General features: G+C 44.7%; 1 protein-coding gene and 1 long non-coding RNA gene across 3 annotated transcripts; one reads left to right on the top strand and one right to left on the bottom strand.

Annotated features, from left to right (window-relative positions):
- Positions 1-3,940: 3,940 nt before the first annotated feature.
- On the bottom strand, positions 3,941-41,160 carry IGFBP3 (insulin like growth factor binding protein 3). 2 transcript variants are annotated; one of them, XM_079947642.1, is made up of 4 exons: positions 40,527-40,947; positions 32,013-32,233; positions 24,098-24,217; positions 3,941-4,863 (listed from the first exon to the last, which is right to left on the bottom strand). In XM_079947642.1, exons 1-4 carry the CDS (start codon positions 40,930-40,932, stop codon positions 4,738-4,740), a joined length of 873 nt encoding a protein of 290 aa, XP_079803768.1. In that variant the 5' UTR covers positions 40,933-40,947; the 3' UTR covers positions 3,941-4,737. The 2 variants fall into 2 exon arrangements, with proteins under 2 accessions (XP_079803768.1, XP_079803769.1); XM_079947643.1 differs by lacking the exon at positions 24,098-24,217 and having other exon boundaries at positions 40,527-41,160.
- Positions 24,225-31,992, top strand: LOC307199685. The gene is made up of 3 exons (XR_013832121.1): positions 24,225-25,380; positions 26,956-29,155; positions 29,210-31,992. It is a non-coding gene; the product is annotated as an uncharacterized lncRNA (long non-coding RNA).
- Positions 41,161-58,292: the final 17,132 nt, after the last annotated feature.

The following is a 58,292-nucleotide window of genomic DNA, read 5'->3' as shown; positions in this document are numbered from 1 at the left end:
ATGCTAATCCTCACCTGAAAACAGAGTGAGACTTCGGCCCAGCTTTTCTGGACTGCTCTCCTCTGAAAGAGGCGTGTTCTGCACATCACTAAGGGAGGAGCAGAGTCTTTGCCACGAAAGTGAATTATTGATCCCATTTTATAAACAAACAAACAAACAAACAAACAAACAAACAAACACACACAGTGGTATATTTATTGAATCTCTCAAAGCAGTTTTCATAAAGGACTCCTTAAGTTCTGTGTGATTCTGGAGTCTCCTTTCATGAATCAGGAAGCATGTTCTGAGTCATTCAAGAACTTTGCCAACACTGGAAAAGTAGCTCAGAGCACTTAAGCTCAGGGAGATCAATGAGTTTTAAAGTGCCCAACTTAACTTCTTGCTCATGGCCCCAAGATTCAGGAGCAGGAATCTATCACCCTTTGTAGAAATCAAAAGATACTTTCTTCTTGGAGAACCATCGTGTTTTATTTATATTTTAATATATTTTTATTGCTGTCCAGGGATAGCTCATCCCCCACAAACCTTCAAATAATGACAAGCCAACTAGAAACATTGCTCCAGGCTGTGAGGCCTTTCAGAACATTTTTCCTTGGAAAGAGGAAGAATGTGGCTGGCTTCTGCCTACAATCTCCTCTCTTGATTATTGCCTAGTCCACATCTTCAGCAGATCAGAAATAAGGGCCAATATGCATGGCAACATGGTGCTCTTCCCTGTGCGAAGGCCCTCAGCCCCTTGTTCAACATCTTTATAAGTGGCTTGGACAAAGGAATTGAGGGGATGCTCATCAGATGGGGAGATTTTTGCAAAAATAAGATAGGTGGTGTACAAAAAGTTGTCATCCTTTTTCTTTGGCTATGTGCTTCCCTGGGGTCAAATGTTTTAACAATAGGCTCTACAACTTGAGAGTTACAGGCTGTGCCCAGTGGCAGCCTTGTCTCACAAACAGTAATCAAATCAGCTCTCTTCACACTGTTTATTCAGAGTCTCCTGTAGTAATGGAGAGATCTGGAAGATTGACACACTTGCCTCTTATTTGCTCTTCTCCTGGAGACACCTAGTTTGGCTGTCCTAGGGGATTTTAACATCCATGCTGACACGACCTTACAAGGAGCCACTCAGGACTTCATGGAAAGCATGGCCTCCATGGGCTGTCCCTAAATAAGTCGGGCCCAACTCATAGCCGCAGACATGCCTTGGACCTGCTGTTCACCTCTATGGATGTTGGTAAGCTGACACTAAGCAAAAGCGAAACTAAAGAAGTGCCATGGTCAGATCACTTCCTGGTGCAACTGGACTTCTCCATGACCCTTCCCCTCTGCAGGGAGGTGGGACCAATTCGGATGGTCCACCCCTGCCACTTAATGGATCCAAATGGTTTCCAGAGAGTGGTAGGGGATGCCATGTTGATGGCCATTCAGCTGATTCCCTGGTGGCCCGCTGGAATGTTGAGTTAACCAGGGCTATTGGCTGTTTGGCACCGAAGCGCCCTCTCCGATTGCATGGAGCCTGGACAGCCCCGTGGTTCTCCACAGATCTGAGGGCAATGAAACAATCGCTGAGATGGCTAGAGCGCTGGTGGCGAATAACTCATTCTGAATCTGACCAGACACAGGTTAGAGCTCAGTGTCGAGCCTTACCAAGTGGTGATAGCGACAGCGAAGAAAACCTTCTTCACCGCCTCTATTGCATCTGCAGAAAATAGCAGCAGGAGACTCTTTCAGGTGGTTTGCAATTTAGCGGAACCACCTGCTCCACCGGGGTCCAGTACGGACCAAATGATCTCCTGCAATGATTTTGCAAAGTTTTTTGCAGATAAAGTCACTCAGATTCGGGAAGAGGTAGACTCCACCGTGGGAAGGAAGAAGGGCTAGGGCGGGAGAGTGCTAGAATCCTGTCTAGTCAAGTTGCGTGGGATCAGTTCCAATCTGTTACCTCCGAGGATGTGGACAGGCTGCTTGGATGAGTCAAACAAACCACTTGTCTCCTTGATCCTTGCCCATCCTGGCTTATAAACGCTAACCGGGAAGGGCTGGGCGATGGGCTTTGTGGCATGGTGAATGCTTCTCTCTGTGAGGGAGCCTTCCCAGACCCGTTGAAAGAGGCGGTTATTAAACCGCTTCTTAAAAAACCATCTTTATATGCGGCCACAATGGCCAACTATTGCCCAGTCTCAAATCTTCCATCCTTTGGCAAGGTGATTGAGTGAATGGTTGCTGAACAACTCCAGGCACGCCTGGGAGAAGCGGACTATTTGGATCCCTTCCAGTCGGGATTCATGCCTCATCATGGGACTGAAACTGCCTTGGTCGCACTGGTTGATGATCTCCGGCGGGCTAGGGACAAAGGTGAGAGCTGTTTCCAAGTTCTGCTCGATATCTCAGCGGCATTTGATACCATCGACCATAACATCCTTCTGGACTGTCTTGAGGGGCTGGGAGCTGGGGGCACTGTCATACAGTGGTTCCACTCCTTCCTCCTGGGCCGTGTTCAGAAAGTGGTGGGGAGGGAGGGATGAGTGTTCAGACCCCTGGGCTCTCACTTGTGGGGTGCCTCAGGGTTCTGTCCTCTCCCCCATGCTTTTCAACATTTACATGCAGCCGCTGGGAGAGATCATCACGGGGTTTGGGCTGGGTGTTCATCAGTATGCGGATGATACCCATCAGAACCAGTGAAGGCAGTGAAGGTCCTGTGTGAGTGTCTGAGGCGGTTGGAGGATGGATGGTGGCTAACAGGTTGAGGTTGAATCCTGACAGGAAAGAAGTACTGCTTTGGGGGGACAGGAGGCAGGCAGGTGTGGAGGATTCCCTGGTCCTGAATGGGGTAACTGTGCCCCTGAATGACCAGGTGCGCAGCCTGGGAGTCATTTTGGACTCACAGCTGTCCATGGAGGTGCAGGTCAATTCTGTGTCCAGGGCAGCTGTCTACCAGCTCCATCTGGTACACCAGCCGAGAACCTACGTGCCCATAGACTGTCTCTCCAGAGTGGTGCATGCTCTGGTTATCTCCCGCTTGGACTACTGCAATGCGCTCTACGTGGGGCTACCTTTGAAGGTGACCCAGAAACTAGAACTAATCCAGAACTCAGCAGCTAGACTGGTGACTAGGAACGGCCACCGAGACCTACATTGGCTCCCAGTACATTTCCAAGCACAATTCAAAGTGTTGGTGTTGACCTTTAAAGCCCTAAACGGCCTTGGCCCAGTATAGCTGAAGGAGCGTCTCCACCCCCATCGTTCTGCCCGGACACTGAGGTCCAGCACCGAGGGCCTTCTGGCGGTTCTCTCATTGCGAGAAGTAAAGTTACAGGGAACCACGCAGAGGGCCTTCTCGGTAGTGGCGCCCGCCCTATGGAACGCCCTCCCACCAGATGTCAAAGAGAAAAACTACCAGACTTTTAGAAGACATCTGAAGGCAGCCTTGTTTGAGGAAGCTTTTGATGTTTAATAGACTATTGTATTTTAATATTCTGTTGGAAGCCGCTCAGTAAAGCAAGATGAGCGCCGCAACTCGAGTCGTCCACGACTGGACATAACTGTCAGGGGGCCCTTTACCTTTTTACATGTATTTTCATCTCTGTCTCTGAGGTAACTAAAATCCTCCTTTTCAATCCGCCTAGTTAATGGCTTAATCAGTCTTATAAACACTTTGGATAGAGCTGATCAGACTAGCCCAGATAAGGTTAATTTAGGAGTGAACACCTTTCCTGAACTGTAGTTAGACATATAGAGCACTTAATGCAAAATAATATTCTTAGTATGGCAAATATAACTCTCATCTTAAAATAAGCTTCCCTGCTTGCTTTTCAAAACCCCTGCCATTTTTTGCTCCATGGACTTATGACATATCGAAAGGGTGAATACTACACTTATCTTGGAGATATAGATGCAGGCTTTGGAAAGTATTCTGGGGAAGAGAATTTGAAAGCATATGCTATAATGATTGTATAACATTTATGTTATATTTAAATAGTTTATTAAAAAAAAAATATATTAAATACAGACTAACAGAATATTCATAATACAGTATATTTTACAGAAAAAATAGCCAAGTAGAAACATGTTTCTTTAAAAAAAAGTTCTTTGAGCTTTCTTTTTAATAAAATATTTTACCCGTGAAGATAAAAGTTTCTCGTCAGACCTGTATAAAGACAAAATAAAAAAGCTTTTACTTTGAAACCTTGGGTGTGATCCACTCCACACTATATTACTTATAAGTAATTTCACTGGAATAAAAATGAGCTCATACTTAACTCCCCAACTGAAATCCAGGCAACTTAAAAAGTGCTTAGCTTGGATTGGGTCTTATCCAGTATGTTTAATATCTTTACAAAGCTTACAGTCTATAAATTCTTCAACACAGAAGGAGAGTTATCTTTCGGCATCAAATTGGTCACAGGCTGTTAATTAAAAAAACACAAAAAAAACACAAAATCAGTGGAGACTCCCTGAATCCATTCTGAAGTGCCTTTTAGCCCTTTAAATTTTTTCTGGGTATCCATAGTGCAGATTTAGTTGGGATTTCAGAACTCCTTGTGTGGCAAGATGGAAAGCCAGACGTGTGTCAGTGGCAGGTTGCAGCTGCAGAGACCACAGAGACTGACTCCCTTCAGTATAAGAAGGGACAAAACTCTGAGCTCCCAAGTCTAGCGCAGTCCATGCTGCAGCCCAGTCATTCCAAGGCTTCTGATAGTTAAAATGCCACACGCAGATTCCGCAGAAGGTGGTGGATATCCCTCATTTGCTTTCTAGATTGTAGCAATGGACATCTCCTTTCCCCTTCCCATCATATCCAGGGAGTCGCTGCCCATATTTATCCACACACCAGCAGTATCCTCTTTTTCGGCCTCTGGATGGACGACACTGCAAGACAAAAGATGAGATTTGATTAGTGGCAACAATCAAGCCAAATGTTTTTGGTGGCATTATGCCTGACATATAGCATGGAAGGCAGATTGAGAGTACATGGATCAAAACTGTAGGAGGGAAACAGCAGTGACCTTACTGTGGGAGTCTGCCATAGATCGCCAAGCCAGACTGCAGACTTGGATGATGCCTTCCGAGAGCAGATTACCAAACATTCAAAAAGGAGAGATATAGTAGTCATGGGAGGCTTCAACTCCCCTGATCTGTTGAAACTCAAACTCTGCCAAGAATGTAAGGTCCAACAAATTCATCCATTGCCTCACTGACAATTTCATTTCCCAGAAGGTGGAAGAACCAAGAAGTCCTCAACAATGGGGGGGGGGGGGACTGAAAGATGAAGCGGAAGTACCTGGAAACTTGGGAGGAAGTTTCATGATACAGAGGCAAGGGAAAGCTGAGAGTAGTCAGACATGCATTCTGGACTTTAAGGAGGCCAATTTCAAAAAGCTGAAGCAGTTACTGGGTGAGGGGCACCTTGGGCTCCTACCAAAGCTCTGCTTTTCCCCAGTTCAGTTAACCCACACACAAAAACCTTGAAAAACTCTTTGGTGTTTTCCCTAAGTCAGAAAAATGTGCATGCATCTGGAGGGCATCAGCAATATCTAACTACTTCCAGCACTCTTTCAATGTTTTGCCTGCCTTCACTCTTAAGCATAGCTGTCAACTTTTCCATTTTCTTGCGAGGAATCCTATTTGGAATAAGGGAATTTCCCTTTAAAAAAGGGAAATGTTGGCAGCTATGCTCTTAAGACTTGTCCCACTTGCAAAATCTGCTCATAAAGCAGGATGTATAGAGAACTGTTAGTGGTGTGCTGGCATAAACACATTTCCCATAAGAGGAGCCATTAATGATGAAGGCACAATTCAGACAAGTCTATGCACTTTTAAATCCCACTGATCTCTGTAGGAAAGGTTTGTGATAGTCATCAATGCTCCATTTGAATTCAGCAAAACTTAAATGTGTTATAACTTTGGGTGGATATTGCCCTGAGGACATTGCATGAGAATGAAAGATCCCGGGGGCCACAGGCACAGTCATGCATTTTAAGACTGGGCTGTAGGGTTTGAATTCTCAAGCCCAAAGGAAGTCAGAGAATTTCCCCTGAGCATGTGGTTTGAGACTCAAAGCCTGTGTTGTACATTGTCATCTTATCAGCGCTGCCAGTGCTGGGAATGAGTGGAGTTTTGATGATCCACATAGAAGGCATACAATCAAAGTTTACTTCCAATGCCAAATGACTGTTAAGGTTCTAATTATCACACCATAAAAGCTATTCATAGCAGCCCCAAAATGTGAAGAAGCCTTATAAATCACATTAGTGTGTAACATTACACACTACAGCTGTCCACCACCATGGAGCTGTCAACCTTTAATGAGTCTATGGTAACCTCATGAGTAAGGGAGTTGCATATGGACCCTTTATTTGGGAAAGAAAGGCACTCGATTTTTTTATAGGCCACAAAGGGAGCACATGCCTGGCCAAGACACTGTGGCAACAGAAGCCACTCTAGTTGCATCTGCTGGCCAGAGGAATTCCAGGCTTGTAGCTGACATTTATGAGCAGATACATAATCCCCTGCAACTGAGCTATCACTTCATATTGAAGGCCTACATGCCTCTTTCCTAATATACAGGGCTGTCTTTGTAAATAAATAAAAATAATTTCTAGAGAAAGCATAATTCCCAAACAGTAAAAGCAGAGGTTTGCTCAGAAATAATAATTTAGTAAAGATGGTGGGCAAGAAAGACTATTTTCCTGAACTCTCTTTTACAAATTAAAAATAGCAAAGGTTATGTTTGGAGCACACATATTAGGAAGCATCTCAGGTGGGGATAGAAAGCTCTCTCTTTAATATCTGTGAACTGTCATATCGTGTGTTGCTTGGCAAACCTCCTTCTGCCAAATTGTAGAAGTTGTTGTCCACATGTTAACTGATGATTATTATTATCATTATTATTGTTTTATTTATACTCTGCCCATCTGGCTGTGTTGAATGTTGATAAGGTTTTATGGCATAGGATTCAGAGAGCACCTTACTGCCAAAAAAATGTTTTTTTTAGCATTGACATAGTTAGTTTGTTCAGGAGCGTTATATTTAGAGAGCGTGGCATGAATTTTGCCAGTCTTCACCTGGGAACACAGGAAGCTGCATTAGATGAAGTTAGACCACCGGTCCCCCTTATTCCACACTGGGGAATGCTGACGGACTCTGACAGCCCAGCCTAAAGTGGGCATCTTCGGCCTGCACTACCTGCCCTCTGGCAGACACGTTGCACTAGAAGGAAGCTGCCCTTGAGGGAACAGAAGCCACAGGACCTAACAATCCTCTCTCTTTTTCTCTTCTAAAGAAAACAAAAAGGAAGGAAAAAATGGAAGAAAAAATAATAGATTATCTAGGACAAAATTATTCTTTTAGGCAACTTTAATGGAGTTACCCAACCAGATTAGGACAGAAGAAAAAAAAAACCATAGCAAACAAAATAAATTACCAAACACTTTCTTCCAATTAATAGATTTAATTTGTCTGAATGATGCATGGAAGTTTAAACACCCAATGGAAAAGGAGTTCACCCACTTTTCTGATCCTAACAACTCAGCAGGAAGAACTGATGGAATCTGGATTACTAAGAACATGTTGAGTGAAGTCAAAAAAAGCTGAAATTCATCCCAGAACCATCTCAGATCACAGTTTGGTGGAAATTTTGTTAAAAGGAAAAGAGAGGAAATTAAGGAGGTGGCGCATGAATGAAAGCTTATTAAAAGATGAAAAGATTTTACAGAAAGCCAAGCAAACATCAAAAGAGTATTTTGAAATGAATTTAAGGAACCGATCAAGGAACCAATGTGAAAATTGTCTGGGAAGCAAGCAAAGCAGAGTTTAGGGGTTTTTTCATCCAACAGAATGCATACAAAAGAAAAATGAAGGAAAAAAACCTGAAGTATGGGAGAAACTGAAGAAAAAAGAAACAGAATTATTTAAGCATCAAGATGATGAAAATATCAAACAAAATATCAAAATTCTTCAAAGCCAATTCTCAATGCTGATAAATGAAGAGCTAGAATGGAAAATTAAATGGTTGAATCACAAACATTTCGAATTTGGGAATAAGTCTGGAAAACTTTTGGTTTGGCAGCTAGAGAAAGAATAATCAACAAAATCAAAATAGAAGACAAATGGATAGATGACCAAAATGAAATTAATAATAAATTTGTTAAATATTATAAAGAATTATGCAAAGAAGGTCCAGAAGGAATAGATAAAATTAAAAATTACCTAGAAGAAAGCAAATTATCGTTGATCCCAGAGGATAAAATTACTTCATTGAATTCACCAATCATGTCCCTAGAGGTTCAACAAGCAATACAAAGATCAAAAATAGGGGAAACTCCTGGCCCAGATAGGCTCCCAGCAATTTATTATAAAAAAATGGAAGAAATTTTATTCCTTCCCCTAAAATATTTAATGAATGTTATATTGATGAATGGAACTCTCCCAAACACGTGGAATAAAGTTAAAGGTAAAGCTAAAGGGACCCCTGACGATTAGGTCCAGTTGTGACAGACTCTGGGGTTGCGGCGCTCATCTCGCTTTTTTGGCCGAGGGAGCCAGCGTACAGCTTCCAGGTCATGTGGCCAGCATGACTAAGCCGCTTCTGGCAAACCAGAGCAGCACACAGAAACGCCGTTTACCTTCCCGCCGGAGCGGTCCCTATTTATCTACTTGCACTTTCGAACTGCTAGGTTGGCAGGAGCTCGGACCGAGCAATGGGAGCTCACCCTGTCGCAGGGTGACCTTCTGATCGGCAAGTCCTAGGCTCTGTGGTTTAACCCACAGCACCACCCGCGTCCCTGGAAGAAAGTTACATTATGCTTATCTCAAAACAAGTTGATTTAACAAACATAGCTAATTATAGACCGATCATATTGCGCTTCTAAACAATGACTACAAAATGTTTGCAGACGTCTTGGCCTCCAGGGTCAAAACAACTCTCCAAGAACTGATACTTAGAGATCAGACTGGATTTTTACCTGGACGTCACATGCAGGAAAATCTTAGATGTGTGTTATTCATGTGTTGGAATACTTGGACTTTAAAATAGATAAACCTGCTGTGATTATGTTAGTTGATGCTGAAAAAGTGTTTGATAATATCTTATGGAAATTCATGAAAGAATTATTGAAAGAAATGAGGTTTGGAGCATTTTTTTGTAGAGGAATAAGTGCTACCGTATTTTTCATCCCATAGGACGCTGCGCCCCATAGGACGCACCTACTTTTTTTTGGGGGGGGGGAAGGAAATTTTTTCCCCCTTTATTTCCCCCCCAAAACCAGGTCGGGGAACAGTGGGATGGCGGCGCTGCGCCTCCCCGCTGTCCCCCGAGCTTGTGGGGCTGGCCGATGTCTGTCCGGCGCGCGGGGCGCTCTGCTTCAGGGTGCCCTGCCCGCCGGGCGGCAGGCTGCTGTCCGCAGCGTGGGGAGCCCTGCGGGGAACTCCTGCAGGGCTCCCCACGATGCGGATGTCTGTCCGGCGCGCGGGGCGCTCTGCTTTAGGGCACCCTGCCCGCCGGGCGGCAGGCTGCGGACACCTGCGCGAAGCACGGGGCGTCCTCCAGAGGGCGCCCCGTGCTCCGCGCTGCCGGCTGCCACCCGCAAGCCCTGCGTGCCGGGGGGAGTTCCCCCGGGCGCGCAAGGCTTGCAGACACCTGCGCGAAGCATGGGGTGTCCTCCAAAGGGCGTCCCGTGCTCCGCGCTGCCGGCTGCCGCCCGCAAGCCCTGCGTGCCGAGGGGAGTTCCCCCGGGCACGCAAGGCTTGCGGATAGCTTCCTGGAGCCTGGAGAGCGAGAGGTGTCGGTGCGCACCGACGCCTCTCGCTCTCCAGGCTTCAGCGAAAGCCTGCATTCGCCCCATAGGGCGCACACACATTTCCCCTTCATTTTTGGAGGGGAAAAAGTGCGTCCTATAGGGCGAAAAATACGGTATATATGCTGAATAGTGAGCTAAAATAATCATTATCATGGCAATATCATGAAGGAATGCCAAATTAACAAAGGTACATGCCAAGGCTGCCCTTTATCTCCTCTAATATTTATTTTGGTATTGGAAATCTTAAATAAAAAAATATAAGAAGTCAAATTAAAGGGATAACCTTAGGGAACCGGGCTTATAAAATAAAGGCTTTCACCGACGACTTGCTCATAATGACGGAAAATCCAAAAGAGAGTCTATCAAAAATAATTGAAATAATACAAGAATTTGGTGAAGTAGCAGGCTTTAAATTGAACAAAACAAAAACAAAATTATTGGTTGAAAATATATCAGTTCAAGAAAAAGAAGAATTGGAAAAAACATTTGGCCTGAAAATTTGCCAAAAAGCAAAGTGCCTGGGTATTTGGCTAACCCCAAAGAAGAGCAACCTGTTTCAGGATAATTATGTAAAAACTTGGGAGGAGATCAAAAGAAACTTGGATATTTGGACTCAAGTTATCTTTTACAGAAAGAATTTCAGTTATAAAAGTGAGTGTACTACCTAAATTACTTTTTCTATTTCAGTCGATTCCTGTGCTGGGTGGGACGGGCTGCCTCAAGGAATGGCAAATATCTATTTCAAGGTTCATCTGGCAGAGGAAGAGGCCCAGAATCAAATATCAGATTTTAATTGACATTAAAGACAGAGGGGGCCTTTCCCTGCCGGATTTAAGATTGTATTACGAGGCGGACTGTCTTACGTGGCCAAAAGAATGGTGTACACTCAAAAATCCAGAACTGCTTGATTTAGAGGAATACAACAATAGGTACGGCTGGCACGCATACCTAGCATACGAGAAAGTAAAAGTACACCAAAACTTCCTGAATCACATTAGGAAATCACTGTACAAGATCTGGGAAAAATATAAAGATCTCTTAGAACTTAAAGTACCTTGGTGGATATCTCCAACTGAGGTACTAGCGGTAAAAAGAAAAAATACAGAGGGAAATTGGCCGACATACCAAGTTCTATTGAAAGAAGAGGAGAACCAGTTAAAATTGAAGAAATTTGAAGAAGTGAGAGAATACATTGCTGACTGGTTCCAATATTTCCAATTATTTGAGAGATTTAAAGTTGACAAAGGAAAAGGCTTCGCTCTAGAAAACTCAAGATATGAAATACATTTAATCAAGACCAAAACCAAAGTTCTCTTGAAAACATGCTAACTCCTCCTTGACTGGGAAGTCAAGGAGAAGGAGGTTAAACCAACTATGATTAGATGGGCCCAAGATTTTGGCCATAATATAGAGATACCACAAGGGAAAACCTCCAAAAGATGTTCTATCGCTGGCATTTGACACCTTGCAAACTAGCTAAGATGTATAAAAACCTTGCAAACAATTGCTGGAGATGTGGAGAGCCTGATGGAACTACATTGCATTATGTGGTGGACATGCAAAAAGATTAAACCATTCTGGAATGATATTTATCTTGAACTTAAAAGAATATTGAAAGTGAATATCCCAAAAAAACCAGAATCATTTTTACTGGGCATTACTGGTTTGGAAATTCCAAAAAAGATATTATTATTATTATTATTATTATTATTAATAATAATATTTATACTCCGCCCTCCCCAGCCCAGGCTCAGGGCAGCTAACACTGAATATAAATACAGTAAAAATATAAAAAAACAAAACAAAAAATAAAACAAAACAGTTGATTAAAGTATAAGTTGACTTTAAGAAAGCCCGACTTCATAAAACTTAGGGAAGTGCTGGGTGAGATCCCATGGACAGTAATATTAAAAGGAAAGGGAGTTCATGATGGCTGGGAGTTTGTTAAGAGGGAGATAGTAAAAGCACAACTTCAGACAATACCAATGAGACGGAAACATGGAAGGTGCCTAAAGAAGCCAGGGTGGCTATCTAAAGAACTTTTAACTGAGTTAAGATTCAAAAAGGATGTGTACAAAAAATGGAAAAGGGGGGAAACCACCAAAGAGGAATTCAAACAAATAGCCAGCACGTGTAGACACAAAGTCAGAAAAGCTAAAGCACAGAATGAACTCAGGCTTGCTAGAGAGGTTAAAAGCAACAAAAAGGGCTTTTATGGGTATGTTTGTAGCAAAAGGAAGAACAAAGAAACAGTGGGGTCACTCAGAGGAAAAGATGGTGAAATGCAAACAGGGGACACAGAAAGGGCTGAACTCCTCAATGCCTTCTTTGCCTCAGTCTTCTCCGATAAAGAAAACAATGCCCGACCGGAAGAATTTGGAGCAAATGATTCAGCAGAGGAAACACAGCCCAGAATAAGTAAGGAGATAGTACAAGAATACTTGGCTAGTTTAGATGTATTCAAGTCTCCAGGGCCAGATGAACTGCATCCAAGAGTATTAAAAGAACTGGCAGATGTGATCTCAGAACCACTGGCAGTCATCTTTGAGAATTCCTGGAGAACAGGCGAAGTCCCGGCAGACTGGAGGAGCGCAAATGTTGTCCCTATTTTCAAAAAGGGGAAAAGAGAGGACCCAAATAATTACCGCCCAGTCAGTCTGACATCAATACCAGGGAAGATTCTGGAGCAGATCATTAAGCAAACAGTCTGTGAGCACCTAGAAAGGAATACTGGGCTCACCAATAGTCAGCATGGATTTCTGAAAAATAAGTCATGTCAGACTAACCTGATCTCGTTTTTTGACAGAATTACAAGCCTGGTAGATGAAGGGAACGCAGTGGATGTAGCCTACCTTGATTTCAGCAAGGCATTTGACAAGGTGCCCCATGATATTCTTGTAAAGAAGCTGGTAAAATGCAGACTTGACTATGCTACCACTCAGTGGATTTGTAACTGGCTGTCTGACCGAACCCAAAGGGTGCTCATCAATGGTTCCTCTTCATCCTGGAGAAGAGTGACTAGTGGGGTGCCACAGGGTTCTGTCTTGGGCCCGGTCTTATTCAACATCTTTATCAACGACTTGGATGATGGACTCAAGGGCATCCTGATCAAATTTGCAGATGACACCAAACTGGGAGGGGTGGCTAACACCCCAGAGGACAGGATCACACTTCAAAACGACCTTGACAGATTAGAGAACTGGGCCAAAACAAACAAGATGAATTTTAATAGGGAGAAATGTAAAGTATTGCACTTGGGCAAAAAAAATGAGAGGCACAAATACAAGATGGGTGACACCTGGCTTGAGAGCAGTACATGTGAAAAGGATCTAGGAGTCTTGGTTGACCACAAACTTGATACGAGCCAACAGTGTGACGCGGCAGCTAAAAAAGCCAATGCAATTCTGGGCTGCATCAATAGGAGTATTGCATCTAGATCAAGGGAAGTAATAGTGCCACTGTATTCTGCTCTGGTCAGACCTCACCTGGAGTACTGTGTCCAGTTCTGGGCACCACAGTTCAAGGACACCGACAAACTGGAACGTGTCCAGAGGAGGGCAACCAAAATGGTCAAAGGCCTGGAAATAATGCCTTATGAGGAACGGCTAAGGGAGCTGGGCATGTTTAGCCTGGAGAAGAGGAGGTTAACGGGTGATATGATAGCCATGTTCAAATATATAAAAGGATGTCACATAGAGGAGGGAGAAAGGTTGTTTTCTGCTGCTCCAGAGAAGCGGACACGGAGCAATGGATCCTGTCAGGGGTTCAGGAGCAGAGGCACAGGGAAGAGAGGAGATGGAGAGCGAAGGGGAAGAATCCGAGGGGAGCGTAGGAGAAGAGGACAGTGGACCGAGGGATTCCATGAGCCTCTCCAGCGAATCGGAAGATTCACAGAAGGGGGCGCCAGTGGCCAGGGGTAGGGGGTTCCCAAGGGGAACGTCCCAGGAGCAAGGGGGCAGCAGGGACTCCCAGAGCAGTAGTTAGAAATCAGGACCAGCTTCCCCACCAGAGCAGAGTGGGGGGGAAGAGTCCCAAGGATCAGGGCCAGTGCATTCCCCACCAGGGAGAGAAGATAAGGCAAGGCTGACCACACCTCCATCGGAGAGTCAGACAACGGAGGGGAGGTCAGTTCCGGCCAGTATCACGGAAGGAGGAAGCAGTGACAGAAGTAGTGTAACGGTCAGGAGGAAGGTCACTGGGTTGGCGCGAGAGGCAAGTTCAAATGTACAGGAGCGCGGGACAGCAGAGAATGAGGATTGGGAACCGGGTCCTAAAGCCCGCCGGAGGGAGGGGGAGGAGCTAAGCGACTCAGCGTCGGAAGAGTCCAGAAAGGGCAATGCCCCAGCGGGCAGGAGGACCCAGAGGAGGAGAGAGCAGCGTAAAAGGTGGAGCCGGGCTAGGATCTTAAACTGGTGTCATAGGGGAGGAGACTCAGACGGTACTTCGCCGGTCTAGGCTTTAAGACGTAGAGCTGCGCGCTGCGGCTTTGAAATGGAAACTAAACCTCAATAAAGACTTTTGTACATAACGACAGCCTGCCGTTGGTCCTCTGTGAGCTGGGACCTAGAGGCAGCTCTGACAGATCCAAACTACAAGAAAGAAGATTCCACCTAAACATTAGGAAGAACTTCCTGACAGTAAGAGCTGTTCGACAGTGGAATTTGCTGCCAAGGAGTGTGGTGGAGTCTCCTTCTTTGGAGGTCTTTAAGCAGAGGCTTGACAACCATATGTCAGGAGTGCTCTAATGGTGTTTCCTGCTTGGCAGGGGGTTGGACTCGATGGCCCTTGTGGTCTCTTCCAACTCTATGATTCTAAGTTAGAAAAAGGAAAATCTTTTTGTATGCTGCCACGGCTGCGAGGGTTATAATATCTACACCTTGGAAAAGTGGATACATGCCCACCAGATTTGATTGGACATTGAAACTGACAGAATATGTGAAGTTATATTATTTATCAGAAAGAATTAAATATAAATCCAAGCAGGAGTTTGTTTCAAATTGGAAATTTTTTAAGGAATATTTAAAAAGTAGTTGCTCCAATCTGAAAACGGTAGCGGCCTTTGAGTAATTTCTGTAGATAATAAATATCAAAAGGTAAACACATAGAAACGGCAATATCTTAAATAATAAGAAGATAGATAAATATAGGCAATAAGTTTACTAGCACAAAATGGAAAGGGACGGGAAGTCATTTATTTATGAATAATATGATTTTTAAAATTGCATCTTTCCTTCTTTTTATGCGTGTGTATGTAACATTTGATGATTTAGGGTTGATGATAATAATGAATATAAATATACTTTGGAAACAGATGTAAAGTTATGGTGTAAAGATACAATTGTGAGCAATAAAGCAGAAAAGATTTTTTAAAAGTAAAGAAATAAAAATGAAAACAGAAAGGTGTTCGCAAAGAAGGATTATCTTAAGAAAAAGAAAACCTATCCATCGCCAAGGACTATGGCTTCCGCCAAGCCCACCATGATGGTCTTTGAGAGCCAGATGAGATGTTCCAGTTTTTGCATGTCTCCTATTGGCCTCTACAGGTGCAAAGGAATCTGAAGCTGAGTGTCTGCTCAGAGCCTCCCTTTCTTCCTCACAGATGTCAGTCACACTTTCAGCGCTGACAGTCAAGGGGTAGGTAAACCAACCATTTCGCCAGTTGTATTACGGTGCCTGGGAAGAAGCAAGGAGGTTGGCCGCCTCTTGCTCAGGGGCCCCGCTAGGTGCTTAAAGGACTCGGGATGGAGGTTCGTGACACAAATTCGCACAGCCTAATTTATCTGTAGAGATACCTCTAGGCAAGGCAAGTGTTGGGGTCTTACCAGCAGTGCACTTTAAGCCAAGTGACTACATGTACTTTTTTTAAAAAAGGGAAGGAAAAGGTCCACGCAGAAATCCAATGAGGCCACAGATGGAGCATAGTGAGGAAAGTCCCTGGGTGTCTCCTAGCAACTAAATGACAAGGAGACCAAACTAACTGATGCTTTTAAAAATATGCTGGTGTCCCAAATTAGTGATGCATTTCACAAATGAGACCAGCTTCCCTGCAGAGACTGCTGCCCTGCCCCCCCCCCCAGTTGTGAGGCAAGACTCAAGCATCATCCACATGAACCATGACAACTGCAAGAAGTCCTGAAGATACTCACAAAACAAGAGGTTTATTTGCATGCTGAGCTCTTTGGGCTATTGAACCCCTACTTTCTGCTAGGTCTACAATCCCTCAGCGAGGACAGTTTGGGAACAGCGGGTCCCTCTTTCCCTACTCTGGCTGCAGCCTCCTGTCATGGAGCCAGCATTACCCACAACCTTCCAGGGTTTGTGTTCATCAAAAAGCTGCACATTGTGCTGGGCAGACTCCTCTGCTTCCCAAATGTTTGCTTTATCCATGTTTATATCATTACAGTATATGAACTAACACAGCTTTATTCTAGCTGAAAAATAAAGGGTGTATTCTCTTAGACCTTCAGGCAGGAAAAGCAAACATCATGCCACATGCTAGAATAGCACAATGCTGGCTGTCCTACAGAGAGATCCTCAAGGGGTTGGCCGGCTGGCACTCTGTGCATGCAACAATCCTATGTGCTGAAATGGAGCCCTGCCCCAGAACGAGAGGAAAACCTGTGGCAGAGTTAACAATTGGCTGAGTGCCGGTGGGGAAAAGATGTCACCATTTTTCTTCATTTGTCCCTTTGCTACATAGGTGAATTTTGGATCAAGTGGGTTTAAATACAACTTCTTCAATAACTGTTGTCATTTGTGAGTGTTTTGTGAGGGGTGTGTGGGAGCAACTGATATCCTAATGGAACATAGTGGATCACTGGCATGCAAAGCCACTACATGGCACCAAAATAAGGACAGGGGCATTGTCAGGGTGGGACAGAGCACAGAAGAAACCACTTGCGTACATCAGCTCAAAAGGCTTTCTGCAATCTTCCAGCCAGCTACATATAATCACAATATTATGTTGCTGTGGATGGGCAACACAGCAGGGCAACACAGCAGGAAGGAAACTATGTGATCTCAAAGAGCAAACTAGAGAGCCTGTTTTTCTGCCACCAGAGAATGAGTAGCTAGGGCAGAGGGTTAGGGCAAAGAGTGTCTAAAGCAAGCAAGATTAAAAGTATTCATTGCTTGAATACTTAAATTTTTGGCAGATTCACCAACAAAGAATCACAAAACTGTAGAGCTGGAAGGGACCCCTGCAATGCAAGAATCTCCACTAAGGCATCCATGACAGATGGCCATCCAACCTCTGCTTAAAAACCTCCAAGGAAGGAGAGTTTGCAACCTCCCAAGGGAGACCTTTCCACTGCAAAACAGCTCTCCCTCTCAGAAAGTTCTTCCTGATGTTTAGTCGGAATCTCCTCTCTTTCAGAGTCTCCTCAAACTGCAACAGTGCCTCTTGCTTGCCTGGGAGATGTGCCTATAGAAACCTCTGACTGCTGTGTGGCTGCCCTGAAGGCCAATGTCCTGCTGCTCACAATCCAAGCTCAAGTGGCGACCGACTCCAGGGGGTTGTTCCCTTGGAACGTAGCTCAGCGGAGCCAGGGATGTCTTTAGGGTATGTGGTTTTCTTTGCACCTTTTAAGCACTTCAGTGGGTCTTGCTTCTCCATTAGATTTCTAGGGAAGCCCCCAATTCAGCTTTGTGTCCAGCACAGAGCAAGTCATGTCCCTTGGTCTTTGACTTCCAGCATTAACCAAAACTCCTTGGCTCATTGCTCCCCATCCTAGAGGGACCTGGCATCTAGCCAGGTGAAGGGTGGGCAGGTGTGGAAATGCCTACCTCCTTCTGGGAGAGCAGCATCCCTTCGTTGCCACGACGGCCACACGGCTCACTCTGGGAGATGCTGATGAGAACACTGAAGGGGCCAAGCAAGGCCAGTCAATGCCTTATAAAGAAGCCAGCCAACTGGTTCAGCATGTTCCCCTCACACAGATTCTCACAATCCTACATTCACAGGCTCCCTGGTCTGGAAGGGACCCCCAAGCCTGTAACAATATAATTCAACTTCCTGCACACAGGAAACTAGCATGTCAGGGAGAAGGGTTCTACCTTAGCCCTCTCCCTGAAAGTTTTTGTCATGTGAAGTGTTGGCGGGAGATGAAGGAATGTAAGCATACAAATCCCTACTTGCAGTCTGAAGTGGGACATCCCAGGAACAGGTTGAGCGAGAACAAAGCCTTCTAAGCTGGTTTGCTTTACATGCTGCATCATTTTCCTACCTGCCGCTTTTCTCCCACAGCTCCCTTTTTGAAATGTTTTTCTACCCCCGACTTTGGCAGAGCTACAGATGTACACTCCCCCCTGACATGAAGCAACACACAGCACAACGCTTGCTCCAGAGGAATTATGAACTGAAATTGGGGGGAGGGGTGGCCAAGCTGGCAGTGGAGAGGACTGTGCAAAAAAAAAAAAAAAAAAATGCTCTGTGTCTGACAGGACAGAGCCCCAAGGAGACATCTGAACATATCCATAGTGCTGGAGTGCAAACAGTCCTCCTGGAGCAGCACAGCTGCTGGAATTTCAATGCCCACCCCCACCCCTGCCCACCCCATGAAATAAATTCAAGGTTCAAACTAATAAGGAGCGAGGCATCAGCTGCTGCTGCATGGAGTCTGCGTCTGAAGTTACTGCAAACGATAGCTGTGAGAGACAGCGAGCAGCAATTTCCAGGAACGTGTACTCAGTTATTGCTCTTGGTAATAAATCAGGCAACAGCCCAAAGTGGCAAAAGCTATGCTTACTGTTGATTAATTTGATCAACTTTTCTTAATTTATTATGCCTTGGTTGTGGCAGTGGGCAAAAAGATTGTTAATAATGCTGTTATCTTTTAGGAGGTTGTATTTTAGAGGGTGAGAAGTGTAGACAGCACAGAGGCCAGGACTACCATCTGATATATAGGCACTTTAAACACACTGAACTCACTTCTGAGTAGACGCAGATGAACTTACTGTTTCTTAAAAGAAACATGCATAGGATTGTACTGTAAAGAGTGTATCTGCCTCTTTTTGAAAGGACTTTCCCTGGAAAAATATGTTTTGCAATGCAACAATTGTCACCCTGATCTCCATTGTCTGCCTTGCTTTCCAGTCTCCTGCCCATGCTTTAAGGGGACGAGGGAAGGTGGATGGGTGTCACCCTCCTGGGTGTCAGTCAGTCAGTCAGCACCTGGGGCTCCTACTGCATATGGACACAGCTCGTACCCCATGAGCTTTACCATCAACAGGTAACTGCATGCCTGCATAGTGTTGAGTTGTTGTATCTGGCCACCAATCCAGAAATATTTCTTGGGTGGCTTACAAACAAGACCAAAGCAATATTAAAAATATAATGTATAAAAATTTAAAAACTATTTTTTAAACAAAAATGTCCTAGCAACCACATAAACTGCATAGTTTACAACCCAGATTAAAATTATAACAGTCAAATGTTAGTTTAAAATGCAACTAAAAAGGTCTCTGCTTGTGAGCTGTGGAAGCTCTTCCGCAGCATCAGTTACCACTGCAGAAAAGGGCCCCTGTTTGCTTGGTAAGCCCCCACCTCCCATCCCTTGGCAAAGAATCTGGAGCATCTTCAAGTTCACTTGCATGTGGCTTCGAAAGCTCCTTGCCAACCTCTCCAGTCCCCTCTGCCCCGAAGAGAGCGAGCCCCTTGCCTATCTAGCAGGAATCACATCCCCGCTTCTTCATTTCTGGATAAAAAGAAGCTAAATGCACAATTCCAGATTGCTAAAAGCCAGAAAGAAGACCCTGCAAAATGATAGCATGACCATTGTAAAGAATTAGAAGACAATGTGAACTATCTGAAAATATGGTTCTAATTTCTTACATCTGGTCCATGGGGTCACAAAAAGTCGGACACGACTAAACGACTAAACAGCAACAACAATTTTTTTACAAGGACCAGCAAAAATTCACAAAGTAGCACAAACACTTTTGATTTAAAGAAAACTCTTCTTCAGGATGGACGTGAAACAAAAAAAAAGGGAGGGGGGAGATTAAGATGTTTTAAGTGGAAGCCCAGACTTCTCTCCCCAGAGTGATTAAGGCAGATTGCGCCTGGTAATAAAGACTGCTTTCTCAGAAAATCTAAAAGTCAGCAGTTATTAGAATCCGTTTCTGGCCCTAATATTGGTCTACTGTAAGAAGATAGCAGAGCTAGGGGAGAACATGGTTACTGTAAAAGGAACAAGATCTAGATTAAGTACTTGAAACCTGAACTACAGCCACAAATATAAATGGAGGAAAATCCTCAGCTGTTCAAGATAAGCTGTAGGGGTAAATATAAAGCAAGTGTTGCACTCCTTCTACTTGGACAATGAAGAAAAGTGAAATCAAGGCCCCACAAATGCATTTATGCCTTAGACGATTGAAACTGCCTTTAAGGATGTCACACACAGAGAGAAAGTCAATACAGAGCCATATGAGCAACACATGGGGAAGCAGTTCTTTAACATAGAAGTCTGTGTACTCTTTGGAAGGTACAGCAGGTTGGCTGGTCGCTTGATGTTGACTTTCTTCATTTCCAACTCCCAAACCACATAAAAGGCCAACTAAAACATACAGAGAATGCTTTACTAATAATATTTTCTAATGAAAGCACAGCAGACATCGCACATTTGCATCATTGCTGCAAAATGGCAACTGGAAGCAGGAGGTGTGGCCTGGGAAACCATTCATGGGAAAGACGGTGGTTCATGTGGCAAAACTATCTTTTAAAATGCAATGCGTCATGCAAGGAAGCCTCGTGCAATATCAGCTTTAAGCACTTACATTTCTAAAAACAGGAGGTATTAGGAATCACCTGTCATGAAGCCATGTCTCCTAACTTGGAAATCATGATATAAAATTCTCATTCTCTAATGGTTGCCTGACACGTTTCAGAACTGACCTTGACACTGAAAACAGGATAGGGATTTGGGACATCACTGTGTCACACATCACAAAGTACCATATTTTTCCATCTATAAGATGCCCCCATGTATAAGATGCCCCCTATTTTGGGGGACTCAGATTTAAGAAAATGGGGGGAGATGGCCCCATGTATAAGATGCCCCCTAATTTTTGACATTATTTTTTAGGGGAAAGACCTAGTCTGCTGGAGAAGAATAGTTTGACCACAATGGTCCAAGCATTGGTAACTTCAAGACTGAATTACTGCAACCCTTCAGCTTGGTCCAGAATGCGGCAGCACGACAACAGGGGAACACCTGGTACTGGGGATAATGGTTTCACTGATGCACAGGAAACTGAGATCATCCTACAGAAACCTGCAGAAAACCACAAGAAGCTAGCAGTTGGAGGGAATAACTTGTGCTTTCAGTTATTTCTATACTAATGCACAGTGTAAAGGAAACAAGCAGGACAAATTTGAGCTCTTAATACAGGATGATGAATATGACCTAATAGGCATTACTGAAATCTGGTATGAGAGTCATGACTGGAATGTAGAAATTGAGTGGTTTAACCTATTCAAAAAGGATTTACCAAACAGAAAGGAAGGAGTAGCATTATATACAAATGATGTATACAACTTGTGAAGAGATCTATGACTTGGAGCATGGAAGACAGGTTGAGAGTATCTGGGTAAAAAACTATAGGAAAGGGAAACAACAGTGACCTTACTGTGTGTGCCTGCCATAGACCTTGAAGCCAGACTGAAAACTTGGGACAATGTCTTCCTAGATCAGATCATCAAACATTCAAATAGGAGAGATATATTAGTCATGACAGATTTCAGCTGTTCCAATATTTAAAGGGTACTAAAGGAGCTTGAGATTATTCTCAGAGCTTCTGTCTAATATTTGAGAATTCTTGGAGAATAGGTGAGGTCCCTGTGGAATGAAGGTGGGCAAATGTTGTCTCCATCTCCAAATCCGGGGGGGCGGGGGGAGACCTAGACTGGTCAGCTTGATATCAATACCAGGAAAGGGCAGATTATTAAACGAAAGTGCCTACAAAAGGATGCTGTGATTACCAAGACCCAGCATGGGTTTCTCAAAAATAAATCAAGCCACGTGAACCTCTTTTCTTTTTTTGAAGGAGTTACAAGCTTGATGGATCAGGAGCAGGCAGTGGATGTAGTGTATTTTATTTCAGTAAGGCTTTTGACAAAGTTCCCCATGATGCACTTTCAGAGAAGTTGGTAACGTGAGCTGGAAGAGATAACCATTAGGTGGATTTGCAGCTGGCTGGCAAACCAAACCCAAAGAGTGCTTACTAATGTTTCCTCACCATCCTGGAAAAAAGTGACAAGTGGAGTGCTGAAGGGTTATGTCCTGGGTGCATAGCTGCTCAACATCTTTATAAATGACTTGGATGAAGAAATTGAGAAGGTGCTCATCCAATTTGCAAATGACACCAAACTGGGAGGGGTAGCTGATGCCACAGAAAACAGAATTGAGATTGAAGATACTTTAACAGATTGAACAAAATGAATTTTAATAGAGATAAATTTAAGGTTCTACACTTAGGAAGGAATAACCAGTTGCACAGATATAAGATTGGGGACAACTAGGCTACAGCAACAGAAGTCTTGTATCCAGATTGAGGGAAATCACAGTCCTGCTATATTCTGCCTTGATCAGACCACACCTGGAATACTGTGTCCAGTTCTGGGCACCACTATTTAAGAAGGTTATTGGCAAGCTGGAACATGTGCAAAGGAAGGGTGACCAAGATGATCAAGGGTCTAGAAACTAAGTCTTATGAGGAATGGTTAAGGGAGTTAGAAGAGGAGACTGAGAGGAGATAGTATAGCCATTTTCAAATATCTGAAGGGCTATCACATGGAAGAGGGAGCATGTTTGTTTTCTCCTGCTCTGGATGCTAACCAATGTCTTCAATTTACAAGAAAAGAGATTTCTACTAAACATTTGGGAAAACTTTCTGACAGTAAGAGCTGTTCGGCAGTGGAACAAACTCCCATGAGAGGTGGTAGACTCTCCTTCCTTGGATGTTTGTAAGCAGAGGTTTGATGGCCACCTGTCATGGATGCTTTAGCTGAGATTCATACATTGCAGGGGGTTGGACTAGATGACCCCCAATGCGGATTTTATGATTCTGGGATTGCCGACAGAAGTAAAATTCAGTATATTACACTCCTCCTCAAAGATCCTCAATAGCTTCAGTTTGTTATTGGGTCAAATTCAAGGTACAGTGGTACCTCGGGTTACATACGCTTCAGGTTACATACGCTTCAGGTTACAGACTCCGCTAACCCAGAAATAGTACCTCGGATTAAGAACTTTGCTTCAGGATGAGAACAGAAATTGTGCAGCAGCGGCGCAGGAGGCCCCATTAGCAAAAGTGATGCTTCAGGTTAAGAACAGTTTCAGGTTAAGAACAGACCTCCAGAACGAATTACGTTCTTAAACCAAGGTACCACTGTAAAACCCTCAATAGTTTGGTGCCAGTATAAATGAAGGGTAGCTTTACTCTGTGTGCAGTCACTCAAGCACTTCAATCTGCAGAAGTCAAGAGAGCCTCTCAGGCGGATCTTAACAAATAGGTATGTTAATATGGGACAAAAGGCACCTTCAAGTATTGCAACACAGTTCTGATTAAATGAAAATTCTGCACTATCCTAATTCAAGTAAGTGAGGGTCAGCATGCATACAGAGAAAAAGATAGAGGCAAAAGTGCAAAACTGAAAGAGAAAACAAGACACAAAGTCTGCAAGGTGGGCTCTTTGGTGGTGCATGTTTATGTCTGAACTAACCAAGGTGTGGGTAGGTCTGGTGGTCTGCAATTGTCAAGAAAGGTCATAATCTCATGAGGCAGGTGCCCAAAATCCAGACTGCCTGAGATGCCAGCATTACTTAGAAGTAAATGTTCTGAGTGCATATCACTTTCTTGATCACATGACCTAGATTTTGGAAGCAATCCTCAGCAGCATGTAAAGGATACATATGTAAAGTTGCTCAGGTTGTTGTCTGTAACATGACCCAACTCAATTTTTCTAGGAACCCTCAAGCAGCTAATTACTATTCAAAGCATTGATCTATTACAGCCATATGCTCATTTTGCTGTCCATCCCCTTCTTTTTCAGAGAGCTGCTTCTTTTTTTCAACAAAAGGTACTGGAAACTAGGGCCAGCGTTAAGCTCATCTGTGATTTGGCAGAGGTTTCTCCAATTTGATCTGTTGTTATTGACATCAATTGCATCTGACAAGAAGCATTGGAGCCATGCCAGCAGGTGCCCCAAACTGCTGTATTTGATAAAAATGGCATGGGTTGAAGATTAATTATTTATTGTTCAGTGAAGGAAGGAAAAACATAAATGGCTGAGAAATTTCACTCACCTGTTTTTTCTTGTAGAATCCCTTCTTGTCACAATTCGGAATATGCAATCCTCTCGGGCTTAAGACATTCAGAATCTTTAGGTTGTTTAATGTGTCTTCCATTTCTCTGCGACAAGGACCCTGACAATTATAATGATTGCTTATTTATTCTTACAAATCAGAAAATCCTTATATGCCAATACTCTTAGCGTTCTACTTGACACTATGGTAAGCACTGGTATTAAGTGTTGTATTGAGATGGAGAATGAAATTTTGACTAAAATAGCAAAAGAACACTAAAGGGTTAAGGAAGGACATTTCCTTAGCCCTGGGTGAAGCCTCCAGAGGGGTGTCGCTGTGGGTTTTTGACCCGGGTGAAATAAAGCCTAGTTCCACTCCATCTTAGCTGAAGGTTTCTAGAATATTAGAGAGCTAACTTTGTCTTCGCATAAAGACAGCTGGACTCACACATCTGCCTATCAAGAATTTGGCTGCTTTAACTACTATTTTACACAGCAGATTGTAATTAGGCTTGTATTAAAAAAAAATTAAAATGCTCCCAAGCTAACTGTACCCACATAGAGAACTGCATTTAGGGATCAAATAAACTGCCACCTCACTGTGAAGACATTTAGTGGGGAGAAGGGGACATCTAAATCCAGCTTCCGCCCCCTTCAGAGTAGCTGATTAAAACCTGATCCACACTCACCTATTGCACCACACCACACTACACCTAAACTGAACAAATGTTCTACACATTTAGGGCAATTGCTTGGATCCTAAGATTACTGTATTTTTCGCTCTATAAGCTGCACTTTTCCCCTCCTAAAAAGTAAGGGGAAATGTGTGTGCATCTTATGGAGCGAATGCAGGCGGGAGGCTCTGCTCAGCGCTCCCTTTAAAGAGCCGCATGGAGTGTGGGGCTTTTTCCCGAGGAGGGAGAAGGGCCGCACACTCCACACGCTCTTTAAAGGGAGCGCGGCTCTTGGGGGAGCCTTAGCCGTGGGCAGCCTCTCCCGAGCAGGGGGATGAAGGCTCCCCTTGCCCAGGAGAGGCTGCGAGTGGCTATCCCATAATGCACACAAAAGCTTAGTTGGTCTCTAGGGTGCTACTAGACAATTTTTTAATTTGGGGTTGTTATTCACTTTTTGGTGTTTCTTTTTTATTTTACATGTGTTTATTGTTTTATCATACACAACTGCAAATATTTTAAAGATGTTTAGCATGATTCTAATTGCAGTGTAATATATGTTTGCCTATTGCCAGGCTGCCAGAAAAGTCCTTCCGTCTGTAAGCAGAAACAGGCATGGACATTACAAATTGTGGATAAACTAGATTGTTTCAAGAAGTGGCAGAAAGATATATCTAAATTTATCTGGCAGGGCAAAAAGCCCAGAATAAAATTTAAGATACTTACTGATGCAAAAGAAAGAGGGGGGTTTGCCCTGCCGGATTTGAGACTGTACTATGAATCGGCAGCTTTCTGCTGGTTGAAAGAGTGGCTACTTCTTGAGAATGCAGATATTCTGGACTTGGAAGGATTTGATAATAGGTTTGGCTGGCATGCATATTTATGGTATGACAAGGTTAAAGTTCACAAGAGTTTTAAAAACCATATTGTCAGGAAAGCATTATATAATGTTTGGACTCGATACAAGGATTTGTTGGAAAATAAAACTCCTAGGTGGTTATCACCTATGGAGGCTAAGGAGGTGAAGAAACTTAACATGGAATCCAAATGGCCAAAATATTCTGAAATTTTAGAACAAGAAAGCGTGAGTTTAAACTACAGAGTTTTGAGAAATTAAAGCCCAAGGTACGAGATTGGCTTCATTACTACCAAATAATGGAAACATTTAAACAAGACAGGAAAATTGGCTTCCAGGTGGAGAAATCGAAATTGGAAACAGAATTGTTAGAACCCAATACTAAGAATGTATCAAGAATGTATAATCTGTTGCTGAAGTGGAATACAATAGATGAGACAGTTAAATCAGCTATGATTAAATGGGCACAGGATATTGGTCATGACATTATGTTTGCTGACTGGGAACAGTTATGGACCACCGGTATCAAATTCACGGCAAGCAATGCCTTAAGAGAAAATATTATGAAAATGATTTATAGGTGGTACATGACCCCAGTCAAGCTTGCGAAGATTTATCATTTGCCCAATAATAAATGCTGGAAATGTAATGAGACTGAAGGTACCTTCTTTCACCTTTGGTGGACCTGCCCAAAGATTAAAGCCTTTTGGGAAATGATCTATAATGAAATTAAGAAGGTACTTAAATGTACCTTTCACAAGAAACCAGAGGCATTTCTCTTGGGCATGGTCGGCCAATTGGTGTCAAGGAAGGACAGGACTTTTTTTATGTACGCCACTACAGCAGCAAGGATCCTTCTAGCAAAGTATTGGAAGACACAAGAACTCCCCACACTAGAAGAATGGCAGACGAAAGTGATTGACCTTATGGGATTGGCAGAAATGACTGGCAGAATCCGTGACCAAGAGAAAGAGACGGTGGAGGAAGACTGGAAGAAGTTCAAAGCTTATCTTAAGAACTGTTATAATATTGATGAGTGCTAAAATGTCAAGGGAAAGGAAGATACAGAATTGCAGCGGAAATTGTTTGTTGAAATAAGATGAAATTGAGAAAGATAATAAGTTTTAATTAATTGGAGTAAAGGGTTGCTGAAAAATTGTAAAATATGGATGCAAAAAGGGTGAAGTATGGGGAAGTCCGAGAAAGAAGGCTTATGAAAATGAGGTTATGAAATTATATCTGTGTGTTTGTTTTTGTTTGTTGATGTGTGTATGTTGTTTTGTCTTAAAATTGGAAAAATAATAAAAATTATATATATAAAAAAAGAAACAGGCATGGCTTCACAGTACAGTGGTACCTCAGTTTTCGAACGTCTCCGTTGACAAACATTTCAGTTTTCGCACGCCATAAACCCAGAAGTAAATTCTTCGGTTTTCGAACATGCCTCAGAAATCAAACATGCCACATGGCTTCCGTATTGAGTTTTCGGTTTTTGAACGTTTCAGAACTCAAACGGTATTCCAGAACTGATTACATTTGAAAACCGAGGTACCACTGTAATTAACTTTTTTGCCCAGTAACCAAGGAGATACAGCACATCCATCAGCTAAGCAAGTCAGTTGCAGAAGCTAAAGTTCTATCCTCACTTCCCCCTTATTTACACCTCCCTCCGTGCTTTTTCACTGTGACTCGGCTTTTCTTAATTGTTCTAAACTTTTCTTGACCCTTCTTTGCTGCACTGAGAGTGGGGAGGAGAAGGAGCTGAATCAGGACTGTATTGCAGGCAGGAGAAACCTCCCCTGCTCCTTCTCTTTCAGTGTCTGTGGCTCCCTCAAGCCTCTCCCCTTCCTCCTCCCTCTATTCCTCCCTGGCTCAAAGTCCTCTTCCCCTCAGGTGCCTCCTGGACCACCGGCTGCCACCCAGCCAGTCCCTGACACCCATTAAGTTCACTGAGCCAAGATTCAAAATACCACATCATGGTTGAAACTTAAGATCAAGTTGCCCTGGGATTTTGCAGCGCGGTTTCACCACATGCTAGTTTAACAACACACAAAAGGCATCTTCTTTCTTCTTTAGTAGGGGCACAAAAACACCTTTGTTTGCTCTTTGGGGCTTCTTCATTTTAGGAAAAATATTTGTGTAAAATGCAGATTAAACACTGATTATTTCCAGTGCCTTTGGATGGTGCATAGGGCTTCAGATACATTGTCTCAATGATCGTTATAGCAACCCTGCAAAATCCCCTGGGAGGTAGATCTCCTGCAGGTGGGCTCTGTGTGTGCTGAGCTTAAGGCTGCCTCATGAGCTCGAGGCTGACAGATCTGAACAAGAGACTATCTGGTTCAGAACTACAACTATAACTTCATCCAGGTTGACAGACTTTTCTGAACAAGGAATACATGCTCAGGTGAAAACTTTCTCACATTGGCATAGTGTTACATGGAAGCAGGCCAAACTACGGCTTAGTGAGGATAAGCAAGTGCACAGGTACCTGGAGGCAAAATCTCAGCTGCTTCACTCTCCCATCCTGTTGCTGCCACACTCCCAAGAGCTAAGCTGTGATAGAGCAGAGGGTCATGTAGGAACCTGGGGCTGTGGTCGTCTCACTCCCAACAAACCACAAGCTGCTGTGAGTCTGTTCTTCATTAACAGCTCACAGCTTGTTCAGGGGAGAAAAAGCCCAACCCTGGACTCAGACACAACACTAAACCAAACCACAGCTTCGCTTTGGGCAGCGCAGAGGAAGAGGAAGAAGAAGAAGAGGAGGAGGAGGAGTTTGGACTTGATATCCCGCTTTATCACTCCTCTTAAAGAGTCTCAAAGCGGCTCACAATCTCCTTTCCCCTCCTCCCCCACAACAAACACTCTGTGAGGTGAGTGGGGCTGAGAGACTTCAGAGAAGTGTGACTGGCCCAAGGTCACCCAGCAGCTGCAGGTGGAGGAGCGGAGATGCGAATCCAGTTCACCGGATTATGAGTCCACCGCTCTTAACCACTACACCACACTGGCTCTCAAGGACTGGAAAAGGAGCAAAGAGGCTCTCAGATTTGCTCTAGGCACCACGTTGTAGGCAAAGGAGACCACTGGCTTTGAAAGAAATCACTGCTCCCTCCCCCTTTATTGTAGCCATGTTTGAATAAAGAAGAATGGCAGGCACAAACCCTCTGCCTCTCTCCCAAGCCCTGTGTCTTGCCACTCCTGAAGTAGTTGGGGAAAGGTAACAAAGGAGGCAAAACTGCAAGAGACTCCTGGATTTTCACACTTTCTCCATCCTGCAGCACAAGCCAAGCCCTGGTCTCTTATGGAAGTCTCTGAACATGCTGCGAGGAGTGGCGGGAGTGGTGGCAAGGAGAGCCACATTGATATTTGCAACCCACAGATAGCTCTAACCTCCAGAGCAGCTTTAGGAGATTATGAGACAGAATCCCTTTTTAAGCTAAGGTGAGCAGGCAGGGCTTGGGCTATGACTATCAATTAAACAGCTATACTGGGAGACCAAAGAGAACATCTCCCAAGGAATCCAATGCTTCTGGCTATATTCCAAAAATTTACAGCAAGCCTGCAACTTACACAGGGTCAGTGACAGAACTTGGGGTCTCAACCCCAAGGAGATGGGCCCCCCCATCTCCTACCCGAGTCAGCACGCTTGCCAGAACTCCAAGCACATCCGAGGCTATTTAGCAGCATATTTAGGGTCCTTCTGACCAGGACACCCCCTCAGCTATGTGGGACCTGCAGCAGCCTAGTTGTCTCATGCCACGGAGACGATAATGTCAAATGCCTGAGTTGCGTGGGAAGGGTTCCCAATGGGACGGTTTCCCAGGAATGGGGAACTCATGGCTCTCCAGAGACTGCCTGACTCCAACTGCCATCAGCCCCAGACAACACAGCAAAAGGTCGACTATCACAAAGCCATAGGCCAACAACATCAGGAGGATCCCAGGTTCTACATCCTGACTTACAGCATCATCCTAGTTCCTGCCCTGCTAGGATGAGGTCAGAAAGGGCCCCTATTCACAAAAGATCCATTGTGGAGCAATAAGATCGCTAAAAAGTTGTGACATACTTCGTTAGTACATTTTGTAGCACAGTGCAGTAAACTTTCAATGAAGATTTTCTCATTAATGCTCAGGAGAAGTAGTGAAATGATGGCAAAGCAGTTGCCAGCAGAAAGCGCATTGAGAGGTTCGTGCTCCAGCAGATCTCACTTGGGCTTTCACTTGGCAGCTTAACGGATCAATCAACTGATCAATCAACTCTTTTAACATTTCTCACAAATTAGCCTCCAAGAGGCAATTGGCCCAACTTTGAATATGTTTTTAAAATTCTTCACATCGTCTATTCCTTACAAATAAAGCAATTCAGGGGCATTGACTGTAGGTCACATTACAAGCTTTTTACAGGTAACTTGTTTCTGAGGTAAAATGCATGAAAAAAATATTTTTAAATGGTCAAAATTAGTTGCTTTATTAATTAAATATTCCAATTTCTCAATTAATCTGAATTTAACCACATAGTAAGGCACAGGAGTTTCTAAATCTTCAAGCCCTTTTCCTTCTGGTCACATAGCTGGACTGCAGAGCTGTACAGCAGACAGCAGGAGCAGTTACTGGGAAGCAGCCATCACGAATGAGATCTTGCTTTTGTAATCACCACTTTCCTCTTTTTTCACCCACTGTCTGGATGGACTATATCCTACTGGCCAAGTTTTTGAAATCCTGGCTGTCATCTCTCAATGAAACCAGGTCTGTTCATTGACATACTGTCAACAGTATTTCTGCTGCTTCCACTATTGCTGTTTCCCTTTCTATTTTAAAGAAAAATGCTCAGAAGATGGCCTTTGTGCCGTTTGCACTCAGAATAGATTGTGAAATTAAATCAGCATCTCTAAATACGAGTTATTGCAATGTCAGAACTTGAAGTTCCCCAGTTTCAGAATTGGTCGGAAGGGGATAGCATGGAAATAAAGTCAACCTGTCTATTACCCTGTGAACACAAACCTTTGTGTTTCCTTCCTCCTTGTGGAAGAGAAGCAGTGCTCTCCGAAAAGCCAGGCACCCTTGGGCTCCCACTGGAACATTTCTACATTTTGTGACAAATGAACCAGGCAAGGCCACTTTTCACTTTCATCAGACTCTCTACATTTTCCATTTATGTAGGTTTTTGGAGTGGTCCCTCCCTATTTTTTTTCCTTTTTAACAGCACAAAGTTGTGTCTGGATCAGCCATGAGTGTTTTGATGCACAGCCAAGAAAAACACAGCAACATTTTGTGTGCTGTTGGCATGGGAATCTGCCGCTTGCCTGCCAAGAGCAGTACATGAACCAGAGTATTCTCTGCTCCCGTTTCCTCGAGTCCGGCAGGTCTGCAGACTTTGTTCATATCCTACACATAAGGAACAAGAAACAGTGACCACTTCATCCTCCATGTGTGGTTTTTTTTTCACCCAGAGGCATTTTCAGCATGGCAGAGCAATCACTAGCAAAGCTAGACACTGCTTTGTGTGCAGAAGAAAACTTCTGATAGCCAGCCAAAAGTTGATACTGAGTCCTGCATTCACAGCACTTGCTATGACTGGCTGCTTGGGATTATAGGCTCGCAGACATAGACAGAAAGCAAGGAATTTTTATTTATTAGCCAATCTGTTGTGTATGTAAGGGGAACAGGACATTGCCACCATAAAATCTTGTCCAGCCAGGCAGCTTAAGTATGGAGTGGTGTGGAGAATCCTCTTTGAAACGTCACTTGTCTTCCTCAAACTTTTCCTTCATTCAGGATGACTCAGATGTTTCAGCTAAACACAAACCTCATTTACCTTAATGTTTTGCGTTAGGAATGAGACAAGCCATGATTTACACCAGCTTTACTTCCTTGGCAGAGATATCCTCCACCAGCCGTGGATTCCCAACAGAACCCTCATATGCTGGTGAGAGAGATGGAGGAAGACCCTCAGCATCACATAACTAACAACCTCCAGGAATATTTGTTGTGGGATATTTAAAACTCCCATGGGAAACCAACCAATGAAATTCACTTTTCTGCTCTCAAAATTCCTCCGATATTTCTCCCAAACAAGAAGCTTCCACATCTGCCTCAAAATTTCATTCGAGGCAAAACCTGATGTCACCTCTGATTCAGAGTTGTATGCAATGATCAAAAGAGGCACAGGGACTCTAACCTGCCTGTGAAGTGACTGCTGGTTGACAGATTAAATGTGATTGCAATGGTTCTGTATAATTCAGAAATCTTGCAGCTGTCAGGATCGGTTCTAGTAATTCTGGCAACAACACAAGCTCAGACAACTAACAATATCTAGAGTCTGCATCCATTTAAAGTGATATTTACGGAACACATGTATGTTGCTTTTTCTGTTAAATAAAAATTACTTACATATTCAGTCTCCTGCTTGGACTCAGAAGAGAAATTCAGTGTGTCTGTGCTTTGTGAATCGTATTTGTAGCGTTGGGTATTTTTGGCGTGCTCTTTCCTAATGACATCTATTTTGGTGTGGTGAGCATGTGACTTGGGTTCCAACAGTCTCTGTGTGTTGGAGACAGACTGATTCTCTGTGCTGCTGATGTTCTGGTCTTCTTCCGAATTGCTGGCATTTCCTTTAAACAAAAACAAATGTTCAAAAGTTAGCCCATCGTTTATTAATTGTAGCGGAAGAACTTTCACATGATAATGTCTCTGAAGGTTATTATCACGGTACATTAGGATGGTGCACGGAGCATTCAGGATAGCAAAAATAAGAAACTGCAACCTACTTTTTTACAATGGGGGAGACAAAACAGGGGAGGGCAAACAATAGGAAAAAGGGGGTGAAAGTGAACGGACGAAGCTGCGCTTATGGAGGCTTTCATAAACATAAAAAGGTTTCAGCTACTCAGGCCACAATGCTTAAAAACCAGGCACTTATCCAGGAGGGCTCTGCTGAAGTCAGTGGAGCTATTTTGGAGTAAGTGGTTAGAAGACAGCAGCCTCAATATCATAGAGACGGCAGAATCTATTTCCTGAACAGAAAGAGTTCAGTATTTTCATGACTGAAGGAACCTAGTGACTTTGCAACCAATCATGCCAGTGTTATTATTGGGCTGAAGGAGTTGTGTGTCTTTCATTTATATTTAGATGTTTGAAACCTGTCCTATAAGCTCTAAATTGATTTGTTTTCACAGTCATAATTTTTAAACCACTAACATCTAGCAAATCACCTTGCCTGAATTTGAAGCATTTCCACTTCTTACCAGGAGAGGGCGTATTTTGTCATGACTTGATCATTTCTGAAGTCTGGACCCCAATGAGAAGTTTGTCAGCAGCTTACACCCCTGCAAGGCATGCAAATACCTATACAGGTAATTTGTCAAATTTGCATGCCTTGCAGGCATATATTCATAGTGCATAAAATGCACTGTGAGAGTGCTTATATTTATGATTAACATGAAAAACAATGTGTTTTCCTCTGAATGAGGAGGAAACTAATAACGAAAGGTGACCCACCATCTATAACGAATGGGTTGATATTTATTTAAATGGATATTCTGACCAATTGCTTATACAGCTGCTGTAATTGGGCTTTATTCCATGTTCTAAATTATTTCATATTTAATTCTCTTTAAATAAACCTAGAATCTACAGTGGTACCTTGGGTTAAGAACTTAATTCGTTCCGGAGGTCCGTTCTTAACCTGAAACTGTTCTTAACCTGAGGTACCACTTTATCTAATAGGACCTCCTGCTGCTGCCGCACGATTTCTGTTCTCATCCTGAAGCAAAGTTCTTAACCTGAGGTACTATTTCTGGGTTAGTGGAGTCTGTAACCTGAAGCGTCTGTAACCTGGAGCATCTGTAACCCGAGGTACCACTGTATTTGAAAGCTGTGAACATTGTTCTGCTATGATCCTTAGACATTATGCTGATTTGGCTTTTGCTAAGCATTACAAAGAACTGCTTTCAAATATGGGACAGACACAATGCTTCCAGGTCTGCACAGTATTTCGTCTTCGTGTGACTGCAGCGGGTTGCATTTGGTCTTGGATGTTTTTAAAGGGAGCATCTCTCAAGCTTGCTTCAGGCTTCCATCTCAGCTGTCACCTGTGGCAATTACACTGGGAATGCACAACTATTAAATGAAGAGCAGAGAACTGCCTGGCTTTAGAACCGACCACAGCAAATGTGTACTGACATCTTTATTCAAAATGGCACAAGGCAAGAAGTTCTGCAGTGGAGCTGAAGGCCTGAGCAGCAGAAAATGTGGCCGGTTGGCAAAAGGGGGGCCAAGGCATCACCTTCTGGCAGGTGGTTTTGGCACAGCTACTACTGACACTCGGCACACACAAAACATAAACGTTTAAGAAACCGGATTTGAGGAAGCAGAGTATTTTGTTTTCTATGGGTTTTATTCAAAGCCTCAGCAATGTTTAAACTTCACACTGTTTGGGGTTTGTTAATTTGGGTATTTTGCACAATTCAATTTAAAACATACACACAGAAAATATGTTAATAAAGTCTGCACAAATTTTCTGTTGAAAAACCTTATTTTTGTTTTTAGATTTTTTCCCCAAGCATTCCATGTTACTTTATCATTTCCCATCTGCATATATATATATATATATATATATATATATACCTTTATATACCTTTAGAAAATAGTTTGCATATCTATTATTTATGTGATCTGGCAATGAACTATTCATAAAAATAGCAACCTGATTTCCCCTCCCCCTTTGAACTTTGAGCATAGTTAGAAATAATTATGTCCCACTGCCCAGGCATATATAGGCCTTTCCAAAGTTTGGAAGAGACTGAATGAGAAAAGACCCCGTTATTTTACACAACGGTTGCCAAGTTAGCTTCATCTCCTTTTATAGTTGCCTCAGAATCACTCTGGAAAGGAAAAAAGGGGTTGTCTAAGCAACGTAGCCTTTTATTTGGGGGTGGGGTGGAGATGTTTTGCCCTGCCTTTGGAATCTCTGAATGCCAGAAGGCTCTGGCCAAGGCAATGGAAGAGGGCAATTGTGCCACCTACATCATTTCCAAAATATGAATACGTCACACAGCAAGCAGGTCTGTGAATAATAATAATAATAATAATAATAATAATAATAATAATAATAATAATTTATTTTTTGTACCCCGCCCATCTGGCTGGGTTTCCCCTGCCACTCTGGGAGGCTTCCAACAAAGATTAAAAATACATTAAAAGGTCACTTCCCTAAACAGGGCTGCCTTCAGATGACTATCTTGCTTTGCTAAACATCCACCCATGAAACCCCCAGTTGTGATGGAGGAATGCTTCCCCTTCGACAGGCACAACACTGGTCTGTAGTTTTTTGCTGAGCATGTTACCATACAATCCTAGAACTGCAGAGCTGGAGGGACCCTGAAGCTCCTCTAGTTCCACCCCCTGCAATGCTGGACTCTCAGCCGAAGCCCCCACGGCAGATGGCCCTCAGAAGAGGAGAGCCCCCCCCCCCCGGAGGGAGCCAGGCTTTCCTCTTTGGACTCCCGGCTCCCTTGAGAGGAAGCTCCGCTAGGGACTTGCCGAGGGGCTGAGCTGATTGGTTTGCCCAGGTTCTCCCATAGCAAAGCCCCCCAAAATATATACATATATTTATACAATGATTTATTTGCTTTTTGGAGTTTGCCGGATGGTTTTGCTGTTTTGGAGTTAGTTAAATAGATCTGATAGTTCTTAGAGCTTGTGTTTTGTTTTGTTTATACTCTGTACTCTGCTTCAGGGGGTTTATGCTGTGAAGCCATCTATAAATTTGTTTAATTTTTATGCTTCCTCTCTCCCCACTCGTCTCTAGAAAAGGAGGATGCAGCTTTCTTGTCCTAGTGCAGCCATTTCAAACTTCCTGCTTTCAGGGAATGGTCTGTCAGCTTGATTGCTGATTTTTTAATTTAAAAAAATGGTTCAGTGCTGCATTTTTCTTTCATTTCAGTAAGTATTTTCATTTCTTAGTATTTTATTACAAAGATATCTCATAGCAGTTCAGAAAGATAAAACCATTTTTTAAAAATCATACATATTGCAGCACACATAGGCCAGAACAACTCAGTGACAGGGGTACAGGAAAGTCCAAGCAAACAGGTGAGTTTTCGCTAAGTATCAGAAACCACCCCCCTTTGCTTAGTGCTTCCTGAATAAAGGGGGGCGGATTCCATTCCTGAGAGTCAGTCTGCTTCTGCAGGGACCACCATGGCAGCCCCCAATAAGCCCCATTGAGAAGGAGGGCTGCACATCACATCAGCTGCACTTATTGAGCTGAATCTTTCCACTCACTTCTGGCCACTGAAACTGCAATCCCACATATATGAAATTCCATGTCTGTAGCACTGCACTGTGAGAGTCCTCTATGCCCCACTGCAGAGAGACAGGGTCTTGCTTTTATTCACCGTTAGGGAAATCAAAGGTGAAAGCAGGGCAAGTAGTATCCCTAACGTGGAAAAAGGAGCCAGCCCAGCCTGCCCATTCCCACGGCTGATATATGAGGCCACAAAATCCACCTTTTCCCCTTCTTAACCGACAAATAGGCTCAGGTTTGATTTGTACATCTGATTAAATAATAGCTGCCTATTATTCTGAGTGGACTCCAAGAAATGAAAGAAACTGATGTAGCGCAATGCTGTTTGCAAGCGTGGCATATTTAAAGATTTTCCTCATTCAATTAATAGTGCCACTGTATTCTGCTCTGGTCAGACCTCACCTGGAGTACTGTGTCCAGTTCTGGGCACCACAGTTCAAGAAGGACACTGACAAACTGGAACGTGTCCAGAGGAGGGCAACCAAAATGGTCAAAGGCCTGGAAACGATGCCTTATGAGGAACGGCTAAGGGAGCTGGGCATGTTTAGCCTGGAGAAGAGGAGGTTAAGGGGTGATATGATAGCCATGTTCAAATATATAAAAGGATGTCACATAGAGGAGGGAGAAAGGTTGTTTTCTGCTGCTCCAGAGAAGCGGACACGGAGCAATGGATCCAAACTACAAGAAAGAAGATTCCACCTAAACATTAGGAAGAACTTCCTAACAGTAAGAGCTGTTTTGACAGTGGAATTTGCTGCCAAGGAGTGTGGTGGAGTCTCCTTCTTTGGAGGTCTTTAAGCAGAGGCTTGACAACCATATGTCAGGAGTGCTCTGATGGTGTTTCCTGCTTGGCAGGGGGTTGGACTCGATGGCCCTTGTGGTCTCTTCCAACTCTATGATTCTATGATTCTAACTGTCACAAGGTGAGAGTCAGAAATGTGCAATTGTTAATGGGTCATGTTGAATTCCAAAATCCACATTGGAGTGATACCTTCCTCAGACCCAATCAGAACACGTGGCCTGCTTTAGAGTTCTCCAGAACTCTTCATATCAGGTGAGATGTTCAAAAGGACGGGCAAGGGGGATGGAAGTAGAGTACAAAAACTGGGCTGATACTTGTAAGCCATGAGGTTTGCTTGTAGGTTCAGTTCCAGGGTAGATATTGCAGGTGCTACAGGCATCAGGTTACACACCTAGATCCTGGGATAAAGAAGCAATTTCTACTCATCATCTGTGAGAAATTAAAGTCTGGTAGTAATCCAAATCTTAAACAACAACAACAACAACAACAACAATAATTTACGGTATTATTTATACTCCGCCCATCTGGCTGGGTTTCCCCAGCCCCTCTGAGCAGCTCACAACAAAATTTTAAAAGCACAACAAAACGTCAAACATTAAAAAGTTCCCTAAACAGGGCTGCCTTCAGATGTCTTCTAAAAGTCAAATAGACACAGGTTCCTGGGAGTTGAAGTAAAGAGAAGCATGACAGTCTTTATTTATTTATTTATTTATTAAATAAACGAATTTGCATGTCATCCTTGCGCAGGGGCCATGCTAATCTTCTCTGTATCGTCCCAATTTTAGTATATGTGCTGCCGAAGCGAGCACATGACAGTCTTTATTTGAGGAAAGGCAGGAATGAACGTTGGGTGGCATAAAGGTAAAGGTACCCCTGCCCGTACGGGCCAGTCTGGGGTTGTGCGCCCATCTCACTTAAGAGGCCAGGGGCCAGCGCTGTCCGGAGACACTTCCGGGTCACGTGGCCAGCGTGACATCGCTGCTCTGGCCAGAGCCAGAGCCAGAGCCGCACACGGAAACGCCGTTTACCTTCCCGCTGGTAAGCGGTCCCTATTTATCTACTTGCACCCGGAGGTGCTTTCGAACTGCTAGGTTGGCAGGCGCTGGGACCGAGCAGCGGGAGCGCACCCCGCCGCAGGGATTCGAACCGCCGACCTTTCGATCGGCAAGCCCTAGGTGCTGAGGCTTTAACCCACAGCGCCACCTGCGTCCCTTCTCTGTATCTTCTCTGTATCGTCCCAATTTTAGTATATGTGCTGCCGAAGCGAGCACATGACAGTCTTTATTTGAGGAAAGGCAGGAATGAACGTTGGGTGGCATACCAAGTTTTAAAAAGTCAATCGAAACAACTGATTGGAAGATATATAACATAACCCTCAAAGTGCAACGCCCTTCTCTGGATGGTGAAAAATTATCTTTCTCGGTTGTAGATTCTGCCTTGAATGGGTTGTTTTGGATAAGAAGCAGCCACTGATTCTTTATCCCAGAATATGTAATCTCTGCTGCACTTGGGAATGCTGCCATCTCAACCTTGGAACTGAGGATACAAGATGACCTCTTGGCTGTTAACACCCACTCTAATTTTTGTTTATTTTTGTTAATTTTTCCTGACCCCATCCCTTGCTTTGTGTAAAATCTCACCTGATGAAGGGCTCTAAAGCTTGCCACACTTTCATGATATTTTGGCCCAGCTGTGGACTCGGGAGGTTTTTTTTTCTAATGGACTTTTGTTTTTATGGCCCAGTCTGCATGTGATGCTTAGCCAAACCGTGAACCATGACAATACCACAAATGTGCAGGTATGCACAGTAAAATTAAAATATTTTTTTTTAATGGCCACTTTGCTCCTCCCTGGTCAGCCTGCTGTCACCCTACCCAGAGCTAAACCATGTGATGTCCAAACCCAGCCTTGTGGTTTTCCTCTCCCAGACAAACCATTTGCAGTAAGCCAAGAATGAGCCTTGGCTATGTCTTCAGGTTTGAAAGGCCACCTGTGGATGCAACACAAAGGCCTTAACTCCAAGTAGGGTAGCCCCACAGGAGCAAAGCAGCCTTGATTTCTACAGTGAGTGCCCACACATTCCCACTTAGCTATGGTTTGGCCTAAAGTCCTTCCTTGCATGCAAGGCTAAGACACTCTGGGGACTTAGTCAACTCAAGTGTAGTCAGAAAAACAGCTTCTTAATTTAGGAAAGGTCAGCCAAAGACGATCTGCTACCAAGCAACAAATCCTCAAATGATCTTCATCAGCAGCAAACCAGTCGCTTATAATGCTTTTTTTTTAAGCCTATGCAACTTTTCCAATCCTGAATCCCACCTTGTGTTCTGAGGAAAACTGTGTATAAGGAAGTTGACTTGACCACCTATGCTCAGTTATAGGCACATCTGTAATAGGAGTCACTGGTTTTCTTCTGCAAGTTTTTCTGTCAATTTACAGTTGTTTTGTTAAAAAACAAAACAACTGTAAATTGAGAATCCTCCTTTTTTGACCCCTTAGGAAGTCACTGGAAGTCTCCAAATTTAGTTTGAAAATGACAATTTACACCATCATTTGTATCATACATTATTACTATATCAAATCCGAAACCCGCTGAGAGTATGTCCCACTGAAAACAATGGAACTTATTTCTGACAGGAAACACGTAGGACTGAACAGTTGCAATTCTAGGCAAACTCACAAGGGCACAAGTCTCTGTTGAGCATTAAGCTGCACTTCTAAGTGAATATGAACAGGGTTGCACAGCACAATTTTTGCTCCAGGCAGCGCTTCCCTCCTCCCCTCCACTTTCTAGGAAGGCTGCAAATAAGACACTTGACTATGCTTGCTTTAGTCTCCTGAGGTTGAGGAGACTGACCATTCATTTGTTCATTTGGGAATTGGGAAGGCTCTTATGCAGTCCATCAGAGTCCCCTCCCTCCATCTTTTGCGTGTGCAAAGAATGGTTTTGAGACATAGATAACTTATATATATATATATTACTGAACTGAGCCAGAGCTGACACATTTTTGCAACAGAATACAGTCACAATTGTGACCAGAATATAGAACAATTCAACACCTAAACTTTTTTCTCATTTGGGAGCTAAGTGTTTGCAAAGGAAAAAATGTGTCAAGTGAGAAGGTCAAAGGTCATATTACATCATCATGCCCTTTTCTGTCTTAAAGTCAAGCATTTTGGTCACAGGTGATACATCAGAAACTGAGTTGTTGTGGACACAAGCACAAATCAAACGCCAGGGGGCGATACAGCAAAGCAAACTTCACTTGCTCTCCGAACAGCCGAGCCAAAATTGCGCAGAAAATGGTCCGCACAAAATTCGCCCAGCCAAGCGCCAACTCCGCTCCCAGCGAGCAGTTTCCGCACCCGGAGCGGGGCAGGCCGGACGCCAGGGCATTTCAAAATGCGACTGAAGGAGAGCGGGCTTGATTTATAGCATTTGTATGCCACCCGGTAACATGAAGGTCTCCGGCTGGCTTACAATGAATAAGGAAAGGTCGTTTACAGCACAAGACCAGACGCGAAGTCCGAAGCGCCAGAAAGACCGCCGGAAATCAGCAGTATCGGAGAAGACAGATTTCTAAGGAAATGACCCGCGGCGAGAAGCTGCGCACAGCACGAACTGACGGCACGAGGAGCAAGCGGATCGGCGCACGGGACCTTCCATTCCTGCGCCGCGGGAAGCTGCCCCGGGGGAAGCCGACGAGCGCCCGCCTGTCCCGCCCGCCGCGCTGAGGGCGGGCGGGCAGCCAGCCGGCTCCTCCCTCCCTCGCTCGCTCCCGGGGCGCCGCCCGCTCACCTGGCCCGCGGGTCCCTCGCAGCAGCAAGGCTCGCACTTCGCCGCCGCCTGCTCCGGGCGCGGGCTCCTGGGGGGCGCCGCTGACGTTGGTGCAGAGCCCCTTGCCGTCGAGCAGCGCGTGGAGGGGCTTCTGCTCGCCCCGGCGCGGCCGGCAGCGCAGCCCGGCGCCGCACAGCTCCGTGTAGACGCCGCACGGGCGGCCCTCGGGCAGCGCGCACGTCTGGCAGCAGCCGCAGCCCGGCTCGGGCACCAGCTCGGCGCACGGCGCCGCCGGCGCCTGGCACTGCGCCCGCGCCCGGGAGTCGCACGGCTCGCAGCGCACCACCGGGCCCGGAGGAGCCCCCGACGCCGCCGCCGCCAGAGCCCACAGCGGCGCCCACAGCAGCGCGCACAGGCGGCGCACCATCGCCGTCCCACGGACCGCGGGACCCGGCGCGGCGGGCGGGCGGGCGGGCGGAGAACGCGGGGAGCGAGGCTCTCCGGCGCCCGGGCGACGCGGCGGGGCCCCGCAAGGCTCCCTCTCGGGCGGCCCAACCGTCAGGCGCGGCCGGAGCTGGACGCAAGGAGCGCCGAGGCAGCGCGAGAGGCAGCCAGGCGCGCCCGGAGAGAGCTCCCTGCCGCCGGACAGCGCGGCTCGCCCATCTGCCGCCCGCCCGCCTTCGGCGCCGCCTATATAGCGCCCTGGCAGGACCCGCCCGCCCGCCCGCCCGCCAGCCCGAGGGGCGGGGCTGGGGGGCAGCGCGGCGGCCGAGGACCCGCGCGCGGCTGAAGCTCGTGCCCTTTGGGATTGCCCCCGGCTTCCTATTCAGCACCCGCCGTAACTTAATCAAAAATAAGTATACTTTTCTGGAGGGAGGAGTTGCTAACCTGTACAGTATTCTTAAATCTAGCAATGTGTGTTGTCTGCCTTATGGAAAGATACCCACCTGCTTGGGCAGAGCTTTCATTAAGGCGTTATCCGCAGTCTTGCCGTCTATATCCATAATGCAGTTGCACCGAAAGTATTATTCAGGAAGCAAGTGTATTATCCTATTAATATGCAACAAGACTCCCGTTTCAATCACTTGAATGGCAGTGTCGTTCAAACTGCGGGCAAGCGCCGCGTCTCGTCATCAATTATGCGGGGCGGGGCTTACCTGTGCCCCCCCCCCAATATTTTATTTAGGTTGACACCTCTTTATCTTAGAATCCCAAGCAAAATTGAGATCTAATATCATCATATATCATCATCATATAAAAGAACAAGGCAAGGAGGCTTCCGTTTATTGAAGCTTTAAGCGATGGGAAATTATTTGTCTTTGTGTTTTAATCATCTGATGTCTCTCCCTTCCCTTTCTTTGTCTCTTCCTTCATCCTAAAAACACACCAGCAGAGGTCGCTGGGTGCCCAGTATTGAGTTGAGGGGTTGAATAAATGAGCAGATTTGCAAAGAAGGGACTGGGTACTGACTCCAAATGGAGAAAGAAAGTTTTCTGTTCTGTTTTAAAACCCTCATAGACTTTTTGGGGTCTGAAAAGCTTTGGGATGATTATGTAGATTGTGTCCAAGATCCAATGGCAAAATAAAGAGCATTTGAGCCATTGATGTCTGCATCTTCCTTCCATTGTAACTGGGACTGATTTTTATTGCACCTTTTCTGTTCCATTGCAAAATAAGGAGTTCATCATTTTTTAAATTTGCAAGCGCCAAGTTTACACCCAGTTAAATAAATATTTAAGTTCTACCACAATCCCATGCAAGCCACCAATCTGCATATTCAATCTAGCTCTCTCTAGTATAGATTGTCATATGCCACTCATTTGACAGTACACTTTGAGTAAGAGCCATACAGTGGATCTTCTCCTTCCCTCTGAACCTCTCAGCCAGACTTCTCTGTGACCCTTCCCCTCCACCGGAGGTGGGACCAGTTTGCTTTGGCCCAATAATAGCTGTCCAGGTATCAGCTGCCTTGGGGCGGCAGGCAGCCCTCATGCCTGCTGGGCATTGACACTCTTCTTCACTCTTGGCCTCTTGTAGTTGGGCTTGGCTGCCATAAACAAGTCTTTGCGCTCACCATTATTATGGAGATCCTTTTGGTATTTTAAAAGCTGCTACTATGGTTGTCCTTAGTATGTTTTCTATACAAACTCGTTCAGTCCTCCATACCAGATATGTATCTTGGTTGCTCTCTTTAGAACCCTCACCAGTTAGATTTCACTGATAGTAAGTGGAAGACAGAAGTGCCTGGCGTGCTCTGGTCCATGGGGTCACAAAGAGTCGGACATGACTAGACGACTAAACAACAACAAAGGCAGTCAAAAGCACACCATACCCTAGAGAAGGCACATCCTGTTGAGAGTGTACCTCCGGGCTTTGTAAACCAGCTGGGCTTCCAATATCAAGATCCGATACACGAGGGGAATTTGTGGTTCTCCTTGTCAGTGATGGTCAGAGTTGCTGAGAGCTGCAAGTCAGCAACATCTAGAAGACCATAGATTTCCCATCCCTGCTATACTTAGACCACTTACTTTGCCCCTTAGCGCAGGTGAGATTCATCCTAGGCCTCTAAATATCTCTGAGTACTTCTGACAATACTTCTGGTAATACAATCTTATGCAGGATTGTTGTTGTTTGTTGTCGTTGTTTTATTAAAATTATTTAGTTTTTCAGATTTTAAAATTTTACATTCAATTATCCAACCGCCATCATAAAAACAAGATTCCATAGACTCTCCTGAACTTCCCTCCTCCCCTTTGCGGGTCCTATTGTTAATCATTTCCTCCTGCATCTTTTATATTGATCCAAATCTTTAACATCGCCATTATATCTAAAATTCCAACATTAAACAACAAGTGTTATTCCAATCCTGCTAATGATTTTAGTTGTTTACAATGCTTTTTAAGGTAAATTATGTATTTTCCCCATTCTTTATTAACATTTTGGTCTTCCTGATTTCTAATTCTTCTGGTCATTTTTGCCATTTCAGCATAATCCATCAACTTCATCTGCCATTCTTCTCTGGTAGAGACTTTGTCTTCTTTCCATCTCTGGACCATTAACATCTGGGCAGCTGTGGTTGCATACATAAATAGTCTTTTCTGCTCTGTTGGAATTTTGGCACCTAGAATTCCTAAAAGAAAAGCTTCAGGTTTTTTAGAAAAGGCAACCGTATTTTAAACATTTTTTTCTAATTCATTGTATATCAATCTTATACAGGATTATTGACTCATCTTCAGATTTTGCTCCAGGGTTGTAAACTCCTTCACATAATATTTTATGTTTCAGCTAACATTATTTAACCTCAATTAACATTAAACTATTTGTTTATTAATTGCCTCAATCTTCCCTACAAAAATAACCAAGAAGCATGCCACAGGTAGTTTAAATGCTTTCTTTTTATTGGCTTTTAAAAGACGTGACCTGTGTAACAGTTTTACAATCTCAAGAACTTATCTGTAAATTGGATAAGTGCTTCCTCTAAAAGTATGAATCAATTTTTCCATCTACGGCAATGTACATAAAGAGCCTATATTTCATGGGCAAGGGTCAAACTTACAGCAATGTTTCATTTGGAACTCTGCAAAAAAAAAAAAAAAATTCTGGCCAATGAACCATTAATGGTTCTGTCAGTCAACCAGCTACAAATCCACCTAAAAGTTACTGTTGAAGTCAGAGTAGCAAAATTGCAGCAAAAAGCTCAAATCATATATAGGACTGACGCCCTTCTTTGGAAATTAAATCAATATCCAGACTTTAACATTCAAAAACTTTACTCACAGAAACTTATAGATGAATTAAAACGCAATATTTATCATCACATGCTTATAGAAGCATGGGCTTGCAGTGTCCTATTATATTTTCCTCTCTTTCCAGAGCTCAGCACTCAGCCTTCGGTGTCTCCATTAGGCCATGCCTTGCAGCTGCTAGGAGAGATTTCCACTTTCACCTTTTCCTGCAGCTTTGCTCTTTCTTGCAAGCAGAGAAAAGCACTCCAGAACTCTATTCAACCTTGCAGTGTTCACAGTGGATTCAAACACACAACCATCTTGCTTACATAAGATGGAGTCTCAGCTTCACTAGATACCTCCCATATGACCAAAGTTAGCCAATCACATGAGAACCACTAGAGAACTCTATAGAATTCAGTTACCAACCAATCATATTTAAATACATAGTGATGCATACAAGCATTTATAATTTCAGTGAATTAAATTACTATACTTAACATTTACCTCACTTAGCCAATATTTTACTAGCCTCCTTACAATAATATCATGGGGGATTTTGTCAAAAGCCTTACTGAAATCAATATATGGTATGTCCACGGTATTCCCCTGATCCATCAAGATTGCCCTTTACTCCATCCGGGGAAAAATTGAAATTTGTCTGGCATGACTTATTTTTGAGGAACCCATGTTGGGTCTTGGTAATCATAGCATCCTTTTCTAAGTGCTCACAGACCGACTGTTGAATTCTCTGCTCTAGCACCTTTCCTGGAATTGATGTCCAGTTCACCTGTTGGCAGTTACCTGGGTCTTCTCCCCCCCCCCCTTTTTGAAGATGGGGACAACATTTGCCCACCTCCGCTCTGCAGGGATCTCACCTGTTTTCCAAGAATTCACAAAGAGCAGAGACAGAGGTTCTGAGGTTACATCTGCAAACTCCTTTAGTACCCTTGGATACACCTCACCAGACCCTGGAGATTTGAATTCATTTCAAGTAGCCAGGTGTTCCCTTACTACCTCTTTTTATATCTTGGGCTTCAGCTCCCTCCTTACATCATTTATTCCGTTATAACCAGGTTGGGCATCACTTTCCTTATGGGTGAAGACAGAGGCAAAGTAGGTGTTGAGCAGTTCCGCCTTTTCTCTGTAACCCAATAGCATTTCTCTGTCCATCTTCTCCATGCAGAGGACCAACCACTTGCTTTTTCTTCTTCTTGTTTTGAACATTGCCAAATAAACATTTATTATTATTTTTAGGCTCTCTTGCAAGCCTGAGCTCATTCTGACATTCTCCTTGCAACTGTTGGCTACTCGTGTATACTCCTTCTTTGGCATTTCCCATTTCTTCCATTTCTTATAAATGCCCTTCTTACTTCTCAGCTCATCTGTAAGCTCCTTATGCAGCCACACCGGTTTCCCTAGATGCCTTCCACTTTTTTGTGCTGGAATTGTGTGCATTTGGGCCTTCAATATTCCACCTTCAAGAAACTCCCATCCATCTTTGGTTCCATGAGAATGCAACCAGAATGCATGTCCAACTACAGTCAACTTTCCCTTGCCTCTCTATCATGAAACAGCAACAAGAACCCCCACATCATTCTAAAGGTCATCCATATTATTTTAAAGTGCACATTTTATATGCACAAAATAAAATGGGATGGGTGGAGGATGGTGGCAGCACCAGGTTTAGGGCGGTGCAGGCAGCTCCCCGCACAGGACACTAACCCAAGGGGACACAAAATAATAATTATAAAATAATAAGGAATAAATAAGGAATTATTGTAAAAATGAGAAATGGGGGCGGGGGCAGATTTTGTCCTCTCTGAGGGCTGCACATTACCAAAATCCATCCCTGATAGTGGCAAGACTCCCAGGTCAAAGGGAATTTGTCACAGCAGCAAGCTCACCCTACCTGGGTTCCTTTGCGCTCTGGGAAGGGGGTGTATCTGCCGCCACTCCAAATATCACTTGACTGCAATGGCTGCTTTAGAAATTGTTACGTTTCACATGTCCCACATACTCAAAACACTGTCGAGCTTCATAGACTGGAGCAGAGGCTGGGTCCTTTGCTAACTGAACTATTTTGGGGTGCAGTTTGTTTATTTTTAATTTTTTAATGAAATATTTATTAAAATTTTGCATAATAAAACAAGTATTCAACATAGACATTTAAACACAATAAAAGGCATAACAGAAAAAACAAACAGAAAAAACATAAAAATCTAGTTTTTTACTAACCATCTTCATAACCCTCTTTCCTGACTTCCTCACATCTCCCTTTTCTGCATTCCCCTTTACACAATCAAATTCAGCAATTCCTTACCCTCTTTCCGATCTTATTTAGTATTATACATTTCAACCTGTTATGTCTTCGGTTTTCCTTTCCTTTTAAATCCATTTATCACCTGTTCTTTATAACTTAATCCCTTATATCATTTATTTAGCTTTGACATAATTTTACTCTGGTCATACCCTTTTTTCTTAAAACTTTTTTGCATATTTCTTTTTACTATGTCACTGATGCCATATTATCTTTATATCCAACATCATTTTAACATTCAAACACTTTACAATGTTTTTGGAGATATTCTTTGAACTTCTTCCAGTCCTCTTCCACCGACTCTTCTCCCAGGTCTCGGATTCTGCCAGTCATTTCTGCCAATTCCATATAGTCTATCACTTGCATCTGCCATTCTTCCAGGGTGGGCAAATCTTGTGTCTTCCAATACTTTGCGATAAGTATTCTTGCTGCGGTTGTTGCATACATAAAGAGTGTTCTATCTTTCTTTAACACCAATTGGCCGACAATGCCCAGAAGGAAGGCCTCTGGTTTCTTAGGGAAGGTATATTTAAATACCTTTTTTAGTTCATTATAGATCATTTCCCAGAAAGCCTTAACCCTTGGGCATGTCCACCAAAGGTGAAAGAATGTTCCCTCAGTTTCTTTACATTTCCAGCATTTATTGTCAGGCAGGTGATAAATTTTTGCAAGCTTGACTGGGGTCATGTACCACCTATAGATCATTTTCATAATGTTCTCTCTTAAGGCATTACATGCCATGAACTTCATACCGGTGGTCCACAATTTTTCCCAGTCAGCAAACATAATGTTATGACCTATGTCCTGTGCCCATTTAATCATAGCTGATTTAACTGTTTCATCCTGAGTATTCCATTTCAGCCGCAAGTTATACATTCTTGAAAGAATCTTAGTTTTCGGTTCTAACAATTCTGTTTCTAGTTTCGATTTTTCCACCTGGAAGCCTACTTTTTTATTAAAGTTAAAGGCCTCTCTAAATTGATAGTAATGTAACCAATCTCGCACTTTGTCTTTTAGTTTCTCAAAACTCTGCAGTCTCAATGTATCTCGATCTTGTTCTAATATCTCCCAATATTTCGGCCACCTGGCCTCCATATTGAGTTTTTTCAAAGCCTTAGCCTCCATAGGTGATAACCACCTTGGCGTCTTGTTTTCCAATAAGTCTTTATATCTTGTCCAGACATTAAACACAGCTTTCCTGACAATATGGTTTTTGAATGCTCTATTAGCTTTTACCTTTTGTACCACAAGTATGCATGCCACCCAAAAGCATTATTGAACCCTTCCAAATCCAAAATGTCAGTGTTCTCAAGAAGCAGCCAGTCTCTCAACCAGCAGAATGCTGCTGATTCATAGTACAGCTTCATGTCTGGCAGGGCAAAGCCCCCTCCTTCTTTAGCATCAGTCAATATTTTAAATTTTATTCTGGGCTTTTTGCCCTGCCAGACAAATTTAGAAATATCTCTTTGCCACCTCTTGAAACAGTCCATCTTGTCCACAATTTGCAAAGTTTGAAACAAGAACAACATTCTTGGCAATACATTCATCTTTATAACAGCGATCCGACCCAACAAGGAAAGCTTCAATTTTGACCAAATTTCTAGATCTTTCTTAACCTCTATCCAGCATTTCTCATAATTATCTTTAAATAAGTTCAAATTTTTAGCCGTCATGTTAATCCCTAGGTATTTCACTTTCTTAACAACAGTTAAATCTGTCTCCTTCTGAAACCTTTCTTTTTCCATTGTTGTCAAATTTTTCTCTAAAACCTTAGTTTTTTGTTTGTTCAATTTAAATCCTGCCACATGACCAAATTCTTGAATCAAATCTAACACCCTTTTCGTACTGGATTCTGGCTCCTGTAATGTCAAAACCAAGTCATCTGTGAAAGCCTTAAGTTTATATTGTTTAGCTCCGACCTTAATTCCTTGGATCAGCCTGTCCCTTCTAATCATGTTCAAGAGCACCTCCAGGGCCGAAATAAATAACAATGGAGAGATAGGGCAGCCCTGTCGTGTTCCTTTTTCAATTCTAACCTCTTCTGACACCACATTATTAACTATCAATTTTGCTTTTTGTTCTGAATAAATTGCTTCTATACCATTTTCAAACCCCCGTCCCACTCCCATTCCCTTAAGATTTTTCTTCATAAAATTCCAAGAAATATTATCAAAGGCCTTCTCCGCATCAATAAAAATTAAAACTGCTTTTGTATTAATATTCTCTTGTAATAACTCCAAAATATCAATAATGTTCCTTGTATTATCAGACAAGTGTCTGCCTGGGAGAAAGCCTGCCTGATCTTTATGTATCACTTCATTTAAAACTCTTTTTAATCTATTTGCTAAAATATCTGCAAAAATTTTATAATCCACATTTAAAAGGGATATGGGATGGTAGTTCTTGAGTTGTGTCTTTTCAGATTCAGATTTTGGTATAAGTGTGATGAAAGCTTCTTTCCACGACTCCGGCGCCTTCTTTCCCTCCAAAATCTCGTTACATACCTCCTTTAATGGTTGAGTTAAATAGTCTTTCAAAGTCTTATAATACTTGGAGGTTAATCCGTCCGGTCCTGGAGACTTGCCCAATTGCATGTTCTGAATGGCACCTTCAATCTCCTGTTCTGTTATTTTATAGTTCAATATTGTCTTGTTTTCTTGAGATATTTTTTGTAATCCATTAGTTCTTAAAAGTTGGTCTATATCCGCCTCTTTCTGTGGCCCCTGAGTGTAAAGTTGTTTGAAGTATCTCTGGAAGCATTTTCTAATCTCCACAGGATTCTGAATGTTTTTCCCTTCAATTTCAAGATTTGTAACCGTATTCAACTTCTGTCTTTTTTTCAACTGCCACGCTAGCAGTTTTCCACATTTATTAGCTAATTCAAAACTCTTTTGTCTCATTTGTTTAATTTTCCACTCAACTTCCTGATTTATCAGTTTCATATATTGAACTTGATATAATTTAATTTCTCTCAAAATCTCCTGTGACTCTGGTTTCGATCTTAATTTTTTCTCTCCCTCTTTTATTTTCTCCAAAATTTTGTCTTTTTTCTCATTTAGAGTTCTCTTTTTTATTACATTCTGTTGTATCAGAAACCCCCTCATGACCGCTTTACTTGCGTCCCAGATTACTCTTTTTTCAACTGTAGTTTTCAAATTTACTTCAAAATAGTCTCTCAGAGTCTTTTGGGCCTTCTTAACAATCTCTTGGTCTCTTAATAAGGTGTCATTCATCTTCCATCTGAAGGAACCGGCTTGTGTTAGTTTCATTTCCATCTTTACGGCATTATGGTCGGAGCAGGTTTTAGGGCAGATTTCCACCTTTCTAGTCTTTGGTGCCAGTCCTCTAGTTATCCATATTTGGTCAATTCTAGTTCAGGTCATTTTGGCTTCAGAGAAGAATGTCCCTTCTCTTCCTAAGGGATTTTTTGTTCTCCAAATGTCAATCAAATCCATATAGTCAGTTAGGTCAAAAAAAGTTTTAGGTAGCCTGCCCTCTTTTGTTATGCTTTGTCTTTGTGCTTTGTCCATATTTGTAGATACCACCCCATTCATATCGCCCATCATGATGATATTGTTATAATCCATATAGTCCAACATTGTCTCATGCAACTTCTTGCAAAATTCCGACTTCCCCTCATTTGGTGCATAAATTCCTAAAATCAGAAATTTTTCTCCTTGTATTTGGATTTCAATTGCCAAAATTCTTCCTTGCTCGTCTTTAAAAAGAAATTTTGGTGATAGGCTTTCTTTTACATAAATGACAACTCCTCTTTTCTTCACTCTATCCGATGAGAGGAATTCTTGGCCCAATCTTTTATTAATCAAAACTTTCCTGTGAAGCCTAGTCACATGCATTTCCTGTAGGCAAATTAAGTCTAATTGCTCCTTTTTTAATATATGAAAGATCCTCTTCCTCTTCTCAGGGGAGTTACAACCATGAATGTTCCAACTTAATAGTTGCAGAGACATGTTGAAGTCAGTCTACTTTCCTCCTACAGCTCCCAAAATATCTTCTCCCTTTGGCGGTGGTATCACTTTCTCAGGCTCATCAAGACCCAAGGGTGTAAGTAAAGAACTTAATGGTCCAGACCCTGGGGCTCTTAATTCTTTTTCAGTTTCTTTCTGAAGGTCTTCTCCGTAGTCACTCAGAAATTTTTCCTTGTCTTCAACTGTTTTGATTTTGACTTTTTTCCCTTTAAAATTGAAAGATAGTCCCTGGGGGAACTCCCATCTAAAGATGATTCTGTTGCTTCTTAGTAATGTCACCAGATCTCCGTAGTTAGATCTAAGCTCCAGTAGGTGTTTCGGGATGTCCTTGTAAATTTCCACTCTAAAATCCTGAATCTCAAGAGTCTTTTGAAAATGCGCACTCAGTATCTTGTCTCTCTTCCTTCATTCTGAGGGAGACCAGGCAATCTCTTGACCTGACCTTCTTCCCTCCCTTTCCAAGTCTGAATGCGCTTATAATTTTAAAATCTTTATCCTCTTCCAAGGGCCAAAATTCTGCAAACTCTTTTGTCAGATACTTAATTAAATCTTCCTTTTCAAGTTCTGGAACCGACCTCAATCTTAAATTATTTTCCTTACTTTTTAGTTCTAACATAGACAGATATGCCTGGTGTTCGCCAATCTGTTTGCGCATAGGTTTGATTTCCTCTTGCACGGCCTCTGCTTTCTGTTTGGCCTCCTCAGCTGTCTTACGCTTTATTGTAGTGGCCTCCAGCAATTTCCCAATAGATTGTGCATTTAAACTAACTTGTTGAGTCAAATTGTTAACACTGGCTGTATTTTGGTCAATTTTAGATGATTGTTCGGCCACTTGCTTGCTCAGGCCATCCAATTTTCCAAAGATTTTATCTAGCACTGAGGTAAAGTCTCCTCCTGTGGCCATTCCTTCAGGCCTTATTTGCTCTAAATCTTCCTCTTGTGTCACAGGAATAGTGGGAACAGATGACCTGCACAGCTGTGAGATTATGCTCGGCTGTTGTGTTTTGGCTTTGCTTGATCTTGTCCTCCCTCTCATTCCACTGCTGTCTATGTGCCAAGGTCAGTCTCACGATTTACAATTCCAATGGAAATCCCCAGATCCAAGAATGGAAAAAAACCCCAGTAGTTGTACAACTTCAATATTCCACTAGAGGGACACAATGTTTTTCTTAGAGAGACACAGTTTATAAAGTCTTATAGGATATAAAGTCTTTTTCCAAATTACAAAGTGTCCCCTCCAGTTTATTACAGTTACAAATCTCCAAAAGACCTTACAGATCCTTTACTTTGCAGAGTTGAACATAGAAAGTTACAATGTCTCCAAAAAGTGCTGGTTACAATGTGACAGTTCATGCAGCCTTAAGGCTCTAGTTACTTGGCAGCCCGATTGCCGGGAGTTCAATATATATTTTTTGTAAATCCGCACGTGGAGAGGGAAAGCCAAATTCTTCCTCTTCCACCTTAGATTTCAGCAAGTTCTCTGTCTGATGTTCAGATAACAGTCTTTTAAAGCGCAATTTCTTAGGCAAAAGCAAATTGAACGTCGTTGCTTTAAATCTTTTAACAGAGCCGGGAGACGGACTTCCTGGTTGCGTCTCCCGCTTCAGTGTCAAATTAAGGCTTCTTTTTCAAAGGCATAAATTCTTTAAACTTCACCTACTCACGGGTAGTTGTTTCTTAGCCAGATGATCCCAGGAAAAAGGTCAGCGCTTACCGACAACAGCTTTGCGGCTTCACTCCACGGAAAGAGCGATCGAGCCACAGCACCGTGCCAACCCCGTCACTTTCCGGAGTCCCTTACGGGGTTCCTTTACAGTTTCAGGGGGCGCTAATGGTGCCCGCCGGGTCCCACGACCACAGGCTTCTGCTGCCTGTGGGTTTTCGACGGGGGTCTCCACTTCGCCGTAGCGGACGACCCGTTTCTGCGGAGCTCCCCCTTCACAGCAAGAAGAGGGCAGCCATTGCCGTTCGCGCCGCCTCCGGAAGTCTCAGTTTGTTTATTTTTAAAAAGCAAATGTTCCAGTGAGCGTCAGTCCAAAATGCTTGCACAGTAACAGCCCTTGCACACCCCATTCGAGATATTGGGCATGTTGTTGCTATACATATGCGGTAAAGGCAAGAGAAGGGGAGGGGGCTCCCTGTGCCCCTTGGTGCCTCACGGGAGCTGCTCCCTGCTGGCTCTTGGGCAAGGCGCTTCCTGGTCCCCTTGGCAAGCATAACCCCCAGAGTGGGGAGCACAAGCCCTTCTAGGAAGGTGCCATCTACTGAGTCAGACCTTGGGTCCATCTAGCTCAGCATTGTTGGCACTGACCAGCAGCAAAGGAGCCTCTCCCAGCTCTGCCTGGAGATGCTGCCAGTGGGGACTGAACCAGAGACCTTCTGCTGGCAAGGCAGACACGCCACTGCTGTACTTGCCCAAGCCTTTGCAGAGCAACATTAGCAGCTGTCAGGGGTTCAGGAGCAGAGGCACAGGGGAGAGAGGAAGCAGAGAGCGAAGGGGAACAATCCGAGGGCAGCGTAGGAGAGTATGACAGTGGGCCGAGAGATTCCATGAGCTTCTCCAGCGATTCGGAAGATTCCCAGAAGGGGGCACCAATGGCCAGGGCAAGGGGGGTCCCGGGAGGGACGCACTAGAGGCAAGGGGCCAGCGGCGACTCCCAAAGCAGCAGCTGGAGATCGGGACCAGCTTCCCCACCAGGGCGTAGCGGGGGGGAAGAGTCCCATGTGTCAGGGCCGGTTTCCCCTCCAGTGGGGAGAGAAGATGAGGCAGGGCTGACCACGCCCCTATCGCTGAGTGAGGGAACGGAGGGGAAGTCAGATCCAGCTAGCCCCCCCGAAGGGGGAAGCAGTGACAGGAGCAGTGTAACGGTCAGGAGGAAGGTTGCCGGCTGGGCGCGCGCGCCAAGTTCAAATGTACAGGAGCGCGGGACAGCAGGGAGGTCGGATTGGGAGCCAGGTCCTAAAGCACGCCGGAAGCAGGGGGAAGAATCCAGGGAATCAGCATCAGAAGAGTCCAGAAAGGGCGACACCCCAGCGGGCAGAAGGACCCAGAGGAGAAAGGAGCAAAGGAGGAGGTGGAGCAAGGCTAGGGTCTTGAACTGGTGTCGAGGGGGAGGAGATTCAGATGGAGCTTCAGCAGTCTAGGGTTGAGACGTAGAGCTGCACGCCGCGGCTTTGAAATGGAAACTGAACCTTAATAAAGACTTTTGTATATAGCAAAAACTGGCGTTGGTCCTTTGTGAGCTGGGACCTTGGGCAGCTCTGACAGTAAGCTCCATCTCCTCAAAACCTTCGCAGCGTGAGTTGGCGCAGCGAGGGGCAAAACTTGGTGTTTTGCGAGCTCACGAAGATCGGCAAGGATGGCTACAGAGGAGAAAGTGACAGCCCTGCAAGAAGCAGTCACGAGGCTTTCCATGGAAGTAGCAGCATCCAGAAAGAGAGAGGAGGAAGCAGTAGCGTTCTGCAAGGATCTGCAAACCAGGTGGGAACTTTTGAGCAAGGAGGGGCTGCCAGGTCCCAAGCTGGAGGGGATTGGCCTCGGAAAGAGAGGGGGCAGCATCGTATCCCATTTCGACGGGAACCTGCAGCAGTATCCTAATTTCAGGGCAGACATAGTTTTCGCGCTCAATTTGCTTCGGAAAGACTTTAGAGATGAGGAGGAGAAAGTGGGGTTCATAATAACTCATCTGCATGGGGAAGCTAAGTCGTGGCTGCGCAATTTATGGCGCGAAAATGACCCCGCCCTCAAAGATTCTACAGCTTTTATCAAGGCTATGGACGCTTGTTTTAAATCGACGGTTGATGTGGATGTGGCCAGGAGGGAAATGCATGGTTTGAAGCAGGGGAAAGCCACTGTGAGACAATATCACTCCCGCTTTTTTGCGTTGGTAAATGCGCTGGGCTGGGAGAAAGACTCAGCTGCCATCCAAGACCTGTTCTGGGAGGGGCTGAATGGGGCTGTGAAGGATGAAATTGCGAGGGGGGAGAGACCCAACAGCACCACGGAAGTCGTCCAAAGAGCGCTGGTGATAGGGGTGTGTCTGGAAGAACGCCCTTGGAGCAGGGATGACGGACGTTTGGGACGCACACCAGCCAGATCAACTCCTTTCCTACCCAGAGAGACAGCGCGCGCCCAGTCCACGCCTCCACTGGGAGGGGGAGAAGAGCCGATGGAGATAGGTGGTGCCAGGGCTCAGACAGCAACCAGAGCCCAAACACCAGGAGCAGTAAAGGCGAAGCCTCCTAGAGGGAGCAGGAAGTGTTACATCTGCGACAGTGCACAGCACATGGCCAAGGAGTGCCCCCAGAGGCTCCACAAGCACACTGCAGCCTCAGCAACGGTAAAAGGAACAGTTCAGCAGGAGCAACAGCTACAGGGAAACGACGAAGCCTGGCTGGAGGCAGAGGCACTGGGGCCCAGCCAGGCGAGTCAGTGAAGCAGTCCCCAGAGATTTTACAGCCCACCGACCCACTCCCGCCCAAACCGGTGGTGCAACTCACTGCATCGCTCCAGCTACCCAATGGACTCATTATGGAAGTGCCCATTACCATTGACTCTGGTAGTAATGCAGACTTTATAGGAGTGGATTTCATCAAGCAACATAGCATAGCGCTCCTGCCATCCACGATGCCCCTGAAAGTCGTCACGGTCGATGGAAGAGACTTGCTGGGAGGACAGGTGGTACAGCAAACGCCGCCAATGGTGATGCGAATTGGAAATCACCGGGAAGTCATCAGCTTCAATGTCACCCACCTGTCAGACACGCCCATAGTATTGGGCATGAGTTGGCTGCACAGGCACAGCCCGGCTTTAGCATGGTACCAGCGTCAATTGACCTTCTGCTCCTCCTACTGCGCAGAACACTGCATCCTGACTAGCCAGGAGGATGAGGGGCAGGAGGAAGACCCGCAGCTACACTTAGGCATGCTGCAAGCGGTACCCCACAAGTACAAGGCGTTTTTAGAGGTCTTCTGCGAAAAGGAAGCGGACAAGCTGCCTCCCCACAGGCCCTACGACTGCAAGATTGACCTCCTGCCGGGGGCGACGCTGCCGACTGGGAAACTGTATTCCATGTCTGAAGACGAACTGCAAGAACTCAGGGAGTTCATAGATCACAACCTGAAGCGGGGATTCATCCAAGAATCCAAAGCAGTGGGGGGCAGTCCCGTGTTTTTCGTGAAGAAAAAAGACACGCCCCAAAAGAGGCTTGTAGTTGATTACAGGGTCATAAATTCGAGAACGAAGCCCACGGCATTCCCCATGCCCAAGATCGACGACCTACTCGCGACGGTGAGGAAGGGACGCATCTTCACCAAGCTGGATCTTCGAGGAGCGTACAACCTCATACGTGTGCGGGAGGGCGATGAGTGGAAGACAGCCATGTTTACGCCTTTGGGCACCTATGAATACCGAGTTATGCCATTTGGTTTACAAAATGGCTCCCATTGTTTCCAAGCCTTCATGCACCACGTGTTAGCGGGACTCCTCTACAAGAAGTGCGTCTGCTTCCTAGACGACATCCTGATTTTCTCGGAATTGCAGGAGGCTCACGAGAGAGACGTCAAGGAAGTCCTGCAGAGACTACGGGAACACAGACTTTACGCCAAACTGGAGAAATGCCAGTTCGACATGACGGAGGTGGATTTCCTGGGCTACAAGCTGTCCGACAAGGGACTCGCCATGGACAGCACCAAGGTCCGATCGGTGTTGGACTGGAAGAGCCCGCGCAATCGGAAGGAGGTCCAGAAGTTCGTCGGCTTCGCCAACTTTTATCGCAAGTTCATCAAGGGGTTCGCGATGGAGACGGCAGCCATCACGGACACCCTCAGCTCCAAGAAGAAGAAGTTCACCTGGACGGACCAGGCGGAGCAGTCCTTTCAGAGACTCAAGCGTCTCTTCGCGTCCGAAGAACAGCTGCTACACGTCAACCCCAGCAAACCAATGAGGGTTGAGATGGACACCTTGGACAGAGCGGTGGGGGCGGTCCTGTTGCAGCAAGATCCGCGAGGGGACTGGAGGCCGTGCGCATTCTACTCCAGAAAACTCAGCAAGTCGGAACAGAACTACACCATCTGGGACAGGGAGTTGCTGGCCATTCATGCAGCCTTCAAAGCGTGGCGGCACTTCCTCATCGGAGCCAAACGCACGGTGCAGGTCCGCACGGACCATAAGAACCTGGAGTACTGGCGCACGGCACGGTTCCTGAACTAGAGACACATCCGCTGGGCGGAGTTCTTTGTGGATTTCGACTTCAGGATAGAATACATCCCGAGAGACAGCAACGTCATGGCGGATGCACTATCCAGGAAGCCGCAGTATCTCGAGGAAGCGGCACCGGTGGCGGCCAAGCACATTTTCGCACCGAAGGCGTGGGTGTGCGCTTCAGCTATCGTGGACCTGGACGCGGTACGTCGCGCGCTGCAGGTGGATTCGTTCGCACAATCCAAGATGGAGGAGGTGCGAAGAGGCACTGCAAAGGACAACGAGTTCCAGATACGTGACGGACTGCTCATCCGTAAAGGGGCCCTCTACGTGCAGGGAGACGACCTCCGCGCGAAAGTGCTGCAGCAGTTACACGACGCGCCCAGCGCTGGGCATTTCGGCAAGGACAAGATGGCGGAATTAGTGGCCAGAGACTTTTGGTGGCCCAAGATGAGGGGAGAAGTCGCGGATTACGTCACTAGGTGTGACACATGCCAAAGGGCCAAACCAGTACATAGGCCGCCGGCGGGACTGTTGGAACCACTACAGACGCCGCTCGGACCGTGGGAGAAAGTGTCCGTGGACTTTGTCACAGATCTGCCCAGTTCGCGAGGCAAAACAGCGGTACTCGTGGTCGTAGACCTGTTCACCAAGATGGCGCATTTCATTCCTTGCGTGAAGGTGGCCACAGCGGAACAGACAGCCAAGCTGTTCATAGACCACGTGTTCAAGGTTCACGGCTTACCGCGGTCCATCCTGTCCGACCGGGGTCGTCAATTCATCTCGAGCTTTTGGCAGAATCTGCTGGGCATCCTGAACGTCAAGATCAACTTAGCGTCGGCACGCCACCCGCAGACCAACGGACAAGCGGAGAGGGTCAACGCCATCATGCAGCAGTACCTGAGATGCTACGCGAATCAACAGCCCGCAACCTGGGTGGACTACCTATCGCTGGCCGAGTTCGCCTACAACAACACGAAGCACGTGTCCACGGGGGTGACACCGTTCTTCGCCAACAATGGACGGCATCCCAGAACCTTCCCGGGATTAGAGAAAGTGGGGGAGGGGGACACACAGGGAGCAGAGGCTTGGGCAGAGGAATTGCGGGAGGTCCATGAGCAACTCCGAAGGCACTTAGAACTAGCAAAACACGCCTACAAGGTGCAGGCAGACAGGCACAGGAGAGTCGGGGAAGACATCCAGGTGGGGGACTGGGTCTGGTTAGCAGCCCAGGCAGTGCCGGCCAGAACGTTAGCTAAGAAGAAGCTCGGACACAAGCAGCTAGGGCCTTACCAAGTCGAGGCACAAATCAATCTGGTAGCCTTCCGGTTGACACTCCCGGAGGGCTCCAGAATGCACCCGGTCTTTCATAGATCAGTGCTCACACCCTACAAGGAACCCCACAGGTTCCAGGCACCAGGGAACGCACCAGACCCACCCCGCAAATCGCCAACAGGGGGGGAGGTCACCGAGAGCAGGGCCACTCAACGAGGTCACGGAGATTTTGGACTCAAGATGGGGGCAAGAGGGGGTTGAATATCTCCTCACTAG

This window comes from Podarcis cretensis, assembly GCF_951804945.1.
Source record: "Podarcis cretensis genome assembly, chromosome: 12".
Lineage (NCBI taxonomy): Eukaryota > Metazoa > Chordata > Lepidosauria > Squamata > Lacertidae > Podarcis > Podarcis cretensis.
The sequence above is the reverse complement of the archived record's forward strand: the minus strand, read 5'-3'. Positions and strand labels throughout refer to the sequence as shown.

What these genes read in the sequence shown, in the direction of transcription:
- IGFBP3 (XM_079947642.1), bottom strand. Translation starts at nt 40,932, where the DNA reads ATGGTGCGCCGCCTGTGCGCGCTGCTGTGGGCGCCGCTGTGGGCTCTG. An exon ending in GCGAGGGACCCGCGGGCCAG is followed by an intron (nt 32,234 to 40,526) that starts GTGAGCGGGCGG and finishes TTTTGTTTAAAG; the next exon opens with GAAATGCCAGCAATTCGGAA. An exon ending in CCAAGCAGGAGACTGAATAT is followed by an intron (nt 24,218 to 32,012) that starts GTAAGTAATTTT and finishes TATAATTGTCAG; the next exon opens with GGTCCTTGTCGCAGAGAAAT.